General features: G+C 34.3%; 2 protein-coding genes and 1 pseudogene across 2 annotated transcripts; all 3 read right to left on the bottom strand.

The window, feature by feature from the left end:
• Positions 1 to 15,091: 15,091 nt before the first annotated feature.
• On the bottom strand, positions 15,092 to 23,036 carry LOC133288671 (protein NRT1/ PTR FAMILY 2.13-like). Its single transcript, XM_061486488.1, has 4 exons — positions 22,970 to 23,036; positions 22,627 to 22,844; positions 16,463 to 17,037; positions 15,092 to 15,956 (listed from the first exon to the last, which is right to left on the bottom strand). Exons 1-4 carry the CDS (start codon positions 23,034 to 23,036, stop codon positions 15,092 to 15,094), a joined length of 1,725 nt encoding a protein of 574 aa, XP_061342472.1.
• A 14,146-nt stretch (positions 23,037 to 37,182) lies between these two features.
• Positions 37,183 to 46,888, bottom strand: LOC133288638 (protein NRT1/ PTR FAMILY 2.13-like). The gene is made up of 4 exons (XM_061486448.1): positions 46,723 to 46,888; positions 46,366 to 46,583; positions 38,473 to 39,047; positions 37,183 to 38,053 (listed from the first exon to the last, which is right to left on the bottom strand). Exons 1-4 carry the CDS (start codon positions 46,886 to 46,888, stop codon positions 37,183 to 37,185), a joined length of 1,830 nt encoding a protein of 609 aa, XP_061342432.1.
• Positions 46,889 to 58,679: 11,791 nt separating this feature from the next.
• On the bottom strand, positions 58,680 to 60,684 carry LOC133288637 (protein NRT1/ PTR FAMILY 2.13-like; annotated as a pseudogene).
• Positions 60,685 to 72,089: the final 11,405 nt, after the last annotated feature.

The raw sequence follows: 72,089 nt of genomic DNA, 5'->3' as shown, positions 1-72,089 counted from the left end.
AAGTAAGTATTTGATCAATGAGCATCATGATGGATAAGTTATATATATGTTTTGAGTCTTCATTGCATAGTGGTTAAGTGATTTGTTTATGTTTCCTTAGTATAATATCATTTAATCTCATTTGCCGACTCAAGTTGTTTCTGCAGTCTATCTCGTATATGAGATATCTATTTGTAGGCTATGACCCTTAGGCATAGCTAGAATCAAGTGTCTGTCACTTAGTCATTGGTTATTGCTGTTATAATTGTATGTTTGTGTGATGACATATATATGTTGGATAAAACATATTCTTACTTTACAAGTCTTTTTTATTGGTCTCTTGGGTCATAAATGAGTTGGACCCTATATCTTTGCTTAATATAGGTCTAAAACACATTGTTCTAATTAATTGATCATTCCTCTCTAAAAAATGAAAGTAACCGTTGAAAAAAATCCATGCAATCTCGTTCGTAAAAGTTTTGTAGAGACTGATACATAGGTGTATTTTTCAAAACTTAAGTAATTAAGAATTGGCGGTGTCAGTGGCGGAGCCGCATATAAGCTGGGTGTGGTCTCGATCCAGACTAAATTTTAATAAATTGTACTTATTATATATAATTATATAATTAATTATAATTTGACCTGTGCAAAATAACAAGAACTAGTAGCAAAAGAAAGAAGTCTGAATAATACTGTGTATTGAATATTATAAGTTTTTCTAATTACATTGCTATAGATTGAATTACATTATATACTGGTAGTCACTAACTGAATAACTAACAGTTAACAGAATAACTAATCAGTCAAATGGACTGGGCTTCATTGATCCAATAGACTATGGTCCAATAGACTATGATATATCCTTTCACTCCCCCCATAAGCTGGGTGGGCTTGAATTCTAAGACCCGAAGCTTGAATTTAAAGTCCATAAATTTTGTAGATGCAACGACTTTAGTTAATCCATCAGCTATCTGTTCTGAAGCTGGAATATGATGAATAGAAACAGTTTTGTTGTTGACCTTTTCACAAACAAAGTAAAGATTGAGTTCAAAGTGCTTAGTCCTAGAGTGGAAAATAGGATTGGCTAAAAGCATAACAGCGGAAAGATTGTCACAGTAAAGAGTTGGTGGTCGCAGAATTCTCACTTGAAGTTCAGAAAGGAGAGATTGAATCCATGCAAGCTCAGCTATGGTGGCAGCTAAGCATCTGTACTCGGCTTCTGTACTTGATCGGCTGACAACAGGTTGCTTCTTTGAAGACCAGGAAACAAGACTGCTCCCAAAGAAAATGCAGAAGCCACTAGTGGATCTTCGGTCATCTAAATCAGATCCCTAGTCAGAGTCACTGTAAGCTGCAAGATGAAAGTGTTTTGAAGGTTGAACAGTAAGACCATGTGAGGCTGTGCCACTAAGATAACGAAGAATCCTCTTGACAGCTTTCCAATGAGTGTCAAGAGAATGATGCATGTACTGACAGACTTTATTGACAGAGAAAGTGATGTCTGGTCTAGTAATCGTTGCATATTGTAAAGCTCCAACAACATAACGATATTGAGTAGGACCTGGGTGTGGTGAGCCATTCTGAGCAGAGAGTTTGCATAATGAGACCATTGGTGTTGGCATAGGTTTGCATCCAGTCATGTTTGCTTTTTGTAGAAGATCTTAAACATATTTTGATTGACTGAGATGATAGCCACCTGTGGAAGTTTTCTGAGCTTCAATGCCAAGAAAGTAGTGTAAGTGTCCAAGATCTTTTAAGGGGAACACTTTATTGAGATTATGGATAAGGTTTGTCATAGCAGCAGTAGAAGAACCAGTGACCAGGATGTCATCCACATACACCAGAACATATAAAGTTGTGGTACTGGTGATGTGAATGAATAAAGAGTTGTCACACTTGGCAGATGTGAACCCAAGATGATGAAGAATGGTAGATAGTTTTTCAAACCATGCACGTGGAGCTTGTTTAAGGCCATCGATTGCTTTATTGAGATGACAAACAAGAGTCTTATCATTGTGGAGAAATCCAAGAGGTTGTTGCATGAAGACCTCCTCAGTGAGATCACCATTTAGGAAGGCATTGTTTACGTCTAATTGATGAATAGGCCAATTTCTGGAGAGTGCAAGTGTGAGAATGATACGAATGGTGGCAGGTTTGACTACTGGACTGAATGTTTCTTGATAGTCAAAGCCTTCTTGTTGATGATAGCCCTTGGCAACTAGTCGAGCTTTGTGTTTGAGAAGAGTTCCATCTGGATTATACTTTGTGCGATAGACCCATTTGTAGCCAATGGGAGTCTTGCCTGGAGGTAAAGGTGCTAGCTTCCAAGTGTTATTGTTGAGGAGTTCTTGATGTTCCTCATGCATTGCTTTGAGCCAATTAGGATTGGCAAGAGCTTGTGAGATGCTGCTGGGTTCAACAGAAGTGTTAAAAGCTCTGGGTTTGTAGATTCCAGCTTTGCCTCTAGTGATCATGGAATGAGTATTTTGTATGGGTGTTTCTATGACAGAAGAGGTTGTGCTGCCAGTAGTGTGGACACGAGGAGTGGACCTGCAGTCAATATGAGTAGAGCTAGCATTTGAAGTGTTAGAAAAAAAAGTCATAGTATTATCAGGTGTAGTATGATTAATAGGAGAAGAGGAGGTAGGGATAATAGGTATATTGGGAGGTGGTGAAGGGGTGGTAACAGAGACAGTAGGTGACAGATGTTCTTTATAAGGGAATAGAGTTTCATCAAAAAGAACATGCCTAGCTATGACCACTTGATTAGTAGGAGTAAGACATTTATAACCTTTATGTCTTGGACTATATCCAATAAAAGTGCATTGAGCTGATCGAAAATTGATTTTATTTTGTTGTAGGGTCTAAGATAAGGGTAGCAGGCACATCCAAAGGTTCTGAGAAAGGAGTAATTTGGAGTTTTGTGAAAAAGAACCTCAAAAGGAGATTTGTTGAGAAGAGTTGGTGTAGGTAGTTGATTAATGACAAAGGCAGCAGTATGGAATGCATTGTCCCATAATTGAGTTGGAAGATGAAAGCTGGCTAGAATTGCTAATCCACATTCCACAATATGTCTATGTTTTCTTTCGGGTTTGCCATTCTGTTGATGTGTGTAGGGACATGTGAGTCTATGGATGATGCCTTGTTCCTGCAGTGAATTTAAGAAATTCTTTGGCATTATCAGTTTGTAAGGCCTTGATTTTAGCATTTAATTGCAGTTCAGCCATCGATTTAAAAGTGAGAAATATATCAAAAGCTTGTGATTTGGCTGTCATGGGATAAAGCCAAGTAAAATTAGAGAAGGCATCGACAAAGATAATGTAGTATTTAGATCCAGTTCTGCAATTTATGGGTGCAGGCCCCCAAATATCAGTAAGAACAAGTTCAAGAGGTGATGTGTAAACAGTGTCAGATGCTGGTAAATGAAGCTGATGCATTTTTTCCATACAACATGAACAAAATATGTTGTGATTATTTTTGGGTAAGAAAGGAATATTACATTGTCTAAGTACTTTGGCAACAGTTTGAAAAGAAGCATGAGCAAGTCTAGAGTGCCAAAGATGTAAGGTATTATTGATAGAAACATGATTAGAAGAAACGAAATTAGTAGAATTCAGAGATACAGAATTAGTTTGAAATGGAGCTATAGGTGGACTAAGGGCTTGTTGAGTGCTTCTGTGCAGTCTTGGTGCTCCATCAAACACATACAATCCATTCTTAAGTGTCCCTTGGAGAAGGATCTCCTTGGTAGCCTGAGATTTTACATAGCAAGCATTAGCATCAATTTCAAAAATCACATTATGTTCTCTAGCAAATTGTGAGACACTCGATAAATTCTTGGATACACCTGGAACATGTAAAAGATTAGACAGAGTGAAAGATAATGATGTTAAATGTGAGTGTAATATAGAGTATCCTGTGTTTTCAATTCTGAGATTGGTGCCATTACCAATTTGGACAGTTTCTTGTCCATAGAATGGTGATTTGTTGATCAAATTGCTGGAGTCAGGAGTTAAATGATGTATAGCTCCTGAGTCTGGGTACCAGCTGGAATCTGAGGTGGAGAGGAGATCACTGACTGCATCAACTGGTGGTTGAGAGCTTCGAGAGTTTCTGACTGCCATATTCATTTGTGGGCCAATGGATGTTGAGGCATTGTTGCTAGTGTTTGGATTGTAGGGGCTTTGAAAATTGTGGTTGAATCTATGATAGCACTCCCAGCCCATGTGGCCAAACTTGCCACAAACTTGACATTGTTTCCTGTTGGTGTTGCTTCTACCACCTCCTCTTTGGGATCTGCCTCCTCTATAGGCATTGCTTCTTCCTCTATTGTAATTGAAAACTCCTCTAGTGGTATTTGGAAAATTGGTGGATTGCCTTCGAAATTGAGTTTGTGTAAAGTTGGCTTGCAAGACTGTTGCCTCAGTATTTCTTTTATTTTTTTCGAGTCTTTGTTCTTGAGCCATGAGCAAGGCTTCTATTTCTCCCACTGTATAGGGGTCAGTTCTAGAGATGACAGATGTCACAAAAGAGTCATAATCCTCATTTAGGCCATCTAATTTTGCATCAATATGGTCTTTTGAATTGATTGGAGAGCCTGAAGCAACCAGGGAATCAACTATCTTCTTGATCTGCAACATGTATTGTGAGACACTAGCCTCCTTCTTGATGTTCTTGAGCTGCATCTTTAATTGTTTAATTTTTGCTCTTGGTTGTGAGGTAAAGAACTCCTCAAGCTTTTGCCAAACCTGGAAGGATTTTGAGCAACCTACCATTCGAGTATAGATGGTTTCTGACATGGAAGAGAGAAGCCACGATAAAAGAAGTTGATCTTGTTGAACTTCTGTGGATTCTTTTTCTGCTGCAGTCTTGGTTGTCTTGTCAGCTGGGCTTATCTTTTCTGCACCTTCTTGTGAATCTTGCTGTGCTTCGTTGGAAGTCTTTGAAGTGGAAGCTTGAGTTTCAACAGTGATGAATCTGGTGAGGTTGTATCCTTTGATGGTTGCCAAGGCTTGTTGTTTCCATGGCAAGAAATTATCCTCATCAAGCTTAAAGGAGACTGGGTTGTTGAAAGATTGAACAGAGTTGCGCTTTTCAGTCTCCATGGATCATCAACTCTTGATACCATGAAAGATAAAAAGAACTAGTAGCAAAAGAAAGAAGTCTGAATAATACTGTGTATTGAAAATTATAAGTTTTTCTAATTACATTGCTATAGATTGAATTACATTATATACTGGTAGTCACCAACTGAATAACAAACAGTTAACAGAATAACTAATCAGTCAAATGGACTGGGCTTCATTGATCCAATAGACTATGATATATCCTTTCAACCTGAATTAAAATTATAATTTGGTCCGGGTTACAATTTGTAATTTGATCCTATCTAAAACTTAAAATATTTTTGGTGAAAGATTTAGGTAAGTTGTATTAGGTTATGTGTTCAATTTCTACTTGTATAAAAAAATAAAATATTTTTAATGAGATTAAAAAATATTTAATAAAATTATAACTCTTCTTGGTGCTGCCTGCTCAGGTACTTTGTATTTAATATGATTTAAATATATTATGATATAAACTAATTAAAATTAAGAAAAATAAATACACATATAATTTTTTGGCCCGAACTCAAATTGAAGCCTGATTCCGCTATTGGACAGTGTTAGAAATTTTTGGGATAGGCGAAATTATTTATATAAATTAAATTTTGTGCCAAAAAAAATGCTTGAACCAGTAGTTAAAAGGCATCCATGCATGGTAAGTAGACTACGTTCAAAGTAGAAAAATTTAAAATTATCAAACTAAAATATGATTCCAAAATCAATAATGCATTTGACAATTTGTTTAAGAGGAATGTGTTTTTTTTATATATGTTGCATGAGATAATTTGTCTCACACAACATACAAAAATATTGGTGATATTCATTTTTTTTTTTCTCTTTCTCTCTTCTTCTTAATGGGTTTCACATTTTTGTGTGTGTTATATGTGACAAATTATTTCATATAGCATGAGAAATATATTTTCTTTTGTTTAATTACTCAGATAAAAAGTCAAAAAGAAAAAATGATAAAATTACCAATATCAGCACACATGCAAATGTTATATAAAATAGTGCACTAGTCATGATAACCTAGTGTGGATCATAACCAAAAAAAAATTGTTATATTCACTTTTTACGTCCTAATTAAGTCGTAATATTTCTCAAATACGATTTATTTTATTTTTTAAAAATAGGTAAGTTGCATTTAAGAAAAATAAAATAATCAAGTATTATTTGAAACATACGACTTATAATTTATTATTTTTATAAAAAATCATATTCAAAGTCAGTTTTACAAGATACGACTTTTGTTAATAATAAAATTAAAATATATTTGTTAATATTTTTTTTCTTATTTTTTATATAAAAAAATTTAATTGGAGTTAGATAATGGTATTCTATCATGGTCAAAGAAAATCCCCTAACCTCTTTGAGAATTTTTGGAGGGATTATAAATTACCTACCAACAAATTAAAGTCCTTATATCAGCTAGCAGAATTTGAATTTATGCCCTTGAGAGGTATAGATCAAATCCTTAGTCAACTGTATTCTGACATTTTCTTTTTTACTGATTAGTCTTCTACGCCATCTTAGATTTAGGACTAGGAATTGTTTTGTTGTATACTTTTTTTTAAAAAAAATGTTAACTATTTTGATAATTTTATAATTAAATTAGATTATTTCCATAAAAAGCCGAAAGTGGAAAAAAAGAATAAAGAGTGAACATAATAAAATGGGAAAGTTCAAAAATTCTTATGTGGTTTACTTTTTTGATCACTTATCCCCCTTTTTTCTTTATCTCTTATGTTCCTTATGATTTTTATCCAAGTTTACTTTTAACATCGTTAGTAATTGAATTAACTTGTTCATTTTATTCCTATTTTATCTGCATAAAAAGTTGCTAATTTATCTAATATAAAGATCTTGATCACCGTAACAAACTGTCTTTGATGATTTAGTGGTTTTGACAAAAATTTGAATGATAAATTAGTATTTTTTTGTAGGGTTTAATATTTCTTCCGTCACTTGAGATAAAATTATTTTCAATGACCAAAAAATCACGTCATTTGAGATTGAAAAAAATATTTTTGTAATTCTAATTTATTAGAAAATTATATTAATCTTTATTATTATAATTTTTTAATGTCAAAATGACATCATTTTGGATTTACATGAGATAATTTATCTCTAATTACAGTAGAAAAAAACCCTTTTTTATAGACAAAACAAAGATAAAATGAACAAATTAGTTCAATTAGATTTGAATAAAAAAAACTACATAAAAACTTAAGTAATCAGAAAAAAAACAGGAATAAATGATTCAAAATTTATCCACGACCTCAGTATCAGTATATAACTGATATAGCTTAGGGGTAGTAAACGAATCAAGGGCCTTTGGTTTAGTTTGTGAAGGCATGAACTTACATGTTCAAAATTAGTTGTTAGAACCAGATTTAGACTTGTATAAAAATTCGTTTAATAAAAAAGACTCAAGCTCTAGTTCAAAAGTCCGACCTTAGAGTCTCTCAAGTTGGCCTAGTATATTAAATTTTATTTTTATTTTATATGTTTTATACTACTCATAATAATCCACTCTCTCTCATCAACCTATATTAGCCCATTTTATTGGTTAAATAGACTTTTTGAATGTTTTCATTCTATATTATACTGTTTGTATATACATTGAAATATGAATCTTTGTGAAATTATTAGCGTTGTTGCTCGTATATTATGTTTGGATAAATTTTTGTTATCTTATTTTTTTTTAACAGGCTAAACTAGATCTTTATTTTTTATAAATAAATCAGGTCATAAATTAATAATTATATTCATAATAGATAATAGAACACATTTAAATATAAATTTAAGCTTTTAAGACTAATAAAGCCCGATGCTCCCCTTAACACCCATAATCGAGCTTCTAGCTCCATGTGAATTGAAATAAAGATGAAAAAGAAAGAAGCATAGAGAATCTAAGCATAAATACATGAAATTAAAGAACACGCCATTCGAACACAAAATATTGTTGAGATATATAGTCTCACATTGATTGTATAGGTATTAATGTGATCTTTATAAGGCCTTGGGCACTCTCACTCTTTAAGCTAGCTTTTGGAGTGGTGTATTCTAAGGTTCTTTACAAAATTCTTTATATGGTATCAGAGCCTCGCTGCTCCCCATTTTCTCTTGTGGAATTTCTTAGCACATGTAGACTGGACTTGTTGCATCATCCACTCTTCAAGCCCAATGAGCTCTTGTGTAAGAGGGCGTGTTGAGATATATAGTCTCACATTGATTATGTAGACAACTAATGTAACCTTTATAAAATCTTAAACATTCTTATTTTTTGAGCTAACTTTTAAGATGATGCATCTAAAGTTATTTACAACGTTCTTTACAAAAACATCAACGGCCAAAAAACGTGAAATGTTTGAATTGCGATTGCTAGTGGAGCAGTTTCTGTCCTTACATCAATATATAATGTGAACTGTCTTTTCAATAGTCATACGGGTTGAAGAAAATTCTAATTTACATTGGCCCACCTGGATGGTTTTTTCTTTCTTTTAAAAGCTATTATTTTAAGGAAAAAATTTATTTTCACTACAAAATTTATTTGGAGGTATGTTTTAAGAAAAAAAAGATAAAAAAGATATATTTTTTAAACTAAAAATTTTAGCTTTTAAAAAAATAGAAGTCAAAAGTCAAATATTTTTTAAATATTTTTTCAAAAACTTAAATAATTTTAACTTGAGTAAAAAAATAATTCTAAAATAAATAAGACATAATTTTTTTTTTCTACAAGCTCGTCCAAACGAGATTATTATCAAAGTCCAACCATGGGTATCCAATCTGGGTGCATAGCACCAAATTGTTCAAAATCATGACATCATCGCTTTTGTTTGGAGTCACTATTTCAAAAAACTTCTGCTAGCGACTGACAATAACGTACAAACTTTTATTGATAATAATAAATAAAAGAACACAAAGATCACACTGCAATTACGTGATAAAAATTCCAAGAGAAGTAAAAAAACTTACTACCCCGATTTAAACATTTTTATCCAATTTGGAAGAATAATCACATTATAAAGAATCAAGCTCAATTCAAAATATAAGCATGGAATATATTTTATTCGTGCTATGAATTTTATGAGATTACTTTTGTTATAGGAGATAACTTTATCTCCTATACACATATAAAAATATATTAGACTCATATTTTTTTTTTATATGATTTTATATGGGCCCATACACTTTTATATATACGTATGAGATAAAATTATCTCTTATCATATTAGAAACATAGATCTAAAAATTTATTCACTTAAACCTTTTGATCCAAGTCCCACCGTTATCACTAGATAAATGTTTTCTTATTGTCACTCTTACAATAGCTATTGTTGTAATTAACCCGACTTAACTCAGCCCCAAAGTATAATTTTTAAATTATCAGTATTGCTCCCTTATTGTCTGCTTCTACAATAACTAAAACAAAATAAAAACATAATTTAAGAGTTACCTTATATGCTTATAATCAATAAACAAACATGTACAAATCAAACCGAGAAATATGATTTAGTGAACCTTGTCAAGCCTTGGTTGTCACCACTTGGTTCCGATATCATGCTATTATCGGCAATGTGTGTAAAATGTTGAATAAAGTGCAAGAGATGTAGAACCTATGATGTTGAATCTTGGGATAAGACAGTATAGAAAAAAGTACCTGTAACACGGATTTTTTAATATGCTCTCGGTCCATATTTTTTTGGGTACTCCATTTTCAATAAAGAAAAAGTTTTTATTTATTTATATCTCTATCTTCTTTTTAAATTATCTCTCAGTCCTTTTTTCTTTCTCTTTCTGGTTAAGGCTCACAAAGTCCTGACCCACTATAAATGAGCTCCTGTAATAGATGAACAACACAATATATGCAAATGAATGCAAGAAATCCGAGCCCAACTGAAGTTGTTTCCTTATAAAGCGAAGCTGTCCTCTCCACCGATGCCAAAGAACAGTGGACAATCATCTCTCATGGTAGAACAGATTCATCTTAAGAACGATGGCATTACTGATCTGATCGAATGGACACAATCAAATGCTTGGAAGGATCGCACAAAAGATGAAAAAATACAAACTAATTTTGGCAGAGTAACAGTATATGATTAGAAAAATTAAGTTAATTATCTAAACTCATCAGTCCTATTTATAGACACTGAATAGTTGCCGAAAAAACACCGGTTCGGTGGCAATGGTCGAAAAAGTCACCAGCGAATGGTCGTGTTTGACTGGTTTGGAAATGACTGTTAAGGAACATTAGGGATAAAATTTAAAATAGTTTTAAATAAAAAATTATTTTTTCACACTCGCAGCTATCGGCCAGCCGGACTTATAACGCTTAGGCCTTATAAAGCCTTCTCCTCCTTCCTTTCCCTCCTATGCGGGACTTCTTAAAGACCCCAACTTCCTACATCCTTTCATTTCCTTCACTTCAAATTTCTTATTCATCACCCATAGATATACCCATGGTTTTTAACACATGCAACTCACTTTTCCAAAAGCTTAAGTTGTAAGTCAAAGCAAATAGATGATTTTTATATTTTATATTATGTTTTTTTATAATATTTAAAAGCATGAAACTGAAGTGTTGCTAATTTTAAGAAAATAGTGAAAAAGTTTCATTTTCCTTCCCTCTGGGCTACATTCTCAATAGAGCTTGTTTCGGCCAGTTCATTAGCTAACCCAAGAATAGAGGCCCATTGTTATAAGCCCATATGGTCAATGCCATATTAGTGTTGTTATAGCAGTAATGTCGTAATAGCACTACAATATCAGCACCATCATGTTAGACATCCAAACATAAGACACACAAAGTCCAACGTTGGAATGTGATGCACTTACAGTTGACCCATTGTACATGGCCCAACCATTGATTGAAGAAGCTCGTAGTCAACTAGAGTTGTGGCCTAGTAAATATGGCCCAATTGTTGAAAGAGGCAATGATTTGAAATACAACAAATTACAATCGAATCCAAGTCCCAATAAAGCAACAGATGTGATTGTGATTTGTTTGGGAAGAAAAGAAAAATAACATATTTGGAATGATTTGAGATTATAGATTTGGGATGTATTTTGAATTATTTATTTGTAATTATTTATTTATTTATTTAGATGTTAATTACTTTTATTTATTTTAGGAAGTTTTATTATTTTTAGAATTTTAGATTTTTGAATTTTGAATCAATTTGTAATTAGTCTTTAAAAGGGTGTTTATGACCCTTATTCTAGGAGTTGAATTCTGTTATTTGATAAGTAGAAATTGAGAACCGGAGGGCTACTCTTTTGTGAAATCCTTACTTTCTGTTTACCCACTTTTCTATTCGCTTTCGGCATCATTTGGTATCAAAGCACTAGGTTGCCTTCAACCAATGGCTGAACAGAATCGTGGAGGTCGACGACAGCAGAGTCACAAGAGTAGGGAACATGGATTCGTTCCTGAAGAATATAGACAACTGCGTCAGATTGACTCGCGAGACATAGAAAATGAAGAGCTCGGAAGGCGGATCCAGGATTTGAAGGAACAACTTGATCAAGCGTTGGACAAGAAAATCCAAGTTTTGAAACAACTATGTGTGCGGCCATAGAGAAAGAAAATTCAAGATTTGGAGCGACGAAATGTGCGGGTATGCATGAAAATTCAAATTTTGAAGCAAACTCTTATGGAGGTGCAGAGCATGGAAAGTCAATATTTGGAGCGGCGACTTGCATGGACAAAGATGGGCATTCAATCCGAAGAAGGAATGGAATTAGATGACGCATCTAATGTCGAAGAAGAGGATGTCAATCCGTTGGGGATTCTAATCCAGGGACAGAATTGGGAAGTACGACCTGGAAATCAGTCCACTTTTCAAGATATCGAGATGCAAATCAGCATTCCAGACTTTGAAGTCTATGATCATAATCCAGTTTGTGATGATGATCCGATCTATGATGATAATCCAATTTATGATGATTATCCGATTATTGATAATTATCCATCTTATGATGAAGATTCAGTTTATGATGATAAGCCAATCTATGATAAATCTGATGGAGAATCAAATTATGGAGATTTAAAAGAGGAAGATTTATCATATGAGTTTTTGTCCAAAGAAATTGATATCAGTGAAGATAAACAAGATTCGAGGACGAATCTTTTTCTAGCAGAAGAGAATGATGCACTTACAGTTGACCCATTGTACATGGCCCAACCATTGATTGAAGAAGCTCGTAGTCAACTAGAGTTATGGCCTAATAAATATGGCCCAATTGTTGAAAGAGACAATGATTTGAAATACAAAAAATTACAATTGAATCCAAGTCCCAATAAAGCAACAGATGTGATTGTGATTTGTTTGGGAAGAAAAGGAAAACAACATATTTGGAATGATTTGAGATTAAAGATTTGGGATGTATTTTGAATTATTTGTTTGTAATTTTTTATTTATTTTTTTAGATGTTAATTACTTTTATTTATTTTAGGAAGTTTTATTATTTTTAGAATTTTAGATTTTTGAATTTTGAATCAATTTGTAATTAGTCTATAAAAGGGTGTTTATGACCCTTATTCTAGGAGTTGAATTTTGTTATTTAATAATTAGAAATTGAGAACCAGAGGGTTACTCTTTTGTGAAATCCTTACTTTCTGTTTAGCCACTTTTCTATGCGCTTTCGGCATCAGAATGTCCCCGCTCATTTTTCCCTACACCAGCAATCACTGCACACTGACAGTGGCTGCAAGATGCCTTGCTCTAACAAGGTCAGGCTACAGTGGCTTTGCCCTCAAACTCGTTGACTTGACTCCCTCTCCCACACCTGAGGAAACCAGTCCCACTTATAAATACGCCCTCTCACCTTCCACAAAGACACACACAATACATTTCTTTTCTGAACTGTTATGCTGCCATTAGTGAGAGCCGCTATAGCTGAATCACACCCCCCATTGATTTAGCACGTGGGAAACTCGTATAGAGCCTTGGTACATACCATTTCTACTTAAGGACACCTCATTGATATACCATTGCTACCAAATTAAATATCAAGAACAAGAACCAAGTACTCAACGAAAATCAGAATGAAAACTAATTATGCAAAAACGTAGCTAGAGTTTCAATTTCCTCAATTTCAACTTAATGAATATACTTTTCTCCTCAATCAATATTCAACTCATGTTATTGACAATTGTTAAAAGATTAATTAAAACCCAATTCCATGGTGTTTAAATTCTTTACTCTATTGAAAACCTTAATTCCTTAGTGATCTTGCTTAGGGCAAGCATTAAGAATGAAGAATTAAAGAAGTGATAGGTTTTATTAGTCTATCTAGATCAAACAAAACCTAGCAATCAATCAAGTCATAATTTCACACCAACATCTCTATTCCGATGGAAAAGGTCAAAAGTCAAAAGCCTCATCTTTAGGGTAGGATATGATATGGGGCTGATAAGCCTATATCATGTCCTGTGTTTGATGAACACCTGATTAGCAAACTGATAAGATTATGTAGAAGGAGAAAGGAGAAAGAAAAAGCAAAATATAATGCAATAAATACAAATATATTGGATAGCGTGGGGATATATTGGGTATCCAATATTGATATCCTACCTCTTGAATCCTCACTCAGCTCCTCCCGTAGGATAAGAAATCATGTATTGGATAGGATAAAATGAGACAATATGATAAGTTAATCATATTCTATTGACCCACCAAACAAGAGATAAAAATAAGATATAATAAATTATCCTATCCTATCTTCTTCATCAAATGTTCCAAACAGCCCTTAGGTTCAAACAATCACAACTACTGGAATCGGCACTCACTTAAGTGCATCATAAACATTCTAATTGCTAGTACTTCAATTAATTGGGAAATGTGCAGACAATGCAGTCTTGTAACTCCTAGTTTTTTGCTTAGACTCGTGTTGAAATCCTATTGTCAAAATATATTTATAGAAATGCTGGATTAAATTGATGGATGGTCGACAGGTATCCGTATATAATCAATGCGGCACCTATGTGTTTCGCTATGATTATTTATTTATTTGGCTGTGATAGGAAGAGGGAGAACTGAACAGTGCTTGTTGAGATAGACATAATACCTGTATATTTAACACGATTCTTAATTTAAGAGATGCCAGGGATGATGTACGAGCTCTTGTTGTGTGGTATGAGATAGCATTCCTTTACAATAAATAAGTTTTTATATAAGCAAGATGTAGATGTTGAGGTTAATATGCACATGCACATGTATCAGGACAATAGCCTTATATCAAGTCTAATCCGCAAATCAAAGTTTAATTCCACACAAACTCTCACAGATCTAATATGTTCTCGAAGTTTGGCTCTTCATGAATTACCGAAGACATGTGATGTACCTTGCTATAATATTGACCAACATATCTAAAAGCAAAAATTGAAAGAAAGGATACAAACTTTGACACTAACCTATAAAGTTTAGAGACAACCAATGGACCATATATAAATGATCAAATCAAGTTGTAGAATTCTTGTAGGGACCAATACAGAAAGATAAATACAAAGTACAGACAAAGCAGGAGTTAACTCATTCATATAACATTATTGTGCACTTAACTCTCAAATATAAATCTCCCAATATGTTAAGGTGGCTTAGTTTGTCATACCAAATGTCCAAAACGACATGCTCAGCAACAACTGTTATACCTTTGGATATTTTCCCCTTTGTTGGTGCATTTATATTCACATATATAAATTCAAATTCTTAGTAGCCCACATGACATTTCTAAAAAAGAAATCTACATCATAGCACAAATTCCAAAAAAGTGAAGGGGAGAAGAGTAACGATAGTTGCACGAAAAAATATAGTGTAAAAATAACATAAGATTAAATATAATTGCTGGAAAAAAAAAAAAGGCACTCTTCAGTTTATTTATGTGAAGTCTTGATACATATATAGCAGTATGGTAATGCTATCTTAATTTCCTCTTCAATTTGTTCATGCGAAGTCTTCGTACATATATAACAGTATGGTAATTTTATCTTTCTTTTAGGCCATTTATGATCCTAACTCCACATCATGAGGATTATCTTGGAGACCCACACTTTCCTTGTAGTGGTATCCTCTAGCAACATAGATAAAATAGACGAAGTTCAGGACCCCTGTCCCTGCTATGAGGTAGTAAAAATAATCCAACCTACCAGCATTTATATCATTTGTCAACCAATCTGGATGGCTATGTGTTTTGGTGGTATGATGAACTGTGTTGACTATTATGGTGCTCATATAATTAGCCAAACCAAAAGAACACCAGAACAAGGAATTACCAATGCTTCTCATGTGTTCAGGAAATTCCCTATTAAAGAACTCAATTTGTGCTATTATATTGAAGGCCTCGAAGAAACCCATAAGGATAAGTTGTGGGGCTAGCCATAAGACTGACATGGGAGCAACACCTAGTGGACTTGGATTTGAATTTGCAGAATTTCTTCTCACTTTTTCAACCAAGCCAGAGACAATCATAGAAAGAATAGAGAACACCATGCCAATTCCCATTCTTAGAAGGAGACTGATGCCCCCTTCATGCTTTGTCATTTTTCTTAGTGCTGGTACTACAACTCGGTCATAACATGGAACCCACAAACCTATGGTAATAAATGATATGACTCCAAGGGAACCAGCTGGGATTTGAAATTTGGGTCCAAGATGTCTGTCCATTTTCATGGCTTGTGACACAATAAATGTTCCTTGTAATTGTACCATGGAAATTAGAGTAAAGATCCCAGCTGCCCAGACTGGAAAAGTTTTTGCTAAGCATTTAACCTCTTCTACTTGTTGGATGCTTGCAAGTTTCCACTGATTTACTCTGCTCCCATCTTGGTTTAGATCACCCTCCATTATTTGAGCAGCTTTGTTCAAGGCCCTAATTAAAGAGAAATTAAGTTATGTATTAAAACATTGTAAGCTTTCAATTTTTGCATGTTAGTATCAATCTCGTCCATCAAAGTTACTGGTAAAAAGAAACTAATCAAAGTGCAAGCAATTTGTATAGATATCTTGTTAATTGTTATAGAGATATAATGTAAAATTATTAATGCGGCCTTCCTCTAACCGTTTGAGTTCTTGGGTTAAATTAGTTACTCTACATGGTATTACAACCTTTGTGATCAAGTGATCACGTCGCCTCTATTCTATTAATAAATAATTAAATATTATGAAATTTTTAAGTATAGACAAATGAGATATGTATATTGTCCACTTTTCAAGCCCAACAGACATTTGTTTAATTGATGAGATGTTATAATATAAAATTATTAATGTAATATTCACTTAACAGTTTAAACTTTTGAATTGAATGTTATCTTTATGGTAGCAATAATATCAATGATATAAATTTAGAATAAATAATCAATGACAGAGATATCCAACCTAAATTGTTTTGTTAAAGGAAGCTTTGACAAGATAACTTTCCCAGTCAGTGGAGGATCATAGAAAACTCCATCTTGCTTGTCCTGACCCGGAAGCTTTACTTTTCTCTTTTTGTAGGCAGCCACAAGAACATGGGCAATACCAGAAAAAATGCTTCCTTCAGCCTTTACATACACATAAACCCTTGTTCCAACAAAGAACATGATTATGGAGAAAATCATGCAAACAGTTGGTATCCCCAAACCTAATGTCCAGCTCACAGAATCTTGGATATAAACCACAACTGTTTGAGCGACCAATAATACCAATGTAAATGAGGTGTAGTACCAATTAAAGAAGCTGTTGATCCCTTTCTTTCCTTCATCTGTAGTTGGATCAAATTGATCAACACCAAAGGGTATACTGCATGGCCTTACCCCAGCAGAGCCTATGGATAGAAAACAAAGTCCCAAAAACAGCACACCCATTTGAGAATTGCTTGCCCTAACGCATTGATTCGATGCTAGTTGCAGGGGAGTACAAGGTGGAGGGTGCAGCTGTGGCAACCATGATGTTAAAGTCACCACGATCATTCCCTATTTGACAATGTTCAATACAAAATAATTAATTAAAAAGAATATATATCTAAAATATCCAAGAATATTCTAGTAAAACTTCCGGTTCAGTTATAACGATATAACTTAATGCAAAAAGACCAAAATAATTATAAAAAGCTAAATCATTTGAACTTTTACTTGAATCATCCGTACTGATGCATGGCATATAATAAATATAGATATTTAATACATGTCAACTGAATTGAATTTTAGATTTATTATGTGTGTTTTTGTATACTTTCTAGTATTTTATTTATATAATTTAATAGAAAATAGTATTTGGAATTAAAATTGATAGAAAAATTAATTTGAATATATATATGTTTTTTTTAATTATTCGAGCAATGTATGCTAGCTATTTTTGTATTTATAAAGGTAATAAAAATAAGTTAATAGCTTGGAAGCTAGTACACTATATATTACAATATAAATCAAACTTAGATTTTACGTGCCTATTAATTTGAACTATAACGAACCGGATTTAACTCATTTACAAATGGTTTGTCGCGACTCGCGAGCTATATGCGTACCAGGGTAGCCTCCGTACATACCTGTGCATGCAAGCAGATGGTGTTTTTTATGTGGTAGCAAACTGGTAACCATCTTCGCTAATATTGGTGGGTCATGCACAGGCAATCGCCCCTCAAATTTAACAAATTTTTATCTAAAACTATATCAATTTGAACTTATGAGAAATGTAATATAAGATTGTCCCATTTATTTTTATTGTTCTTTGTGTACGAAGTTTTTTTTTTTTGAGATGTTTGATTCTAGAAAGATCGAGATGTCCAATCATAAATTAATATATTTCTACAGGATCTAAATACACTCTCTCATATACTTATATGGGAAGTATCTTAGATAATAGCGAATCATTGTGCATTATAATAACGGCGTAGACAAAAGGTAGGGTGTGTGTACACTGACAGCTAAGAGATATAAGATTTAGAAGGTGAGTACCTGGTTAGCTTAACCCTTTAGTTATAGATAGATTACCTGACAAGAGTAGACTTTTGGGCCTCTTAAGAATATTGCAAATCTAGTTCTTGATCCATTGTTGTCACATTAGGATTAGTATTATTAAGAAATATTTCCTTAATTTTTCTCTTAGCTGTTAGCCCTTCTTGGACCTTCTAGAATGTGGGCATTTATGACAGATCCATTACAATTTCCCCCTAGCCAGATAGTCTGGATGTCTAGGCTGCCGAGGTGTAATAGTTGTTGTCTCAGTGTTGATGGACTTGTATTTTATTTTCGACAATTTTCCTCTGGGTTGAAACATTTCTTGACCGATTAATTAGGTCAGCGATTGCATTTGTTGTCTCTGATTGTGTTCAAGATCAAACTTGTCGAGCTTCGTTGCTGGAATCCATTCTTGTCCTACTCCATGTTGGGTGCTTTGGTTTAGTACTAGCTAAGTGAGTCTAGACTCATCTTTCAAGTGTACAGTTTTGGCTTCTCATGTCGGTCGAGCTTTTCTAACCGAGGTCTGTATTAGAAGTGGAGGGGTTTTTCCTTTGACCTCCTAGCCAGGGTCTTATCCTTGACTTTCCAAGTTGCGATGCTTTTTCTAGAATGCATGTAATCTTGTTGATTTGCGCTTCGATTTTCATTCTTTGGGTACTTCCTGGTTCACACTGAGTGACTTTCTTTTTGTGCTTTCTGATTCGAATTTTAACTCAGGCTTTGAATTGTTGTGCCGGGTTTCATGAGTCGGGTACTGAAGTTGTCGCTCCGGTATTCCTCCATCAACCTTTTTTGCCGAGATTCTGCTTGGAGTTGGCTGATCTTTCTTTAGATTGCCTTGTTCGGGTACCGTTTCTTTTGTTCTTCATGTTTTCTAGCATTTATATCTTGGTCGGCTTCACTAGACTAGGTTGCCTGGGCTGTGATGGGCTAAAATCTTTTGTCCTTTCTTTCTCCATTCGACGATTATGCCTTTATGTGTGTCTATTTTTGATTGGTGGGCTGTTCCTTGGGAGTCACATGTTGCCTTCACTTTTTGTGCGCTATGACAGGGTCATGTGAGGCTGTGATCTTTTGTCTTTCCTTATGACTTTCAAGCCTTTTCACTTAATATGAGCTTTGAAATCGGTTTGTTAGGGTCTCGCCCTATAAAGATTTTCATTTTATTTTGATGTTGCGTTCCTACACATGCCCCCGAGTCAAGAAGTCTGAGTGTTCGAGTTATCGAGTTGTTGTGTTCTTAGTGTGTCTCGGTCATGTCCAAGTCCATTCAGTCTGATGATCCCATATGTCCCATATAGTTGTGTGGCTGAACTACGGTATTTTTCTTACACCTTGGCCAAGTCCGGGTTCATCCTTAACTAGAGTTTGCTGGGTGTTCTTTGATTGCATGCCATTTTTTTGTACCGACTCCTTATCAGTGCGGCGATATCTAAATTTCGCGTTAAACCTTGTTGCTGGGTTACCTGCAATTTTGCTATTTCTTTTATTGTTCTGACTTTCTTGGCTGAGGTATGGCTCTAGAGTAGCTGGTATTTCTGTAGTCCTCCTTGTCCGTGCTTCTAGTTGCCCTGTTTGGGCTGGCCGGGGTGTTGGCCTTCTGGCCTTTTATGTTTCTTTTGTATTCTTGTGATCTTTTTTGCCTCCTTATGCTGGACCGGGTTCAGGAAAATGTTGGGGTCGCCTTGGAAGACCAATAGTTGTGTGTCAGAATGCCGACTTATTTTGTAATCTTTCTACTTTTTTCCTTTTGTGGGCGCTTGAGTCCCTTTTTTGGGTTGTAACATACATCATTGGGTTTGCTCCCAGTCTTTGTTTCCAAATATGGCCATTTTACAATTTTTTTTGTTATTTATAATGCACCTTTTGTGGAGTCAGATTCTTTCGTGTTAGAATTAGCCCGGCTTCTCTTGCTGTGGTTTTTGTTTTAACTTGGCTTCTTTCACCCGAAGCCTTGAGTAGGCGAGACAGTATTCGCCTCTTTTAATTTTGAGCCAGGCTTCTCTAGCAGTGGCTTTTGTTTTTGACTTGGTTTGTTTTGCCAAAATCTTAAGATTGCGAAAGCGATGTTCACCATGGGTTTTTTACCTGATCCCCGTTTCTTTCGTATTTGTTTTCTTATCTGAGCTTCGCTTCTATCGCTGTGGCTTTTTTATCTGAGCCCGACTTCATTCTCCGTGGCTTTCTTATCTGAGCTCCGCTTCTTTTTCAATGGCTTGTTTAATGAAGTCGTGGCTTTTTAATTTGAGCCCCCTACTTTCGTAGTAGCTTTTTTATTTGACTTGCCTTCTTTCACCTAAGTCTTGAGTTGAGCCTGGCTTCTCTTATCGTGGCTGTTATTCCGACTTGGCTTTTTTCACATGAACTCTTTAGTTTGGCTTCATGTCAGATCGGGCTGCAATCCTTTCGTCAGGATTGCGATCTCTATGAATCCATCTTCATTTTGAATTGGGGAGCAATTCTTTTATTAGGATCGCGATATCTCCAAACCTGTCTTTATCTTCATCTCGGATTGGGTTGCAATCCTTTTATTAGGGTCACGATCTCTTCAATTATGTCTTCATCTTCATCTGTGATTGGAGATCAAGGCTATGGCTGGGCTGATTAGAAGCTCGGGGTGATGATTGATTTGTTGAACTTGGAGCTCGATGATGTGGTCGGGCTGATTTGGGCTCGGGTCAATGGCTGAGCTGCTTAACTTATACGAGATGAGAGCAGTGGCCCATTTGCCATTTTGGCGCTTGAGGCGGTGGCTAAGCTACTTAACTTCCGAGACGTGAGAGTAGTGTTTTAAATTCATCAGATTGGACTGGCTGGGTCAACCCCGGTTTCAGTGACCCAGTAAGGGCACTGGTTTAAGCGGTCATTTGGATCGATCATGCAGTTAAAATGATTTTAATCGGTTGACCCAGCCAAGTCTTGGGGACTCGATGAGTCATACAAAACCCGACAAATTAAGTTTTTTTTTTATAAAAAGAAAAAAGTTGACACAGACAAAAATGATGTCGTTTCGTGTGTGTCAAAAAACAAGACCCTAAAATCTTAAATCACTCTCATTGTGCCGCTCGTGTGTTTTGCTCTCAACTGAAAACAAATTTCCACTAAGTCGCTGTCCGCCGTCGATTGTTGCTCATCATTCGCGTGGTTGCTGCCATTGAACCTCGACTTGCAGGTCCCCTATGGCTAGGAGAAGTGTCTCGACCTCCCGGAGTCCGGGTTTGTTAAACAAGAACCGGCTTACAACTTTGGGTTGCTTTACATTTCATCTGATTTGTTGATTTCGCTTGTTGATGGAGTTATTAAAATGATAAAAAATAGTTCAATCCCATTTCAAGGCGGATGGTTTTATGTACCAACAGAATCAGCAAGGGGAATTGGTAGCTCAGTTTGTATGGAACATACTTTGTCAAGTTTTCCATTTGGAAATGTTTTATCTATTTATTATAGGTTTTATAATTATCGTTCAATACGAGAATTGAAATCTTCTTACACATCATTCGATTTCCGTGCTGACATAGGTCTTATATATATATTTTTTTAACATACGAGTTTTACATATTTTTTGTCTCTACAATATAAGATTTCAATTCTCATGTAACTTGAGAATTATAAAATCCATTTATTATATGGAAAAAATGTTTGTTATTTTAAATGACACAACTTATATTATTTCACTCTCACAAAGAAATGGGACCCACATCTTTAATTTTTTTTGTTCACTCTCTCTCTCCTCTTTTATCTATCTCTTTCTCTCATTTAAAATGACACAACTTTATATCCATTAAAACGGCATGCACTTTTCCCTTATTATATTCCATGACAATCTTCTAAAGATAGTTGTGGTCAGATAATTTTGCTTTTTTCTTTCTTTCTTTTTTTGTCTTTTCAGAGGAGCTTAGCCCAACCAATTGTCTTTCTCTACTGCTCTTGGCATTACATTGCTTGCTGCCATCTTCATAGCTCTCTTATTAAAAGACTACACTATTATTTGGTTATAATCGAGTTTTTCAAGCTTAGTTAAGTAATGACGTACCCACTATATATAATGTTCTGTGTTAATTAGTGTACATTTTGTTTTCCCCGACTTCTCTCACCAAATTTTCTAACTCCACCATTAATTTCTAGGAGAAATATTAGTGTAAAATATAAGTAAATTAAATTAATTATTAATATATAAATAATCATGTAATATAAATATTTACATATTTATTTAATATAGAACTCGTTTAGATAAGTTTTTAAGAAAAACATTTTTACGATCATTGTTTTTTCAAAAATAATTTTTTTTCTTACGTAAAAAAAATACTACAACTGCATTTTTATGGGTTGTTACTTTTTTTAAAAATATTATTAATTAATTATCATAAATTTTTTTAAACATGTTTTCGAATTAAAAAAACTATTTTTCTTTTAAAAAAAAATAAACATGTCCATAAAGTAATAATATGATTGTCACTGATTTATTTAGTTTACTCGACTTGTATTTCTCCATCTCTTACAGTATAAAAATCCACAAATGACAATAATCAGCCAGTTCTAACAGATTGTTCTATACTAAAAATCTAACCATAAAAATAAAAATAAAAAATGAAAACTCCTTACCAGAAGAGAAGCAAATGAAGCAAAAGCTATAGTACGGAAGCGACCAACATAAGCATCAGAAATAAAGGCCCCAACTAGAGGGGCGAAGTATGTGATACCAGACCATATGTTGAGAATGTTAGAAGCAGACACTAGATCCAAGTGAAGCTCTGTTGTCATATACACCATAAAGTTAACAGACAACCCAAACACTGCCAACCTCTCAAACGTTTCATTCCCTGCAATATTAACCAAAAAAGAAAAAAGAAAAAAGAAGAAGAAGTAGTGGTAATTTAGCTTTGTTTGTGGAATAATCACATGATTTTATGGAGAATAAAAGTCTACTTAGAAAATAGAAATAGACCTAAAATATAAGGCATGGCCTTCCATCCCCCAGCTTTCTTAGAATCCTTAACCTCTTCATCCAACATTTTCTCACAGTTACTTGTGTTTGTCTTTCTATAGCTATAAACTAAAGAGCTCACCACTAAATATATCTGGCTTCGGTATCAATATTATTATCTCTGTTCTCTCATCTTAAGGCATAAGGCTATATGTGTTCAGGCTTGGTGGGTGTTTGAGCTATGATACAAGGTATAGCCAAATATTTATATGCATAAAAACATAAGAATGATGGAATGGTCGAGGAGAGATTTTTGGGCTCTGAATTTCGAATAAATCAAAACTGATATGGCGTAGGCCGAATTTTTAACCTAACACTTTAAGACATTTGGTAAGACTTAGCCTACAGCTACGTGATTGAATGGAAGCAGCATGATAGTTTCTGTCGCACCAAAAGGAAATAAGCATCGAAGTTATTTTGCCAGGTCCCATCTTTCCTGCATCTAACTGGATAAAATCTTTATATATTCTGTAATATTGGTCTATAAAAATGTGACGTGTGATATAAAAATTGAATTAATTGTTGTTACATTAAAAAAGAAAATCAAATACAATACTCGTTAGACGTATAAAAATTGGGCATGCCTTTAATTTGTTTTCACGCCTCTAACACTTCTCAGATTTTTCATTACGTCACACATGTAAAGAATGAATTCAACCCAAGAATTTAAATTGTTAACTGATGGCCTTTGTAATGATTTTAAATATCTTTAACATGTACTCTCACAAGCGAATGGTCTTTTTAGTGGCTTTAAATATCTTTAACATGTCCTTTCACAAGCGAGCCCATTGAACTTGAAGTGTGGATGATGCATCAGACCCAGCCTACCTGTCTTAAGAAATTTCACAAAAAATAGGGGACGACGGGATCGAACTTGAGATATCGAGATTCTGATACTATGTAAAGAACTAACTCAACTCAAAAATTTAAATTTTTAAATAAAGACCTTTTTAATGGTTTTATATATCTATAACAAAACATATTTCTATCAACCTGAACACAAATGGAAATGAAAAAAAGGCATGAAAGGACTGAGAAGGGTTATAGAGGCATGAAAACAAATTAAAGGCACGCCGCATGCCCAATATTTACACGCCTTACGAGTATTGTATTAGATTTTTTTATTTTTTTAATATAACAACAATTAATTCAATTTTTATATCACATGTCATATTTTTATAGACCAATATTTCAGAATATATAAAATTTTATCCAGTTAGATGCAGGAAAGATTGGACCAGGCAAAATAACTTGGACGCTTATTTCCTTTTGATACAACGGAAACTATTCACAGACTTATTTTTTGGTCTACTTTGTGTTGCAGATAATTAATTTTTGATTTACCTTGTGATTATTAATTCCACTTGAAAGAGGGGGCAGTTGTTGGAAATCGACAACACACAAATTGAAAATGGAAAAGAAAAAGAGGGAGAGAGAATAGACACAACGATTTACTCTGGTTCACCCAATTTAGGCTACGTCCAACTTGTCTGTACTAGATACACTTCACCGCCACTAGTTACAAGTCTCTCGGTTTACAAGGCAAATATAAATAGGATTACAAAACCCTAACAACAGCTATTCATGGCCCAAGCCCAAACTGCTAAGAAAATTACAATAAAACAGAGGCCCACAACAGTATCTAGCCTCTACGGGGCTGGGGGCGTTGCCCCCTCGGACCCCCGCCGGGGCAGCTCCCCCGGACCCTCGCTCGCTCACCTGGGAGCGGGACCCCAGTTGCCTTTCTGCTGACCTCGACAACTAGGGTCATCATCAGTATGCGAAGTATGAGCCATACCCAACATTCTCCCACTTGGTGAATGCTTTGCATGTTTCTTCAATCCCAATGCAGTCGTACACCATTCAAACTTCTCTGAAGTCACTGCCTAGGTTAGAAAATCAGCATTGTTGACCTTTGTGTCAACCTTCTCCAGCAATACAACCTTGTCTTCAATCTTCTCTCTGATGAAGTGGTACTGTATGCCGATATGCTTGGTCCTCGCATGGAAACCTGGGTTCTTAGCCAAGAAAATGGCGCTCTGACTGTCACACCCAACGATCATCTCTCCTTGTGCAAAGCCAAGCTCTTTGCACAACCTCCGTAACCAAATAGCTTCCTTAACAGCATGTGTCAAGGCCATGTACTCAGCCTCTGTAGTAGATAAAGCAACAGTGCTCTGCCTCTTACTCATCTAACTGATAGCTCCGCCGAAGGATGAAACAACATATCCACTTGTAGACCTTCTACTATCAATGTCACCTCCCTAATCAGCATCTCAGTTCTAACAATGTATGTCCCCTTGAGCCCTTCACGCCTTCATAGCATAACCCAAGGTCAGACGTACCACGAAGATAGCGGAACGAACGCTTCACAGCCGTCCAATACTCCTTTCCTGGCTTGGACATATACATGCTCAATACTCCCACTGCTTGAGCAATATCAGGTCGAGTACAAATCATGGCATACATCAGACTCCCTACTGCACTAGCATAAGGAACTGACGCCATCTCCTCTTTTTCTTCTTCAGTCTTGGGACACTGGTCAGCCGATAACTTAGAACCAGTAGACATGGGAGTCAACACAGGCTTGCAGTCAGTCATCTTGAATTTCTTCAGGACATCTTCTATATACTTCCGTTGACTTAACCATAATCTTCCTTTGTCACGCTCCCTCTTAATCTGCATACCCAAGATCACATTTGTAGCGCCTAGATCTTTCTTTTCAAACTGCTTTGCTAGCAGTCCTTTAATAGTGCTGATCATCTTCAAACTGTTTCCAACTAGTAACATGTCGTCAACATACAAAGTTAGAATAACAAAGTCACCTTCTAACCTTTTCACATAAACACAGTGATCAGCATCACAATGGTCAAAGCCAAGCTTCACCGCATAAGTGTCGAACTTCATGTACCACATCCTCGGGGACTGCTTCAGGCCATACAGAGATTTATTCAGCTTGCAGACTAGCTCCACTTTGCCTCTTGCAATGAACCCCTTTGGTTGCTTCATGAAAATAACCTCCTCCAAATCACCATGAAGGAAAGTCGTCTTCACATCCAGCTGCTCCACCTCTAGGTCATATGCAGCTGTTACAGACAAAACCAGTCTTATGGAATTTAACTTTGCAACAGGTGAAAATACCTCACCATAATCAACCCCTTCTATCTGTGAATATCCCTTTGCAACCAATCAAGCCTTGTAGCGCTCAATCTCCCCATTGGCACCAACTTTCTTCTTGAACACCCACTTGCAACCAATTGCTTTTCGGTCTGCAGGTAGATTCACCAAACTTCAAGTTTGATTTTTCATTAGAGATTTTATCTCTTCTTTCATAGCTTCCTCCCACTGTTTGGCATCCTCCGAGCTCCTAGTTTTTCATACGGTGCTCGGATCATCACCTGTAATACTAAATGCACAAACATCATCACTAGCACACAGGATATAATTTTCAGGTGTATACCTTTCAGATGGTCTTCTTTTCCTCATGGATCTCCTCAGCACTGGTGCTTTAACCTCAGCCTCGGTTTCAGAAAATTCATCCTTTACCTCGTTATATTCAGCAGCTTCAGAATTCAAATTTTCCAATTCAACCTGTGAGTTTGTTGTATCCTCTTTCAAACCCACATCCAACTCCACTGTCTGTGACTTTTCAGGAGCTTCAGGAAAAATTTGATTCAACTTACATTCCCTGAATACAACGTCTCTGTTGTAAGTTACACTTTTAGTATCCGGATTCCACAACTTATAACCTTTTACGCCATCATTGTACCCAATGAAGATACACTTTTCAGATTTACTGTTAAGCTTGCTTCTTTTCTTCTTGGGTACATGCATATATGCTTCACAGTCAAACACTCTGACATGAGATACGTCTGGCCTTTTTCCAAACAGTGCTTCATAGGGAGTCTTCTCCTTCAAGGCCGATGTAGGAGATCTGTTCTTCAGATAACAAGCAGTAGCCACTGCCTCCGCTCAAAACTCAGCTGCCAAGCCTGCACCGCTCGTCATACTCCGTGCTTTTTCCATGAGAGATCAATTCAATCTATCTGCCACCCCATTCTGTTAAGGTGAGTAGGGCATAGTATTCTGTCTTACAATCCAATTGCTTGCACAAAACTGGTCAAATTTTGTTGAACAGAACTCCCCTCCATTGTCAGTTCTCAGCACCTTGATTTTTCGATCAAACTGATTTTCCACCAAAGCCTTGAACTCGCGGAATTTATCGAACACTTCATCTTTGCTGCGCAAGAAATATAACCACACATGTCTTGAAAAATCATCAGTAAAAGAAACATAATACCTTGATTTTCCATGTGATGCTACAAGTGTGGGGCCAAACACCTCGCTGTGTATCAGGTCCAGAATCCCCTCAGCTCTTCCTCCTATGGAATCAAAAGATACCCGATTTTGCTTCCCTTGCAGGCAATGCTCGCAAAACCCAAACCCCATAGAGCAGCTCGGAATTCATCCACCAGCTTCTTTGATGTTAGAGTCTCTAGACCTTTTCCTCTAATATGCCATAGCCTCCTATGCCATAACATAGCAGTGTCCTCCTCCGCCTGTTCTGAAACATAGCTTTCACCACTGAATACTGTTGTGCTACCCAGCAGTTTCCACAATTTACCATGACGCTCTTCTCTTGTAATAACCAAAGCTCCTCGAGTCAGCTTGCAAGAATACCTGTCACTGCTAAAATTAATACCAACATCTGCCATACTACCAACAGAGATCAGATTTCTGGTAAGCCCCAGAATATGCATCACACCCGACAGATTCTTGATTGTCTCGTCACTCATCTTCAACTTTACCTTTCCACGCCCCACAATTGCATGAGTCGTGTCATCTCCCATTCTAACTGTACCGCCAGAATATGATTCATAGGTGCAGAACCATTCCCTATGAGGTGTCATATGAAACGATGCTCCAGTGTCAATAATCCAGTCATTACAATCACTATGACTGTCAAACTCCATGTACAGGTCCCATGTACTATCATCATCATCCTTCTTTGTACCCGAAGCAGAAGGTTGTGAATCATCCCGCTTCTCAGGACCTACACTTTTACTTCTGCAATTCCTTCTCAGATATCCAACTTGTTTGCACCTCCAGTACCTCATTTCAAATTTATCAAATTTATCACGGGACTTTGACCGTCACCTCATTTCAAAGCTCTGATACCAAATGTTGGAAATCGACAACACACAAATCGAAAACGGAAAAGAAAAAGAGAGAGAGAGAATAGATACAGCGATTTACCCTGGTTCACCCAATTTAGGCTACGTCCAGCTTGTCTGTACTATATTCACCTCACCGCCACTCGTTATAAGTCTCTTGGTTTACAAGGCAAATATAAACAGGATTACAAAACCCTAACAACAGCTATTCATGGGCCCAAGCCCAAACTGCTAAGAAAATTACAATAAAACAGAGGCCCACAACAATACCTAGCCATACCCCAGTTGCCTTTCTGCTGACCTCAACAACTAGAGCCATCATCAGCATGCGAAGTATGAGCCATACCCAACAGCAGTGAGGATCGAACTCATGATCTCCTGATCACTCTAGCTCTGATACCATAATAAGTGTACCACTTCAACCCAAAACCTTATTGAACGAGATATAATTAATTATTTTATATATTTTGTTTCTCTCAAACAAAAACATTGAAAGAGAATTTGGACGTATGTTCCCTAAAAGAAAGAGAAATGAATAGGGCATATATTTGTTTGTAGCTGGTGCAATATACAAATTTTTTAAGTACCCATGTACATTTGAATTTTAGGTTTGATGTTATGTTATAGACTTATAGGAGATAAAATTATCTGCTACACATACATAAAAATGTGTTGGACCCATATGTGGTCACATGAAGAGAAGAGAGAAAAAAAAGCATGAGCCTCGTACACTTTTTTGCGTGTATAGGCGATAAAATTTATCTTTTACAATATGATAGACATTAAACCCTTAAATTATTGTTTAGAAACTAAATATTTTCCTATATATATATATTGATAGCCTATTTACATATATTTTAAAAATTAAAAATTATTTACCAAAAAAATTAAAAATTAATTAATAAGAGTAACCCAATAATTATCACCTTAAAATTGATGAAAATTAACAATTCAAATGGGATTTCAAACATTCTAGTATAATACCATGTGTAATATATATATATATATATATATATATATATATATATATATATTTATTTTTATTTATATAATCATTTTATAATATTTTAATTTATAAATAAGATATTATTTCTTAATATTATGCATTAGAATCGCTTTATTATATTTTTTCAATGAATCAAATTCATAAAAAAAAGTTAGAAAAAGTCACACACTTGTAGCATCTTTATTACTAGAAGAGAGAATCTTTATTACTAGAAAAAGAGAAGCCACTTCAGCCAAAAAAAAAAAAAAAGCTACTGGAGGACAAAAATGCCATATGTCTGCTTTAAACCCATGAACCAGTTTTATTTCATACTTAACCGGTTAACAACAAAAATGCCATGTGTCTACTTAAAACGCCATGAACCCGTTTCCTTTTCGCAGTTAACGGATTAACAACAAAATAATAAAAATAATAATAGTATATACCCTTATGTATATCATAATATTAAATACAAAAGAAAAAAATGAGTTAGCAATATTCTATTTATAGCTGAAGTTTTCCTTCCAAATTTAATCATGAGTCAGCAATATCCTATTTACAACCAAAGTTTTCCTTCCCAAGTTTGGCTCATAATATGAGCTTGACTCATCTTTATCTATTGTATTTATTATATAGGATATTGTTGACTCATTCTTATTTATTAGATAGTATATTGTTGATTCATGGCTAACTCATTCTTATTATATAATAGATTGCTGACTCATTCTTATTTTTTAAATAGGATATTTTTGACTCACGACTGACTCATTCTTATCTTATATTCTAAGACAAAGCCATTCTTTGGCAATTTCTGACATGTGGCTGCTTCTCCTTCTGACACGTGTTTGCTTTCACACTCCACAATTCAAAAAGTTTCCTTTTTGGGTAATTCAGGGAATAAAAAAATTCAAAAAAAAATTATAATCTGGACTCAAAATTGATGGTCACGATTTGCTGTCCAAAATCATTGGTGCAGATCTGTTCTCATTTTTATTTTTTATTGGGACACAGCTCATCTTATTTTCAAATTTTAAAAATTAACACACAGCTCAATTTATTTTCAAAATTTAAAAACTGACACCTCAATTAATGTTCACCTACTTTCTCCATTAGAATTGTTAAACGATTTAACAAAACCTACACGCTTTCTCATTTTTTTTAGTCGTTCTTCTTCTTCTTTCACATTTTCTTCTTCTTCTTTCTCCTGTTCCTCAAGATCCTTGCCTTTTCAGGTGTTGACGATCTTAAGCGCCGGATCGATAGCTCAGAATGTTGGCCTACCGAATAACTTTTTTGCAGACCATATAAAAACATTTCGCCTTCAACCCTCTTCTTTTTCTTTCCAGCTTCGATTTTTGGTCTGCAATTGCTTCAATTTGGTTTGCAGACCATATATATATTCTTTTATAATTTATGTTCTTCAATTTAATCTGATTTTTATTTTTAATTTAATTTTTTCAGAATTTAAAGCATTTGGGCTTGGTTGAGAATCGTTTGGTTGCCCGTTGCACTTCTAGGTCTGATGAACTTGGCTCTGTTAATGGCTTGCCATTTACACCCAATGAGCTTTTCGTGCAGGAGGTATGGATTCTATTCATTTTCCTGTCTTTTGTTCAAGTGTTCAAATTCATGTTGTTGATTTTTCTCCCCAGTGTTTTGCATACAACCAAGTTTAAATGTTTTTCTTTTATTATTTATCTTTTTGTGTGTGCTTTTTTGAACTCTCTATATTATGCAATCTCATTGGAACCGTGAATTGAGTGATGTAAAGTGATTGGGACTCTTTTTATTTGGTGTTTTCTTCCAGGCTATTGGTGCTGAATATGGGGAAGGCTTTAAGACTTTTAGGGCAGATGGACCATTGAAAGTTGATGTGGTAAGGAATTTTGGTCACCATGGAATTTTATAGTTTTGGTGCCGGTTGGTTGAGGAGAAATTTGTTTTATCTGGTAATTACAATTCCTGTGAATATGATTGGAAAATGAATTTTCTAGAAATGTTATCAAAAAGTTATTTGGTAGGCCAAAATAATCCCAGAATATTGGGTTAATTTTCCTGATACTATGTTTGGTTATTTTTGTCTGAAAAACTAATCCATATTTTTCCATCGTTTGCATGCATTCATAAAAATAGCTTCAACCATATACAAAAAGATCCAGGATGGAGTTTTTGATGTATCAAATGAGGTTGGTTTCTTCTCTTTTTTTCTTCTTTTTTTGCTTTGTGTCATTCTTGACCTATCTGTTTCATCACTGTTATGGAAATTTCGCATTATTATATTAAAAATTATGAAGGATTTGTGAATTTTTAATTTCTCTATACCTTATATTTTTACAATCTCTGTATGCATTATGGGGATAATGATGCTGAAGTAAAAAAGCATACTCCTCCTTATTCAAGGAGAAATGGTTAAGAGGCTGATAAGTTTTTTATGGTTGCAGTCTTGTGGAATAAAAGTAGGATATGGTGGAATTCCTGGACTATCTGGAGGTAGGGATGCCCCTTCTGCCTTTGGACCAAATGAGAAACGAGCACTACGATGGCCTTGATGCTTTTAAGAGATCTTCTACCTCTTTTATAGAGGGGTTAAATTTGGTGCCAAAAAGCAGGTTAGTGGACATCCTTCAAATGATCACATACCATATATTTCTTTAAAGTCTTCTTGCAAGTTTATGAGTGATTTTATTCATGGTTCTCTAAATAAACTGTTTCAGTGTATTAGGTCATAAAATCATTCTATATATTGAAAAGGATGTGTCACCTGTGATCATATATTCTTTACTTTTATATATATTGGTGAGGAAGAGCATATAATTCCATATCATCTGATTGCTTCTGTAAGCCCATTTTTTATGGCCTGAAGTTCCAATCATAACCTTTTGTTGAAGAAAAAATAAATGATAAATTATAAGTTTGTGGGATTAAAAATAGTATTCTAGAAATTTAGGAGAATTATGCATATTGTATTGATAGTTTTATATTGCTTAGTTTGTAGGCAATAGTCAGTAATCGTTATTGCAGTATTAATGCTGTTAGACTTTCTATTTCATAATTAATGTAGATTTTCTTTTTGTATTAGGGAGCTCATTGGGGCTGGATTGTATAAGTTACTTCATACCCTCCCACTTAATGCTTCTGAGTACATTTTACAAGCTCTGAACCACTTCTTTTGTATGTGTTGTTTTATTGGTTTAACTTTTGGTTTCTTTTTTAGCAAACGCTGGCAATTCATTTTCATTTTTTTATACTGATTCTAATTTCTTCATTTTGTAGGGTGGAAGGTTTGTGTTGCGGTGAACTGTTATTTACGTGTTCAGCGTTCGAGGGAGAATCTATGGCTGTGAAGTGAAAGGTTCAATTTATTTATGGTTGCTTCAATTCAATAGGGTTTGTGAATTTTTTTTTGTCGCATTACTGATGACAAAATTGCTATGGCATCTTTTTGACAACATTGTTTTGTAGGGAAGCAAGCAATGGAAACCGTAGCAGTTTGATGGCAGAGAGAGCACCTTCCATAGTTGAAGAATTCCAGAGAGTTGCAGAGGAGGGAAGCCAAGAAAGAGGGTACTATTGGTGACTCTAAGGTTGAATCAACCAAGAACATGTTCAAACACCATGAACCTGAGAAAAATGGTGCAGCTTTTATGTCAGTTCACTTTTTCAATGCAGCTGTATCCCACTACCTTCTGTCTTGGAAAATGTTGGGCACATTCATTTTGTATAAATAGAGAAGTTGTGTTTCTTATTTTTTTTAGCTTGCCTACGATTTCTTTCTTCATTTCTAATTGTAGGGGTTGTTGTGTTGGTATTATTTTTTGTTTTCTTTGGCTTTCTCCGAGGTTTCTTCGTTTGGCTTTGTAGGGATTGTTGTATTGGTATTATTTTTTGTTTACTTCGGCTTGCCTCTGATTCGTTTCTTCGTTTGTGTTTGTAGGGATTGTTGTATTGGTATTATTTTCGTTTTTATTTTTTATACTAATTCTCTTTTTTTCTTTTTCTAGGGCGGAAGGTTTCATCGTATTTCATGCTATGTAGTGCTTGCCGGCGTTTTTTTTTTCAAGCATGCCAGGATTGAGGAAAGGGTTTGTCGATCACTTAATGATTTTCCAGAAGAAAATGAATTTGTCCCCACTATAAAAGATACACGAGCTTTTGAAGCTTTGAGTCTTTGTGTTACGAAAGGATACACTTTGCTGCTGAAAATGAATTTGTAACTGATGGACAAATTTCTGATTGCATAACATATTAATTTCATATTTTGTTAGAAAGTGTTTCTTCATTGTGTTGCGTTTGGGGTTCTTATTTTATGTACGCAGAAAATCATTATTATTTCATCTTCCCATATTGTAATTGTCTTGATTCAAAATATCAAATTCAAATTTCTAATTATTTTGTGTTCACAAGAATTTGAAATGTTTCCTATTATAATAACTTTTCAAATTTTTATTTTAACTTTAAATTTAAAAACTCAATTAAAATCTCACTAACTCCTGCATTGATATTTGCCAGACCTATTAAAATCTCACTAACTTTTAAAATTCGAAATTTAAACTTAATATAAGAGGAAAAAAAGTTCAGTTTAATGTACTTAAAACTGAAATCTTGCACACGCTAATTTACATGGTCTAATTGATACGTTACGACTCTAACAAAGTTAATTTACAATAATTAATTAATTAACATGTAAAAGACTAAATTTCTCCTAAGTGCACAAAATATTGATTGCAGTGGCGGTGAACAATTGCTTTTAATTATATAATTAAATTGTAATAAAACGATAAATTAAAGTTATTGAGAATAGGATAAATTAAAGTCTATCTCTGAGATAAAATATAAAAACCTAAACGCAACTATAACAGCCTTTTTGTGTGGATAAACATAAAAACTTATTACATGCTAATAGTTAGAGGTGGCAAACTGAGCTCGGCCCGGAGGGCCGGCCCACCAACACATTTTTATAAGTGAATCAAATTTTTATCATTCTTCTTTTATAATTAAATTCCTAAATCTGATTTTAAATTTTGTAAATACAAATTTGTAAAATTTCAAATACAAACTACACAAATCCTTACAAAAAATAATTATTTATTATTTTTTAAATTTAATTGTAATAAATGAAAGTCTAAAAATATAAAAACATAAATGTGACTATGGCGTATTTATTTTTTACATAACTCATCAAGTAGATAACTATATTTGATTTGCATAATATTGATCACTCTGTATAGCATATTTTTGTTTATGGTTGATATTTGTAAAGTTCTGTGTCAATGCTGTATTTTTTTTCACCTGAAATATAGAACAAAATAGCAGCACAGTTTTTTTTGTAAGTATCAGGTTTGTTGTCCGATTAATCAACCACAGCGGACGACAAAAAATTTGATCTTTTTTCCCCGTGCATCGCACGGGTAATATACTAGTTTATTAAAAAACATATATCCATATGTTCTTGGCCAAATTTTGTGTTTCGATATCTGTTGAAATGGCTAGGAGTGGAGGATCAAAGTTAGGGTTATCAGACTCTAGAGGCAGCCCAACTTTCATCGACCCGAGATGAGATACAATGTCAAGATGGTTTTAATAGATGAACATGTGAGTATTGTTACGTACTGCTTTAGTGCAAATTAGTCTTTTTTTAATTCCTACAGCTATTAAAAATCGCTTATGGGTCATCTTTTTGGTAATAACAGGATGGTAAGATTCAGGGGACTGTACAGGGTTCCCTGAGATTAAGAGATCAACTAGCGTATCGTGGAATATATGTCACATGAAATTTTGGTGTTTGCCTTAATTCTAAAAAAATTAAGCCAACACAACATGAGTATAGGCTTACTTTTAATCTAAGAGTTGTTGTGATGCCAAATGTCGATGCTAACTTTCCTATCAATGACTTTTCATTTGTGGAATTCGAGGATGTTGAAAACTATCCTAATGACACTGCGTGTTTAGTTGATAATATTCTCTTCCATTTCTTCAAACACATTATTATTCATTTATAACAACTAACGAAAATTGTGTTTGCAGACGTTATTGGATTTCTCTGTGGAATCAGTGATTCTAAGGAACACATGGTATCTGGAAAGAGAATGAAGATGATAGTCATAGAGCTAGACAATCTCAGGCGTTTTTGATATTTAGGGATGGGATAATATGAACGTTGCTTTATTTATACATTTATATGTTGAACTGCTTCTGTTCTCGATTTTTGAAAGGGGACAAGACTTGATTGTTGACTATGGGAGAGCTATGAAGAAGTAGTTAGAGGCAAGTTGAAATGTATTTGAATTCAAAAATGTTGCATTATTACTTGCTGCCAAGAAAGTAATCGATTACTTTCTTGACAAGTAATCAAATACGTTATTGGAAACAAAGTAATTGATTACTTGAAGCAAAGTAATCGATTATTTCTCAAAAAGTAATCGATTACTTACTGTCTAATAAGCATTCCAACGACTATAGGAATTGTATTATTGTATATATACTTTTTAAAAAAAAAATCACTATTTTGATAATTTTAAAATTAAATTAGACTATTTCCATAGAAAGTCGAGAGTGGAAGAAATAATAAAGAGTGAAACTGTGTACATAATAAAAAGGAAAAAAGTTGATTACCAAAAAAAAAAAAAAAGGAAAAAGTTCAAAATTTCTTATGTGGTTTACTTTTTTATTATTTATCTCCTTAATTTTTTCTTATTACTTACATCCCTTATCAATTTTTTTATCCAATTTCACTTTTAAGATTGTTAGTAATTGAACCAATTTACCTATTTTATTCCTATTTTACCTGCATAAAAAGTTGCTAATTTATTTGATATAAAGATCTTGATAATTTAGTGGTTTTGACCAAAATTGAACGATAAATTAATATTTTTATATGGTTTAATATTTAATTTCTTCAGTCTTTCGAGATAAAGTTATTTTTGCCAAAAACACGTCGTTTTGATATTAATTTTTTTTTTTGTAATTCTAATTTATTAGAGGGTTATATTAATCTTTATTATTATAATTTTTTTCTCCTAATCCCAAAAAGACATCGTTTTAGACTTACTGTGATAGGAGAAAAAATAAACCCTTTTTTTATATAGGCAAAACAAAGATAAATGGACAAGTTAGTTCAATTACTAATTAAATGTTGATTTGAATGGAAAAAAAAATTACATGAAAAATAAGTAATAAGAAAAAACATAGGAATAAATGAAATAAAAACTTAAACACGGCTATCAGGATATAACGGGTCCAGCTTCTAGCTCCATGTGAACTGACGAAAGATGAATAAGAAAGAAGCATTGAGAATCTAAGCATAAGTACATAACATCAAGGACACGCCATTCGAACACAAAACATGAACGAACTCAAACGTGAAATGTTTGAATTGCTATTGCTAGTGAAGCAGTTTCTGTCCTTACATCAACATATAACGTGAACTGTCTTTTCAATAGTCATTCGGTTGAATACAATTCTAATTTACATGATCAAAGTCCAACCATGTGCATCCAAGCTGGGTGCATAGAACGAAATTGTTCTAAATCATCGTATGACATTCATCGATTTTGTTTGGAGTCACTATTTAAAACACTTCTGCTAGCGTCGACGGACAATAACGTACAAATTTTTATTGATAATAATAAATATAAGAGCACAAAGATCACACTGCAATTACGTGATAAAAATTCCAAGAGAAGTAAAAAAAAACTTACTACCCCAATTTGAATAATTTTATCCAATTTGGAAGAATAATCACATTATAACGAATCAAGCTGAATTCAAAAATACAAGCATAGAATATATTTATCCTTGTACTAAATTTTATTCACTTAAACCTTTTGAATATAAAGTGTAAAAATAACATAAGATTAAATATAATTGCTGGAAGAAAACAAAAAAAGGCTCTCTTCAGTTTATTTATGTGAAGTCTTAATACATATATAGTAGTATGGTAACGCTATCTTTCCTCTTCAATTTGTTCATGTAAAGTCTTCATACATACATAACAGTATGGTAAGTTTATCTTTCTTTTAGGCCTTGTATGAACCTAACTCAACATCATGAGGATTATCTTGGAGATCAACACTTTCCTTGTACTGGTATCCTCTAGCAACATAGATAAAATAGATGAAGTTCAGGACCCCTATCCCTGCTATGAGGTAGTAAAAATAATCTAACCTACCAGCATTTATATCATTTGTCAACCAATCTGGATGGCTATGTGTTTTGGTGGTATGATGAACTGTGTTGACTATTATGGTGCTCATATAATTAGACAAACCAAAAGAACACCAGAACAAGGAATTACCAATGCTTCTCATGTGTTCAGGAAATTGCCTATTAAAGAACTCAATTTGTGCTATCATATTGAAGGCCTCGAAGAAACCCATAAGGATAAGCTGTGGGGCTAGCCACAAGACTGACATGGGAGCAATTCCTAGTGGACTTGGATTTGAATTTGCAGAATCTCTTCTCACTTTTTCAACCAAGCCAGAGACAATCATAGAAAGAATAGAGAACACCATGCCAATTCCCATTCTTAGAAGGAGAGTGATGCCCCCTTCTTGCTTTGTCATTTTTCTTAGTGCAGGTACTACAAATCGGTCATAGAATGGAACCCACAAAGCTATGGTAATTAATGATATGACTCCAAGGGAACCAGCAGGGATTTGAAATTTGGGTCCTAGATGTCTGTCCATTTTCATGGCTTGTGACACAATAAATGTTCCTTGTTGTGACATGGAAATTAGACTAAAGATCCCAGCAGCCCAGACTGGTAAAATTCTTGCTATGCATTTTACCTCTTCTACTTGTTGGATGCTTGCAAGTTTCCACTGATTTACTCTGCTCCCATCTTGTTTTAGATCACCCTCCATTATTAGAGCAGCTTTGTTCAAGGCCCTAATAAAAGAGAAATTAAGTTATATGTATTAGAACATGGTAAGCTTTCAATTTTAACTTGTTATTATCAATTGAAATCCATCAAAGTTATTAGTAAAGGAAACCAATTCCCCATGTTCGAACTTATGCATGATAAAATAATCAAAGTATAAGCAATTTGTATATATATCTTGGTAATTGTTAAAGATTAATGTAATATTTAGTTTAAGTTTTTTGGACGAATTTGTTATTTTTATAATATTAGAGCTTTATGTGACCAAAACATACACCATGAGTTCGATCCCTAATGCTCTTATCTATTAATAAATAATTAAATATTATGAAATTTTTAGGTTGCATTAGTTTTTTATAATAACAATAATAATTATTTATCAATGATATAAATTTAGAATAAATAATCAATGACAGAGATATCCAACCTGAATTGTTTGGTTAAAGGAAGCTTTGATAAGATAACTGTCCCAGTCAGCCGAGGATCATAGAAAACTCCATCTTGCTTGTCCTGACCCGGAAGCTTTACTTTTCTCTTTTTGTAGGCAGCCACAAGAACATGGGCAATGCCAGAAAAAATGCTTCCTTCGGCCTTTACATACACATAAACCCTTGTTCCAACGAAGAACATGATTATGGAGCAAAACATGCAAACAGTTGGTATTCCCAAACCTAATGTCCAGCTCACAGAGTCTTGGATATAAACCACAACTGTCTGAGCGACCAATAATACCAATGTAAATGAGGTGTAGTACCAATTAAAGAAGCTGTTGATCCCTTTCTTTCCTTCATCTGTAGTTGGATCAAATTGATCAACACCAAAGGGTATACTGCATGGCCTTACCCCAGCAGAGCCTATGGATAGAAAACAAAGTCCCAAAAACAGCACACCCATTTGAGAATTGCTTGCCCTAACACATTGATTCCATGCTAGTTGCTGGGGAGTACAAGATGGAGGGTGCAGCTGTGGCAACCATGATGTTAAAGTTACCACGATCATTCCCTATTTGACAATGCTCAATACAAAATAATTAATTAAAAAGAGTATATATCTAAAATATCCAAGAATATTCTAGTAAAACTTCCGGTTGAGTTATAACGATATAACTTAATGCAAAAAGACCAAAATAATTATAAAAAGCTGAATCATAATTATTTGAACTTTTACTTGAAACATCCGTACTATTGCATGACTTAAAATAAATTTAGATATTTAATACTTGTCACCTGAATTGAATTTTATATTTATTATGTGTGTTTTGTATACTTTCTAGTATTTTATTTATATAATTTAATCGAAAATAATATTTGGAATTGAAATTGATAGAAAAGTTAATTTGAATATTTAATGTTTTTTATTATTAAAGCAATTTATGCTAGCTATTTTTGTATTTTAAAAGGTAATAAAAATAAGTAAATAGCTTGGAAGATGGTAGACTATATGTTACAATATAAATGAAAACTTAGTAAAGCTCAATATCTAAAAAATCGATGTAAAAAGAAAATGGAGAACCCTAGCCCCGCAATGTAAACGCCGCCGAAACTTTTGCCGGAGGGAAGCAAACAACTTCAAGAGGTATACGAAAAAATATAAGGGGGGAGATGCCTCCTTCAGTTATGAACAAACTATGGCACCAAGAGAGGAAGGGTGGATGGAAGAGGGGATATCCTTCAAGGGAATGCTAATGCGCCACAATGGCGAAAGAGAGATGAAAGAAGCAGAGGAGGAGGTGCAATCGGAACAAGAGGATGAAGATTTCTGGGATGCGGAGGCCGAATCGAAGGAAGGAGCAAACAACATATAAGTTATGTGAAATGGATGGTGAAGGTAGAGTTAATTTCATATTATCATATTCCTTCAAAAAGCGTGCATGGGGACCATGGAGGAAGGCGATTTATGTGAAACTTGATATGCCTCCAGTATATATAGCTTTCTAAGTTAAAAAGAGCAAGGATTTAATCCACTTTGAAAGAAAAATGCTTAAATTTGTTATAAAGTTCATAAACCATGCTCAATTATTCTCTCACTGAATTTATGTGATTTTTGTAGGAAAAAGTACTAGAAAAGAACGTGTTTTCAGCACTAGAGAAAGCAAAAGGCAAAACTGTCACGCTACAAGTGCGGGAAATTCATCTGAAGATAGAGCTGCCGTGCTACAAGCCCGAGATCCGCGTTAGTAGTGCGGGAAAACTTTCACAATGCAAAAGTGTCGCGCTAGTAGTGCGGGATCCGCGCTAGAAGCGCAGGAGAATTCCTACATACACAGTGTTACTGCGCTACAAGCGCGGGATCCGTGCTAGTAGCGCAGGATTCAAATACCTTTTATTTTTACCACGCTACAAGCGCGTGATCCGCGCTAGTAGCGCGGGAAGCATGTGACCAATTTTTAAATAGATCCAATTGCAGCTTATGGAGGATTCTACCTCAAAGATTTGATCAAGATTTGGATAGATTTGACATTAAGCTGTAAAAAGGGGATGTAAACCCTGATTGATCATCTTTGGCTAGAGACTTTTGAGAGATCAAGAAATTGAGAGAATTCTTGGAGGCTTACGCTGAAGATCAGGATTTCAGAGAAATTGAAGATTGAAGACCTTTCTGAAGACTTCTTCTTCTTCTTTTCTTCTTCTTGATGAATACTTTTTATTTCTTTATTGTGTTTAAGTCAGATATATCTGGCTAATTTTCTTTTGTAATTAAGGTTATGGATCCGATGTGAATCTCTTATGAATTCTGAATTGTTTTTATAATTATTTTAATTCAATTAATTTTATTTTACCTTGCATGAATTTTATATAGCCTTATGAGATCTGATCAATTTTATAGGCCTTTGAGGGTTAGAGCTCGTAATATGGCAGTGGATGAGCAGCCCAACCAAGGGAAAGTCCCAGCTTGACGAAGCAAAATTACCATTGAAAATAATCGTAAAGATCCCCCTTTAATCCAGAACCCAATTTCATCTTAGAGGGAGAAAAACCATTTACAACAGGGGCTTCAGTATCTGGATAAGCTGAAACACCCTGCTCCAAGATCTCTTGATAGTTCAACCATTGCTAGGAAAGTATTTTATGGTCAAAAAAGAAGCAGTTCCTTGGATCAGCCGCAACTGGGGAATAAACCAAGAAAACAGGGTCAGCAGGTATACTCGAAACCTGCAAATTCCTATCCTGGTTTTTAATGTCTCTACTATTTTGGAATATTAGAGGAGTAGCCAACAAGTATTTATGGCATGCTCTTAAGTTAAAAAACCAAAAATATAGGATTGTGATGGTTATCTTTCTAGAAATAAGAACTCAAAGTCTAACTTGTAAAAAGCTGATGAAATTTGTTGGATTTGATGGTTGTTGGGTAGAAGAAGCTCAGGGCTTTTCAGGAGGAATCTGGGTTATTTGGTCCTCTAAGTTTTTGCAGGTATATATTCTTACAAAATTTAAGCAGTTCATACATATGAAAATCAAGAGCTAAGGTAATGCCCACTTGTTTTACACTATTGTTTATGCTAGCCTTAGGGAAGCAAAGCGTCAACAGCTTTGGAATGACTTGAAAGACATTGGAAACTACTACTCAGAACCTTGGATTATAAGGGGAAACTTTAATGAAATTGCTAGGATGTATGAGAAAAATGGGGCTGAGCTTAGCTGCACTTGCTATCCCTTTTACGTGGCAAGGCCCCAAATGGGGACATCTAGATAGAATTTTCTAGAGATTGGATAGGGTGGCTGCCAACCTAGCTTGGAGAATAGAATTTGTTGAAGCTAAAATAATAAATCTACCTAGATTACAGTCAGATCATAATCCAGTTTTCCTTAACTTTTTCGATATCAAATCTGATTCGCCTAATAGACCCTTCCATTGCGTGGCTGCTTGGCAAGACCACCTTGACTTTAAGCAGCTAATTGGATCAACGTGGAATAATTCCTTTGATATCCATTACATGCTTCAATGGTTTATATCGGCTGTAAAGGATGAAATATGACAATTTTTGCAAATACACAGAAAAAATGGGGCTGCTAAAAAGATTGGAGCGCATCCAGAATAAAAAAACTCAGTATAAGAGGTTATGTAGACTGGAAATTGACTGCCAAAAAGAGATTATGAAAATTCTAAATGATGAGGAAAACTTTGGTTTCAAAATTCGAGACAACAGTGAATTAAAAATGGTGATCGTAACGCTAAATTCCACCACCTCTGCACAATTATTCGCAGAAACAACAACAAGATTACAAGACTTAAGAGGCGATGGGAATAGATGGATTACAAATCCAGAGGAGCTGAAGATCATTGCCTGTAAGCTTTACCAAAACCTCTTTACTTAGGAGATTACAAATAGGAGATGGTTGAATTCTAAGAATATGTGGCCAGAAATAACCCTTGAAGACATATTGCATCTGGAAAATTGGCCCTCCCAACAGGAAATTCATCGTGCAGCTTTTGACAAGGGTAACCTCAAAACCCCAGGCAGAGATGGTTTCCTTACTATGTTTTTTCAGAGAAATTGGAAAGTTGTGAAGGACTAGGTTTGTAAGCTTGTTAACTCTGTTTGGGAGTACCCAAAGATCATCTCATCATCAATTCAATGTTTCTGGTTCTTATACCAAAGAATCAGTCTCCTTCCCATATATCTCATTTCAGATCCATATCCCTCTCCCTGGTTATCTATTAGGTTATTACTAAAATTCTAGTGTTGAGGTTGAAGCCAATAATGATGAAGTTGATATCTCCGATCCAGGCCAGCTTTGTCCATAATAGACATATCCAAGATAACGTCATAGTTGTGCAAGAAACCATTCATACAATGCACCATATGAGAAGGAAGAAAGCTTTCATGGTCATAAAGGTAGACCTTGAGATAGCATATGATAGATTAAATTTGAATTTTCTGAAGAATACTATGCAGAAAATGAGGACCCAAAAAGCTAGTTGAAAGTATTATGCAAGCTATTTATTCTTCCAAAAATAATATCTTGTGGAATGGAAATTTGACATAGGAGTTTCAGCCTTCCCGTGGCATTAGGCAAGGAGACCCACTATCTCCTTATCTTTTTGTCATAGGAATGGAGAAATTTTCTCATATTGTTGACACGGCAGTCAAAGGTGGTCTATAGAATCCTATTTGGATAGGAAATAAGGGGCCAGAAATATCCCACTTAGTATGGATCAGATTCATGTTGTTTTAAAATGTTTGGATTTATTTGGAGATATTTCAGGCCAAAAAATCATTACTCAAAAGACAAGTATATTCTTCTCCAAAAACACTCCAGAGGAAGTGGCAAGTAACATAACAGAAATCTATAATTTTAAGAAGGTGAGAAATGTAGGGCACTACCTAGGGGCTTGGATGCAACATGGCAGAGTCACTAAAGAATCATACAAGGCAACGATTGACAGAGTTAATGACAAGCTTTCCAATTAGAAGTCAAATTATCTATCACAAGCAGGCAAAGTTTCTCTCTCGCAATCAGTCTTTGCCATTATTCCTTATTCTCAAATGCAGACTGAGGGTCTTCCAAATATGGTGTGTATGGAAGTAGAAAAATCCAAGGAAAATTCATTTGGGGGTGATAAAGATGGCAAAAGGCATATGCATCATGTGAATTGGGAAACAATTACAAAGCCAAAGATAAAAGATGGCCTAGGTATGAAAAATCTAAACCTTTTGAATGAGGCTTTCATCGCTAAACTAGCATGGACAATATTTTCCCAGCCTCATGCCCTCTGGGTCTAGGTTCTCAGGGCAAAGTATGCTTATAGCAGGGAAGGTACTAATATTTTCAGATAAAAAATGGGAGACTCTAAAACTTGGAAACAGACTTGCAATGCCTGAAGGAAGCTGGAAGAGCTGCTTGTGTGGGATATTGGTAATGGTATTTCAACCCACTTTTGGAAAGACAGATGGGTCAACAATTCAGGGAGGCTTATAGACCATACAGTGCAAATAATCACGTGGGAGTAAGCAAACAAAATTGTTAACCAATATGTGAATGATCAAGGAGATTGGAAGGTGGATGAGCTTAGAAGATGGCTGCCACAAGACATTATCAACCAAGTCAGAAGCCTTCTTCCTCTAAGCTGCAATGATGAGGCTGATAGACTTATGTGGCTGGTTCTTGGATTCCCAGAGTTGTCAATTAAAGGTCTTTATACTACCTTCTTAGATCCTTGTGGTGGGCAAAGTGGATCTCTTGAGTTGTGGAGGACTATATGGAACTGGGTGGGCCCTCAAAGAATTAGATTTTTTTTCTTTGGAAAGTGGGGCATGACAGGCTACCAACCAAAAGTAGATTAAATAGATTTCATTTGGGTACTGCAACATGCCCAGTGTGTAATTAAGGGGTTGAAAACACCTTGCACTTGTTGGGATACTGCTCATTCATCAAAAAAATTTGGATCAGTTTGTCCCCTTATTTAGTTGTTCCATCTTTTTTGTTTTAAATTTTCAGTTTTAAAGCTTTTGACTCCTAGTTGATTGGGCTTGCCTTGGACGCTGGTATTTGGAATTACCTGTTAGAAGACTTGGACTTGGAGGAACAAGATTCTGCACACTTCAGGATGAATAGAAAACAGGTACAAGTTGAAGGTGATAACATCTTATGCTAAGGAGGTTATGTCAGCCTGTGGAACAGATGCCAGGGGGTCATTTTGCAATACATTACCCGAGAATATGATAAGGTGGATGCCTCTTGAGATGGGTGGACCAAAATTAATAGTGATGGGGCATATAGAGGCAATCCAGGTAGAGCCGCTTGCGGTGCCATTATTAAAGGCCCAGATGGTAAGTGGTGGATGCTTTCTCTTACCGGATGGGATATTGTAATGCAATTACCGCTGAGCTATAGGGTATTCTGAAAGGGCTTGGAATAGAGGTTGGAGAAAGATTATTTTAGAAAGTGATTTAACTTCTGCTATCACTTTGCTCACCAAATTAGGTGATGCATCTTGTGAGTGTCATTTAGTCACTTGTATACAGGAATGACTCTCAAAAGCTTGGACAATTCAGCTACTGCATACTTACACATAGGGTAATGTTTGTGCTGACTCGTTATAGCCAACCTCCCCCTGGAGAAGTTGGACGAAGAAGATTTTATTTTATTTCATCCCCCCCACCCCGATATTAGGTGGCTTTATTATTCTGATATTAGCTCTGTTCACAGAGCTAGACATTCTCTGATGTAATTTTCTTTGCTAGTTTCCTGTTTGGAGCTTAGCCCCCTCACCAAAAATAATAAAAAATTGAAAAATTAGGCTTTACATGCCTATTAATTTGAACTATATACCAACCAACCGAATTTAATTCATTTTTAAATGGTTTGTCGCGATGCATACAGGGTGGCCTCCTTACATACCTGTGCATGCAAGCACATGGTGTTTTTTATGTGGTAGCAAATTGGCAACCATCTTCCCTAATAATGGTGGGTCATGCCGAGCCAATTGCCCCTCAAATTTATCAATTTTTTATCTTGAATTATATAAATTTGAACTTAAAAGAAATGTAAATAAGTTTGTCCGAGTTATTTTTTTTAGTTTTATTGTTCGTCATGTACGAAATTTTTTTGAAGAGTTTTTCAAATTTAGTTATATAATGACCCATTATGTCTTTATTAGTGTAAATTTTGTCTTCCCCGACTTCTCTCACAAAATTTTCTAACTCCACCGTTGTTCTCTAAGAGAAATATTAGTGTAAAATATAAGTAAAATAAGTTAATTATTAATATATAAATTATCATGTAAAATAAATATGTTTAGATAAGTTTTAAAAAAAAAAGTATGATAATTTTTTTTTCAAAAATAATTTTTTATCTAACGAAAAAAATACTAAAACTACTTTTTTGTGTGTTGTTATTTTTTAATTATTAATTAATTATGGTAAAAAAAATGTAAACATGTTTTCTAATTAAAAGAAAAGTTCGCTTACCAAAAAAAAGTTCATTTTTTCAAAATTTATTTTATATAATTTTGTCTAATGTTTACCGCAACGATGTCCTTTTAAGGCAAGAATCATGGTGTGTTTGTAATTTTAATTTATTTCAGGGTTATAATAGTCTTTATTATTCTGATTTTTAAATTTTTGAACTCCAAAATAACGTTGTTTCGATGAACATTAAAGAATATTATTTAAAGTAACATTAAATACTTTTTTTCTTTTAAAAAACACACAAATAAACATGTCCAAGGTAAAATAATATGATTGTTACTGATTTATTTTGTTTACTCGACTTGTAAAATCCACAAAAAGGTAAGTGAGAATAATCAGCTAGTTCTACTTTCTACCAGATTGTTCTATACTAAATATCTAACCATAAAAAAAATGAAAACTCCTTACCAGAAGAGAAGCAAATGATGCAAAAGCTATAGTCCGGAAGCGACCCACATAAGCATCAGAAATAAAGGCGCCAACTAGAGGGGCGAAGTTTGTGATCCCAAACCATATGTTGATAATGTTAGCAGCAGACACTTGGTCCAAGTGAAGCTCTCTTGTCATATACACCATAAAGTTAGCAAACAACCCAAACACCGCCAACCTCTCAAACGTTTCATTCCCTGCAATATTAGCCAAAACCCAAGAAGCATAAGAAATAAAAAAAAATAAGTATTGGTAATATATCTTTATTTGTGAAAGAATGACATGATTTTGCGGAGAAAAAAAAATCTACTTATTAGAACATATATAGAAATAGACCTAAAATATAAGGCATGGCCTTCCATCCCCCAGATTGCTTCTTGGGGTCGTGGATTGGTTCCTTTTCTGCTGGTGAACTTGAAGAAATGCATCTTCTGAAGTTTAGAAGCGACCAAGAAGAGGCATAAGAAGATTGCTTAGTCTCCTTAATCTCTGCATCCAACATCTTCTCCCAATCACTTGTCTTTCTAGCTATGAACTAAAGTGATCGCCACTAAATGTATCTTGTTTTGTTATCAAGAATATCTCTCTGTTCTTTCATCTTAAGGCATAAGGCTATATGTATTCAGGATTGGTGGGTGTTTGAGCTATGATTCAAGGTAGCCAAAGACCCTTATTTATATGCATAAAAACAAAGAATGATTGAATGGGCAATTTTATTTAAATAAATAAAAAAGGGTTTAGCATTTTAAATAACATAACTTTGTGTCATTTTTAATGAAACTACCTCGTTTTGGTGTGTTTTGTCATTTTTTCTAATTTATAAAATTAGAAATAAAAAGAAAATGGAGGAGAGAGAATGTTAAAACACATCAAAACGACGTAGTTTCAATAAAAATGACATAATTTTGTGTCATCTAAAATGACAAATATTTTTCCCAATAAAAAATATGAAGTCGCCACCAATTTTATTTAATTTAAAAAAATTGAATTTTTTTTTATTTTGCAAACTGACCTTTAGAATTTTAGATCAGGGGTTCGGGAATCTAATTATGTACAGAAAAAAGTGGAAATTTATTTTCATTGCACCCTGACACATCCGTTTAAAAAACGATTACCTTAATTAATTGTGCAAATTATTAATAATTTTTAAAAATATTTACTTTATTCCTAAAGTAGATTTATGATTGTTTAGAAAGAAAAGAAACTAAATTATTAAGATTTTATTTTAGCTTGACCGAAAAAATCCCGCTCCGATGTATCCTATGGTGCAGTGATGAATTCAAAGCTACGTCGTTCTTAAAGGAATTAATTTCAAGTAAATTCATTTAATAGTTTCAGATTTGAAAGTTTTGGATCATCAAGTTGTCGCAGCTAAAAGAACCCAAAATAATAATTATAGCATTAAAAAATTGTCTCAAGTGGGCTAATCTTTTTAAAATAAAAGATATTTTTGTTAAAGAAAAAAAATGATAAGTTTAAAAGAAAAAATTTGGGTCATCAAGTTATCACAGCTAAAATAACCCGAAACAAAATATGTGTAGTTAACAAATTATTGCAATTTGCAACCAAGTCTCCCTTAAATAAATTTAATGTTATTCATTTTATTGTTGTATGATTCTTGATAAATTCAAATTGTCATGTATCATCAAGTAGTCACAGCTAAAATGATTCCAAATATTATAAAATCAACAACTCGTCACGACTAAATTAACTATTCTATCTTAAAATTAAACATTTAAAAAAAATTATTTTTTCATTTACTAATTAAATTAGATGGGTGCATTTTCAATTCAATATAACAATTGGTATATATAAGTTGCGTAGGAACTGAAATTAAAATAAAATAAAATAAAAGCCATTATTTTATACTCTTGTGAAGATCCAACTTTGTCTAAAATAAAACAAAATAAAAAAGGCAATGTGACGTTGGTTTTTGGTCAAGCGTAGGTGATAGTCAAATAATAATGAATAAACTATAAAGAGACAAACTTAAAGAGAACCCAAAATAAAAAAAATAATATAAAAGTAGGGTTTTATTATTCTCCTTCAACATAAGATAGGTATCTTATGTTGTAGAGATAAAATGGGTGGGTCCCACCATTACAAGAAAAAAGAAAAAAAAGAAAAAGGTGAGGTGCGGAAATCGAAGTGAGAAAGTAGGAGAGAAGTAATCTTATGCAAAAGGAGAGTAATATTTCCCATAAAAGTATCAAATCCAAATGAAAGAACCCAACTATTGGGGTTGCTTTTCCAAATCGGTAAAATGGAACGTGTTCTACAACTGGCTATATACAAAGATTGATTGATTTTTCTCATGTTACATGAGATAATTTATCTCATACAACATGTAAAAAAGTGAATAAGACTCACTTTAAAAAAGAAAAAGAAAGACAAGTTACACTCACTTTTTTGTGTATTACATGAAACAAATTATCTCATGTAATATAAAAAACACATTTCCTTATAAAAAAACTTATTATTTTATCATTTTTTACATTAAAATAAGAGTTTTATAATTCTCATGTAACATGAGAGTTGAAATTTTTCTACACCCCCTTCGAGTTTTGTGCTAATATAAGTCTCATATATTTTTTTTAACACATGAATCTCACGTACTTTTTATCTCTATGACATAAAATTTTAATTCACATGTAAAAATGAGAATTATAAAACCCTTAAAATAATCTTATCTTCCACTGAAGATTCCTCTTCCACTATAGTAGTCTACTCCTACTAGCCTAATCACTCAATAGTCAATACTGTCGTCTGTAGACGAAAAAAAAAACTTTTGATATACCCTGTGTATCATATTTATGGGAAATATTTTTCTCCAACAGGAGAGAATAGTTATCTCTTACTGAGATAAAAAAGTGGGACCAGCAATTTTAAAAAAAAAAGTAAAAATTAAAATAAAAGTTTGGCATGAAAGTCGATATATGTGTAGGAATAAAATTTTGTCTCATGTAAAAAGAGAAAAACATTTTCCCATATTTAATACATCTGTTTATTAAAATGGATAAAAAAAATTTATTTTAATCCTTAATTTTTTTATGTCCGTTTAAACTTTTGCCATTTAAGAAATGGGTGTATTGAATTCACTACAGACGCTTATTAAAATGGATAACTTTTTTTTACTTTAATTCTTATTTTTTTTATATTTCCTTTAAATCCCTTCTAATTTTTCCAATTTAGTAAATAGATATATCAAATTCGATACACTCGTAATATTAAAAATATTTTCATCGATAACATATCATTGAAACAAAACTTCTTTTGTTATTCTTTTATTATTTATTTATGAAAAAAATGTATATCTTTTTAAATGACACAAACTTAAATACTTTTAGAAGACACAAACTTATGTCCTTTTAAGATAAAGAAATAGACACAAAGTAATGTAGGTCTCATTAAAAAAATAAATACAAAAAATAAAAGTGTAAATCTCATATTTTTATATCTATATATCTCTCTTTTAAAAGAATTTAAATTTGTATCATTTTATCATTATTTATTCCACTTAAACAGTCATAATAATATTTTTTTAAAAAAAAAAAAAAACTAAAAGAAGAGTGTAACTTTTCAACCCCACATTTCAGCCACCTAACGGCAACCAAATAATATAAAAACAGAGAATAAAAAAACAAGATAACAACAATAAAATTTATTGATGGATGGAAAATATCAACGGTAGCTTCATCGCATGAGCAAAAGAAAATGCAGAACACGGGTAAGGTGGGTTGGGGCTAAGAGACACAGGCTCGACTGGTGGACATGTTTTGGTGGCGACAGCAACAGCGACGCGGTGATTCACGCAGTGAAGGCGAAGCTCGCGGTGGTTGATTTGATCTGATGTGGTGGTGGGCTTACATGCATGATGGCGGCGCGGTGTTAGACAACTACATTTGTGGGGCCCTTTGTTCTTGTGTTTGAAAATTTTGTTTCTCCCTCTATCTCTATGTCAGAACTCTTCAAAGTTTTTCCTTCGTAATTTTGTTTCTGAGTTCTTTCTTCTTACTCTCTTTTTTTTTTTTTTTTTTTTGTCTCCCCCATGACTGAACTCAGTATCAGGATCATCATCTCCCGCTTTTTCCTCAGAACTTGTCGTTTATTTTTTTCTTTTTATTTTCAAAGATCTTACTCCTTTTTGAATCTTCACCCGTGAGTCCCCATTCCAACGAATCAATAATGCTGATATCCATCCTCTCCGATTTCTCAACCGGCCAAAAGAGCAGGTGAAGAAAAAGTAACATACGACAATGTATGTGTTTGTCCAGCTGCTGATGTGTTTTTTTTTCCTAGCAAGAAAGCATTTTTTATATTATTTTTTTAATGGGTGGGACCCACTAAGAGCCTGTTTGGATTCTCTTATTTTTAAGCTAGAAGCTACTTATAAGCTAAAGCTAAAAATAAGAGCTTGAAAAAAGAAGCTAAAAGCTGTTTGGTAATTACATAAAAAATTTAGCTTAAAAATTACTTAAAAGCACATGTTTCAAGAAAATTATTTCTCTCTCTATTTTTATAACTCTTCATTTAAAAGAAAATCACACAATTCAAGAAAAACAGATAAGAGTTTAAAAAAAAAGCTCCTCCTAGGAGCTTTTAGTTTTCAGCTTTTTTCTTCTTTATAAAAAAAGAGCTTTTCATAATAAGAGCTTTTCTCAAAACCTGTTTGGCCTAACTTATGCTTATAAGTAGCTTCTAGCTTAAAAAAAGAGGATCCAAACATGCACTAAAAAGGAAATAAGAGAAAATAAAGAAGCGGGTCTCACTCACTTTTTGTGTGTTGCATGAGACAACTTGTCTTATGCAACATAAGAAAAATAAAACCCTTTTTTAATAGTACTTTTTCGTAAAAAATGAGTGTCTATAAAAGAGACAAAATTATACCCAATATATATATATATATATATATATATATATATATATATATATATATATGAGGAAGGATATATTTATCACTAAATTTCTTTACCACATTTACAACTAACTTAATTATCATTGATTTTCGTCAATCTAACGGTTATAATTTATAAAAAATTATTTGGTCGCATTTATTAATTAATTATTAATTCTCAATAAATTCAATAAATTATAACCTTTAGATTGACAGAAATCAACGGTGATTAAGTTAGTTCTAAAAGTGATAAACTTTTTTGTGATAAATATATTATGTCCCTATAATTATTGGCTGTTATTTATATTCCTTATTTCAGTTTACTCAAAAAATTTCTATGACCCATCATCTTAGTCAACCTAATTTTCTATTATGTTTATCAAACGGTAATCACAATTTGAAGGGAAAGAAGGGCAGAAATGTCATTCTAATCCATCGCGAGATTTTTGTTTTATAAAGTAATGAATTATATATGTTTACCGAATTGTTTATAGTACGCTGAATTGTTTATACAACAATTTATTATATATGTTTACCGAATTGTTTATAATATGATAAATTATTTATACAACAAATCGGTAAACATATATAATAAATTGCTGTATGTACACTTATTCGCAATTCTTTCATTATTTTTTTTTATATAAACAATTCTTCCATTACTTTAGTAATTCAATCATTATTAAAAAATCATTACTTTATAAACAATTCTTCCAATGTATCTTGATCATGATTAGAATTAGTATTATCTTGAAGATAAACAAAACAACTTTAGTTCCACAAAAATTATATATAGGCGAGCGCTAACTCACAAACACAGATAGACTAAAGGAACAGAACTTTGAATCCAAAAAAATTTGGAGGAAGAGATGTGCAAATCTCAAATCTAGAGAGAGAAAAAGAGGGGATGAGAGAGGAAGAGATGTGCAGATCTCAAACCTAGAGAAAGACAAAGAGGAAATGAGAGAGTGAAAATTAAGATTATAAGGAGTAATTATGAACCATTAGATTTAACTCTAATCTAACGGTGATGAGATTAGTTATAAGTATAACTGTCCCATTATATATTTGATAAGATAATTTATAATTTATATCTATTTCCAAGAAAAATATATTTTAATAAAAATACATTAAATAAATAATGTATATTTAATTCTGGTAAATATTTTATGATGTGTGTATTTAATAAATTGTATGTTAAAAAATGAAGAAATTGTTTCTTATTTTTATTTTTGAATTATCGGTTCATTCTCGATCTAAAATATAAAAGTAATTTGATTTTATCAAATGATATTTTTAATCACGGCTGTTATTTATATTAAAAAAAATGTTTTTGGAGACATTATTTTGCTCACCTAAAATAAATTAAGAAGGAAAAAAAACAAGGGCACGAAATTCTTAGACTAACAATCACTGCACTTTTGTTGCTTTCTTTTTTTTGGTAAATAATTTTTTTTTTCTCTTACCTATCCTTGCATTTGTGATTTACTTTGCACTGATATCGATATGGGATTCATTAGTATTATAAAGTAACAGGAGAACAAACCTTTGTTCCTGCACACTCATTTAAAGCGGGACCCACTAGGAAAGAGAAAAAAAGAGAAAAAAAAGAGAGTGCAGCTCGTTTATCCATGTGAGAGCAGGAAAGAACCTAATTTTTCTGTTACTTGACATAACTAAAACCCTATTGATATAGGATACAATATGATATTTGGGCACGTTAATTTCAAAAAATAATATATTTTGACATGTTAGAACATACTTTGATCTTAAATAATATTTTTAATTTATGTAGTATATATTATATTCAATACTCAATAATTTAACAAAAAAAAATAAAACTAAATTTATAATGGGATAAATATGAATCATGTTCCAGGTACAAAATCAATGTCATGCAACTATTACAGACAAGATAAAGTCATTGAATATCGTGCTTTCTCAACTTTTTTATTATTATTTAACTTGTCTTTTCTTTGTAGGAAAAAAAAAATATTAGTCCTATTGCATGATGAATTCAAAGCCCATTTATAATACATATTAATTTTACAAAGAACCAAATACATTGAGATATACTATCATTTTGTTAGGGAAAACATCCTCTCAAGAGATATAGTTACTAATTTTGTTAATTCAAATGATCAATTAGCTGATATATTTACTAAGTCTTTAAGATGACCTATGATAGATTACATATGTAACGAGCTTAGTACATATAATTTATATGCTACAGCTTGAAAGGAGTGTTATAAATAGTAGCTTAGAAGTCTCACATAATGTGAGTCTCTTTATAATTTCTTTTCTTTTAGTTATACAATAGAATCTCTATTGTGTAATTGAAATACATGAATTACTTACAAATTTCTCATGTCTTGATATTCAACAATAATTTTTTCCATATTGGTGTTAGGCAGATCCAATGGTGTACACAGTTTTTCTCCATGTTCTGGTAGCCACAACTCATTTATTGAGCATGTCTCCTCTACTGTATTGTTCTTTTACTTTATAATATGCTACAAAATTTTGTATGTGCCATGAATAGCTGAGAAGATAATAACAATATGCTGCATTGTGATAGACACATTCTTCGGATATAAAAACCAATTCACCTTGTCCTTTCCCCCAAAAAAAAGTACTCTGAAAATGTTGTAAAATAAATGCCCATAGTCAGTGAAATATGCATCTTAAACAAATTTTTTTTTTTTAAGATATATACATTACTTATACAATATCGATCGTGAAGGTCAAAAGTCTCACCTTAAGGTTCAAACAATCACTTTTAAGTTTTAACTACTGGGATCGGCACTCATTTAAGTGCATCTTAAACATTCTAATGGCTAGTACTTCAGTTAATTGGGAAATATGCTGACAATGCAGTCTTGTAATTACTTCTAGATTTTTGCTTAGACTCGTTGTAAAGAACCAATTCAACTCAAAAACTTAAGCTGATAGGTGAGGGCTTTTTAATGGTTTTATATATCTCAACATGCTCCTTCACATGAGAGCTCACTGGGCTTGAAGGGTGGATAATACACAGGTCCACCTACCTGTGCGAAAGAAAGAAATTTCACTGGAAAGAAAGAGGGGGCGGTGAGGTTCGAACCCGGGACACGAGGCTCTAATACCATGTAAAGAACCAGGGAACTGTGGGTTATGGGCCCACCACGCTTCCGCTGCGCAATGGGTAGGTCAATGTCGGAGGACGGGACCGAAGCCGTAGAGTTGATGATGGCAGATCTGAGTCCATAGGAACATCATCAATGTCTTGGGGTAAGGGTGGATGTGACTGACGGTGATAAACCTGGAGAGGAAGATCTGGTGCTGGGACATGTGGAGAAGTGACAGTAGGCGGTGGTGATGTGGAATCTGGTGCCGGAACATATGGAGAAGTGATAGTAGGCGATGGTGGTGTGGAAACTGGTGCCGGAACATATTGAATTGGAACAGAGGGTAAAGGTAACTGAGTATCAATAGAGTTATCAGGAACGGAGGTGGAGCCAAAAAATGGCACAGACTCAAAGAAAGTAACATTCTCCGAGACAAAAGAGCGACGGAGACTGGGAGAGTAACATTGATAACCTTTTTGTGTCCGAGTGTAACCGAGGAACACACATTTGTGGGATTTGGCAGACAACTTGTCACGATTGGGACCGAGTTCATGGACAAAACAAGTAGAACCAAAAATACGAAGGGGTAAGGAATGTAAAGGCTGATGGGGAAACAAGATAGAGTACGGTACCTGGTTACCAAGGACAAAGGAAGGCATGCGATTAATGAGATAGCATGCGGTGAGAACAGCATCACCCCAAAAACTGGTAGGAACATTTCTATGAATTAAGAGTGTCCGAGCTGTTTCAATAAGATGACGATTTTTTCTTTCAGCAACCCCGTTTTGTTGGGGGGTGTGCGCACATGATGTGTGGTGAAGAATGTCGTGAGAGGCCATGAATGATTGAAATGGTTGAGACAGATACTCACGAGCATTATCACTACAAAAAGTGTGGATAGGAATACCAAATTGAGTAAGAATTTCATGATAAAACTTCTGAAATACAGAGAACAACTCAGAGCGGTTTTTCAGTAAAAATAACCAAGTGTTTCGAGAATAATCGTCAATAAAGGTAACAAAATATCTATAACCCCGAGTTGATTCAATACGACTGGGTCCCCAAACATGAGAGTGAACCAAACTAAAAGGAGAGGAGGCACGATGATTGACTCTATCAGGAAAAGAACTGCGAGTATGTTTCCTGAATTGACATGATTCACATTGCAAAGTGGACAGCTGGGACAAACGTGGCACCATCTTCTGGAGCTTTGTAAGACTAGGATGACCCAACTAAACATGAATAGTGAGTGGAGAATCTAATACAGAATGAGCATGAGAGGAGCTGGAGAAAAAGTAAAGGCCATTGGACTCAAATCTGCTGCCAATTGTCCTCCCCGAATTTCGATCCTGCAAAACAACATAATTTTGGGTAAAAGAAATGAGACAATCAAGAGAACGTATTAAACGGCTAATGGAAAGGAGATTAAAGGGTGAACCAGGGACATAGAGCACATTATCAATAGTAATGGAGGGAAAGAGATGTACTGTTCCAATCTCATGAGACTGAACCTGGGAACCATTAGCCATAGTGACAGCAGGCAAATAATCAGAGGTAGAAAGAGAGGAAAACAAAGATTTATTACCAGAAATATGATCAGAGGCACCATCAAGAACCCAATGACCAAATGATGAACTTTGAGTGAAACCAGCAACGCTATTACCTGTATGCACAACAGTAGCAGTGGAACCAGGGATCGTGAGCTGAGAAATATCTTGAGGAAGGATAAATGAGCTAGAATCAGCCATGGATCAAGAACAATTCGCTGAAACAAAGATGTCGTGAATAGTAACTGAAAGATGAGAAATGCTTCGAAAGGGCCGCAACGGACTCAAAATCACAAGGTAAGGATTGATCTGAACACGGAAGGAGAGGGCGATCTTGATGGCAGAAGCCGCGCGTATGTTTCACGCGCGTGAGGGTGCGTCAATGGGAATTTGGGAGCGGGCCTTGGACGGAAAGAACCGCCTCCTTTTGATGATCACAACTGTGGGGGGCTCGCCGAAAAAGTGATCGGTGGTGGCGGTCAACGGCGGTCAAACGGTGGTCCACGACGCTAGCAACCTCTGATAACGCTGGGTCTTGCGGGGTTGGGTAGATCGGCTTCTTTTGAGTCCGTTGATGTACTTTTTGATCAAAACGGTTGCCGGAAAACTTTTCCGGTGGAGGACGGTGGTGGCACACGGTGGCCGAAAATTGACGACGGTGACAATTTCCGAGAAGATTTTTACTCGGTAGACAATGGGTCTACCGGAAAGATGCGGATCTTATTAGGCTCTAGATACCATGTTGAATATCAAGAACAAAGAGATTTATAAATAATCCGTGTGTTTCAACTGCTGTGTAGAGTCTATTATATAACTCAAAAGAAAGAAAATACAAAGAGTCTATTATACATGATGTGAGACTTCTATACTACTATTCTAAACTATCATTTACAACACTCGTGTTGAAATCCTATTGTCAAAATATATTTAATTATAGAAATGCTGGAGTTAAATTGATGGATGTTCAACAGGTATACGTACATAATCAATGCGGCACCTATGTGTTTCGCTATGATTATTTATTTATTTGGCTGTGATTGGGAGAGAGCTGAACAGTGCTTGTTGAGATAGACATAATACCTGCAACATGTATATTTAACATGATTCTTAATTTAAATAGATGGCAGGGAAGGGTCTGTTATGGTTATTGACTCACAATATTTCAGAAAAATATTATTTATATAAATGTTGATAAAGCACATAAAGCCTTGTTTCATTATATATTTAGTCAGAACAGAACAACCTGGTGACATATCAACCAGTACAAATTGCATATGATGGTAATTTTTTAAGAATATGGTAAATTGTACTCACATGTAACTTCAAGCAACTGAGAGTCTGAGACACTTAAGACATTCAAGTAGCAACCTGTACAATTCTTTATGCAATGATTACCAATCATCAGGCCGTTCCCTTTGTCACACACCATGAATAACCACAATTGTATGAGAATTTACCTTTGATGATATAAAATGCAACAAGTTAAACTGTTCCAGCAATGTAAAAGTTTGTGTACAACGGAAAAGTTTTTCAGGGTTATAAAGGTATAATTTTGTCAAGCAAAATTTTAAATGGATTGTATTTTTTAGAAACATGAGTTGCTTGTTTTAAATACTCTTCTGATGTGTGAACTTTTTGAAACTGAAGCCGCCATGCTTTTTCCATTGAAATTTCAAAAGATTTTTGCTTTTATTCCAATATCCTTTGGAGTTGTAAGTTGTGGCCAGTAAGTTAGCAGATTTCCTTCGTGTTTTCTGAGCTGTTAAATTATGACACATATTACTGTTTTTTTTTTTTTAATAGCAATGGTATATATCATTCTTATAGCAATAAAAGAAAATAAATTGTATACGCACATATGATTAAATATTGAATATCAGAGGTTACAGTAATATCTTTTGGTTACCCTTTATGTGAACAAATTCATAGCGGTTCTTTTTATTTAGTCTTAGCATGTTCCACATCGTCAAAATATATGACATGGTTACTCTTTATAACGCTTTAAGGAATATAAGCTGTCAGCTAGCCTTTGGTGTTGAGCATGACTTGGGTCATCAACTTCCACTCTCCTTCATATGGGGTTTGGTTGGATGAGGCCTCGAGGCATCAATCCCGATTGCTAGATTTTGCACTTTCTGTATTTTGCTGATTGCCCAATTATTATTATCTGTTTTAACTAGTTCAAAGGAAAAGCCATTTTGATATGCTATGGTATGAATAAAGTTTTAATTCACAAATTTAGGATAATCTATTATACAAAACATAAAGGGAACATCAAATCAACTATATGTCTAATTTTTATTTTTTTTCAGTGAATAACTATATGTCTAATCTGCCTGCTAAGAAGAAATACTATATATATACTGAAATATTACTTGTATGTTGAGCATGACTTGGGTCATCAACTTCCACTCTCCTTCATATGGGGTTTGGTTGGATGAGGCCTCGAGGCATCAATCCCGATTGCTAGATTTTGCACTTTCTGTATTTTGCTGATTGCGCAATTATTATTATCTGTTTTAACTAGTTCAAAGGAAAAGCCATTTTGATATGCTATGGTATGAATAAAGTTTTAATTCACAAATTTAGGATAATCTATTATACAAAACATAAAGGGAACATCAAATCAACTATATGTCTAATTTTTATTTTTTTTCAGTGAATAACTATATGTCTAATCTGCCTGCTAAGAAGAAATACTATATATATACTGAAATATTACTTGTATGTTGATTTCCACTGCTTTCAGCCTTTGACAATGGCCTTGTAACTATAGCGACTAGCACATAACATGAAATGGCACATATTTACCACTCCCAATCCCGCAATGATGAAATAGAAGTACTCCAATCTGCCCTTATTAATATCACTGTCAAGCCAATCTGGTTGGCCTTGTTTTCCAGTAAAATCATGCACAATGTTTACTATAAAGGTGCTGAGGTTGCTAGCAACTGAAACGTTGAGACAGAGCAAGGAATTGGCTATACTTTTCATGCCATTAGGGGATTCATTGTTGAAAAACTCAGTGTATCCAACAGTTGCAAACACATGAATAAAGGCTATGAATATGAACTGAGGAGCTAGCCACATCACGGATATGGGTGCAACCCCATCAGATGCCCCCATTGAAATTGCAAAATCCCTTCTCTTGTGCTCCACTAACCCTGCAACTACCACTGTTAGAATTCCACAAGCATGTCCAAGTCCTATCCTTTGAAGGGTTGTGAGCCCTCCCTCTTGCTTGGTGAATTTCTTCAGTGCAGGAGCAATTACTTGATCATAGAATGGGAGGAATACACCTATTGACAGCAGTGTTATTACAGTTATTGAGCCAGCATGGATCTCAAAGTTGAAGCCCAAGTACCTATCCATTTTCAAGGCTTGTGATATTGAAAATATTTGTTGTGTAATTAAGGGAATGTAGACTATGATACTGGTTACCCATATGGGCATGATCTTAAGCAAGCATTTTAGCTCTTCAACTTGTTGGACACTACAAAGTCTCCAGGGATCTTTACTTGATCCATCAGTGTTCAATTCATTCTCCACCACAATAGCAGCTTTGTTTAAGCATCTAAGGAAACAAAAAAACAATCATTAACATGATCAAATGCAAGATTTTTTCTTCTTTTATTCTAATAGATATATAATATTACCTCAACTCATTTGTAAGAGGAAGCTTTAATTCTGAATCATTCTGTAATGGAGGATCATAAAAGGCACCTCGAGTGTCCTCAGCAGCAGGCAGATGAAGGTGGCGCTTGTGTTGAGCAGCAACTAGTACTTGAGCTATGCCAGAGAATATGCTTCCCTCAGGCTTAACATAGGCATAAACATTGATGCCAGCAAAGAAAATGATTATTGAAATAAACATAAACAGAGTGGGCAACCCATAACCAAGAGTCCAACTAACTGAGTCCTGAATATAAACCAATAGAGTTTGGTTGATCAACGTGATCACTGTCTGTGTGGTGTAGTATAAACTATAGAAATTGCTGCTTCCATGCCTTCCTTCAACAGTGTTCAAATCAAATTGGTCCACTGCAAAGGGAATGCTGCAAGGCCTAATTCCACCAGTGCCAATGGATAACCAAAACAAACCAAAAATCAAGACACCCAGTTGGAAATTTGTGTGACCCTCACACACACCAAGTTGCTGCTGCTGAAATGAGCATGGTTCAGGATGAAATTGTGGCACCCAGGCTGTTAACATTACTATCACCATACCCTAATCAATTTAAGAAATAAAGGTGTTATTGTGATCCAAATCATTATTAAATTTTCAACTGTGGTTTTAATATAGGATATAAAATTAAAAACACACCACAAGACTAGCGAAGGATGCAATAGCAATTGTTACAAATTTTCCCAAGTAAGCATCAGCAACAAAGGCACCAATGAGAGGCAAAACGTTAGAGACAGCAGACCAAGTGTTCAAAATGTTGGCAGCAAGAACCTGATCCATGTTATATACTCTCATCAAATACACCACGAAATTTGCTTGCATTCCAAACGTTGCCAACCTTTCAATTGTGTCATTTCCTGCACATTTTTTTTTATGTTAATTATAGACCCACAACTTAATAGAACTAGCAAGTTTCAAGACATAAAAAAATTTGTAACAATGTATATAGAGAGAGAGACCTAAAATGTAAGGCATTGCCTTCCATCCAGGCTTCCTTGAGTGTGTCTTTGGCTCTGATTCAACAAGGCTTTCTTCATCCAGCAATTTCTCTTGCAGCGATGCCATTGGACTATGCTTTTTGCTACGAAATTGAACAGAATGAGCACACCCCACGCTTTGTTTTTCTTGTTTATGTATGACAGGTTTCATCAATTTTTGTAACACTTGAGGTGGAAAACGTGAAGCGGTGAATCTTATATATACAACCAAAAAGTCTGAAGTCATGCTTATCCTAAAGGGATCCTGAGATGCATTGAGCTTTTTGCGTGAAGTTTAATTTAAGAAGCTTTTTTTGGTTACGAGATTTTGACATATTCATTATGCTATAAATTATTTACCATATTACTTATGGGGTTGCATTTTCTCATGCAACATGAGAGGAGTTTTTCTCCTACACACAATCAAGTAGACCCACTAGTTTAAATAAAAAAAGAAAATAAAAGAGAATATTAACACGAAAAACGAGCTCTCACTAACATGAGAGATGATTATTCCTACAAGATGAGATTTATTTATCCCATTACTTGTGTGTCAAAGAATCTATCCAAACGAGGAAGGAAGACCTTGGTTTTTGAACATAATCCACTAAGCGATCCTATCTTATACGGAGATTCTGGCATGTTTTTGGTCCGAAAATAATCTTTTTTGGACCAAGTGATTTGGCCAAATAGGAAAATATAAATTCTTTATATATTTTTTGATGCACTGAATACAACTCAGATTGGGAATACCCAAAATCAAAATGTAACGGAGATTTAAAATTAATGCACAGTCAATGATGTGGTGTGGAATGCCTTGGGTGCTATTAATTGAAAGCTTAACAGGTTGGAATCAGTGGATGTTTATGATAGTGTTAGGTGAAAGCCAATCCTCTTAATATTAGTAGCATCCGTTGCTTTTATTTTGCCACGATGCAACGTGGAACTGAGAGTTTGATTAGTGTGATATATAAAACTTTGATAATATAAATTTATATTGGGTTCGCTTTTTCTGCCGTTATCTGTCATAAGTTCAATACGACGTCGTTTTGGGGCAGAAATTATGATATTTTTGTAATTTTTATTTATTTTAGGGTTATTATAGTCTTTATAATTATAATTTTTTAATCTTTTAATCCTAAAATGACGTCATTTTAGAAGTAAATGCAGATAATTTATGTAACACCCCGTTCTAGAACCGGATTGTTATCATTGCGTACGACATTAAGCGCAGTTACAATCACATTGGTTCAATTAGAAAACCGGATAAATTTTTCCTTTTTAAACAAGCCGGATTTAAATAACCAAGTGCGTGATCATAACTACATATGCTTCGCGGAATAGTGGGACTAAACTTAATATTATAATCACATTCTACTTGACAATACGTCGTTAAATGTCTTCATCTCTTTAATTATCAAATGAATTCTAAACTCCTTTTATGATTCCCATCTTCTACTATGTTATAGGATTTTTCATTAGCTACGTGTGGGTTCAAACCGCGCTCAAATCGGAGCACTGTAGCCAAAGTTATGCATTTTCTAAGAAAAAGGGTGCAAAATCTCCAGGACCCCGCGCCCGTAGCGTGGGATCCACGCCCAGAGCGTGGGAAAACAGGAAGTTGGCGCCCCCAGCGTGGGAGTGGCGCCCTCAGCGTGGATGCTACTGTTTGGTTCTGTAATTTGGCTCCCCAAGCGTGAATCTGGCGCCCCAGGCGCCATCCACAGGGCTGGGTGACCCAAAACAAGGTCATTTAACCTACCTATGGTTTTCCACTCATAACTTGAGCTATACTCACTCAAATTACACCATTTTGGTCTCTATGGAAAGATAAGAGGAATGTCTACAACTTCCATAGAGACATCAAAGTCCAATTCCATCACATTGGGTATGAAAATTGGTCAACCGGACAGGATGTCTTTGTTTTCTCAACATTCCCCAATTTAGCACTAGGTACCTAATTTAGTTTCCAGTTCAACAATCCAATACTTAATGAGAATACATATATTGAACTTAAAGTAATCATCAATTACAAGTCATGTTCATTACAATTCATAGAACTTAGCTTACAAAACACTATGATCACTCCCTTGGCTCCCATCAACAAAGAGATAACCAAAGGCATGAGCATAGGCTAAGTCAATTCCAATAAACAGAACATACATCTATCAATTGTCTATTAATTACAATCCTATACATGTGAGCTACAAAACAACATGTATAATATCAAAATACAGGATCCTCATGCATCACTACTAGTCCAAGTATGGCCACTTGCCACTGGTGGCTCCTGCAGCATCCTTACCTGAAAGGGGGTCCCCACAACACGAGGTGAGATATACGAATATATCCAGTAAACCAGGGGTCCTTGGAGCATCTCTCCACCCCACAGTTCCATATCAGTTTAATAGCAATAACAATAATAATGCAGTAAATACATATCCATGCAAAGTGCAATAACATCTCCAGGAGAAATCCCTCGAACTCTCAAGTTGTCCTAAGGAAACTCAGATGCAAATAGTCCTACTGGCCAGCTAAACTACCAAGTATGATTTACGCATCGTCATGCAACATACCACATAGGGAAACACCATCCTATGCCACACCAAATGCATACACATACGTATAACAAAGCATTACACTGTTTCATTGCATTTATATACACTATAATTACCACTACCCTTTCAGGGCTTGGTGGAACAATCAAGGGAATTACACCCAAGGTCCGAAGGCTTACCTCAAAGCTTCCGTTCAGCCTTTGTTCACCACCAACAGGTTCAGCAACCAATCAACTTTGGTTTCAACAATGACTTACAAGTAACACACCTACACCAAGGTGCCATAGCATCAATCATACTATCCAATGAATATTTACTTATATCCATTACTACCACATCAACTCTACATATTAACTTAGCATGAGCTCACCTATTCCAAAGAGCTAATCAAGCTCCATAGCTTGCTCCAATAGTTGATCACTCACGGTTGGTCCAAATTTCTCAATCCTAGACATCACAAGGACACAATCATCAATCAACCAAGTCAAACCATTGATCATAATTGCAAGAAAACTCACAACCAAGTATCATATTCTTGCAATATTCAAAGTATAGTCATATAACTATCTAAGCTCATTTTCACCGATTAAATGCCATTCTTAGCATTTTTCATAACATACACTAAGCTCCATTCTTCCTAAAACATAGCTAATTTAATCACATTTCTTAAAAACCCCCAATTCACTATTCATAAACCCTAAACTCATGCAAATCTCCACGAATCATGTGAAAGAGATTGGAAACTTACCACCAATGATCACACAATAGAGGAATGAGCGTTCCTCAAGCTTCCATGGAGGTAGAAACTCTCAAACACCTCCATTTCTCCAATGGGCCGAATTTTTGGAGGAGGATATCCCACTTCACAATGCTCCCCACTACAAACTAAGTTAGGATTATGAAAGAGGGGAATATTCTAGGTGGTTTAGGCTTTTGAATCACCCAAAATGGTGAAGAACTCAAGGTTCTAGGGTTCTTTCTCTCTCCCTCTTCTTCTTCTTCTCCTTCCTCTTCTTCTTCTTTCTGGCGACGGGAATGGGGAGGGTTTTGGGTTTCTTTTTGTTTTATGCCACTTAACCTTATGTTAAGTGGTTTTAAGTTGGTATCGGTTCATCTATCTATTTAACTCCAATAATTACCAAACTTCACCCAAAAGTCTGGAATATTATTCTCGGAACATTTCCACTTTTATTTTTATATTTTGGGTACTTTTGCCTACACCCATTTATATCCCTTAATTTTCACTGAGTACACTTTTTAACTCCAAAATGACTCAAATTCATTTAATTAAGCCTTATACTTAATTTTACTCACTAAAACATGCTTAATTATTTAATTACATGTAATTTGCTAATTAATGGGGTTAGGGCTATTATAATTTATCTGTATTAATTACATAAATATTTTTCTGATTTATATTATAGGATATGACATCTTTTGTTGTTTGGTGTAATCATTGTATAGTAAAACCTTATACATTATGTTATCAAAAAAAAAAAAAAAAAACCTTATACATTATAATCTCTTAATATATAAAAATAATATATAATCTAGTCAAGTCTTATGGAATGGGATTAGATCTCATAAGAAACTAATGTATTAAGCTAACCCCTTCCCCTCTTTCTCTTGCCCATTGTAACCCTCCCCCCATTCTCCCCTCTCCTTTCTTACCCACCGTAGCCCCCATTTCTTCTTCTTCCCCACTAACAGATAATGCCATCTGTCCCCTTTTTTTTTTGAAAAAAAATTCTTTGGTTGTTTCCAGCCCATGTAGTTAACAAATTTGCATTGAACCTCATGCTGATATGACTGTCCTGGTTTTTGGGTTGTTAATTTGAAATGAGTTGTGCCTGATGGGCTTGATTGTAGGCATATAGATTAAAATTATGGTTCTTCATTACTTTCTATCATGGTTTGCTTGTGCATATGTTGTAGCATGGCTTATATTTAATTTGCAATTTTTCATACCACGAATGTGGCAGTTGCTGGGGTGAAAGACCTACTTCACTTGTATATTGGGTTTATTTTTTTTTTGGAGTTACCTAACCCTAATTATCTCTTTGAGACGAGTTGGCTCCCTCCGGTATTCCCACGAGCTTCGACTCTTTGAGCCGGCTATGGGACTAATCCGGAGTGCTCCCTCCGGTATTCCCACGAGCTTCGACTCTTTGAGACGGCTATGAGACTAATCCGGAGTGCGGGGGAACAGTGATGGCTAAAGGTTCAGCCCCCTCCATATATATTGGGTTTATTGTTATTCAGTTTAAAACTCATTCATTAAAGGTTAATGTTAATTTCTAATGTTAATTTGTAATATATTTATCATATATTTCAACTTGCTCTCTAAATCAGCTGAGGAATATTGGTGCAGTAGCAGAGTCGGGCTTCAATTTAAGTTGGGATCAAAAAATTGTGTATTTTTTTTTTAATTTTAGCTAGTTCATATATAATATATTTAAATTATATTAAATACAGAACACTTGAGCATATAACACTAAAAAGAGTTATAATTTTATTAAATATTTTTAATTTTACTAAATAATTTTTTTATACAAGTGAAAATTGAACACATAACTTAATATAACTTATTCAAATCTTTCACCAAAATTATTTTAAGTTTTAGATAGGGTCAAATTACAAATTGTAGTCCGGACCAAATTATAATTTTAATCGGACCAAATTATAATTAATTATATAATTATATATAATAAATATAATTTGTTAAAATTTAGCTCGGGCCGAGTCCACACCTAGAATACATGTGTCTCTGCTAATTGGTGATTAGGCTATTCCAGCATTCCAACAACTAAATGGCAACAACTCAATCCTCTTCTATGCACTTGTCATTTTCCAAACTTTAGGCTTTGGCTCTGGGACTAGAGCTGGCAAAATAGGCTCGGCTCGGCGGGCCAACCTGCAAAACGGGGCAGGACAGACTGAGTTTTTCAACCCATCTCAAAAGCGGGGCGGACTCCCCGAACCTATTTTACACTGACCCGCCTCGGCCCACCTGCAAAACGGGGCAGGACGGACTGAGTTTTTCAACCCATCTCAAAAGCGGGGCGGACTCATTTTTTTGCGGGTTGATGGCGGGCATAGGTGGGCCGAGGCGGGTCAGTGTAAAATAGGTTCGGGCTGGCTGGCCAACCCGCCCAACCCGCCAGGGCGGGCTGAGTTTTTTAGCCCACTTCCAAAAGCTGGGCGAGGCGGGCTGACTCATTTTTTAGCGGATTGATGACGGGGTGGGACGGAGCGGGGCAGGCCGCCGACTTTGCCACCTCTATCTCTGTCTGGACAGCTCTATATTCATCTGTTATCACTATTATAGCATTTGTTCTTGCCACACTCAATGGCTTTTGTTGACAAGTTTGGTAGGAGAGCTTTCTTTTTGGAAGCTGGTGCTGAAATGATATTCTGCATGGTATAAACTACATCTGTCATATATAACTTTTGTCCTTAAAACTCATAATACAACTGAAATGAAAAACATATCATGGTGTTCATATTTTGTTGCTAGTTTGAGGACTTTTTTTTTCAATCTGCAGATTGCTACAGTAGTGGTTTTGGCTTTTGAATTTGGAAAAGGCAAACAACTTTCATTTGGTGTATGTTTATTTCTGGTTATAGTGATTTTCATATTTGTTTTAGCTTATGGCAGATCTTGGGGTCCCTTGGGGTGGTTGGTTCCTAGTTCCTAGTGAGTTTTTGCCATTAGACATAAGGTCAGCTGCACAAAGTGTTGTGAATTGTGTCAACATGATCTTCGCTGCGCTTGTGGCACAATTCTTCCTTGTATCACTTTGCCACCTCAAATATGGAATCTTCTTGCTGTTTGGGTTCTTAATTTTCCTTATAAGCTGCTTTGTCTACTTCCTCTTGCCAGAAACCAAGCAAGTTTCAATAGAGGAGATTTATCTTTTTTTATTTAGAAGCACTGGTTTTGGAAGAAAGTAGTAGCAGCAGAGTCTGGCACACCTTTATAAGCCAAAATCTCAAATATTGTTCTTCAAGTTGAAGAATTTGATTATATTTTTTCTCAATGTACCGATACTATTTTCGTTGCCAGGGACCTTAACAAAGATCACTTATCATTTTTTTCACTTCTTGTCCATCTATCTTTGTAATGGTCACTGATGTGGTAATTTTTGTGTTGTGTGGATATGCACACCGATACTGACACGGTACACGACACGATACTCCGACACGTTAATTTTAAAAAATATTAGATTTCGACACGTTAGGACACGTTTTGATATTAAATAATACTTTTAATTTATATAGTCTATATTGTATTAAATATTTAATAATTTAACAAAAAAAAAATGAAGCTAAACTTATAATATCCATCAATTTTGCAAAGAAACATAAAATATCCCAAATATTTATATTAAACTCAATAAAATGGTAATCGTAATCTAATAAATCTAATAGTTGAAACTAAAAACACAATGCAACACAATCTTTGAATCATTTTTTGAGTCTCTATAACGCGTGTTGGAGTGTCGGAGAGTGTCGGGAAATGTCGGAGATGACACGTCAGGATTTTTGAAGTGTTGATGCTTCATAGTTGTGTAGATTGTTCCAAGCTTGGAATGGATGAGAGGAAAATCACAAAATCTTAATACTAGAGAAACTAACTAAATATAAAGTTCTTAAAGGACAAATGTACTGTTCTACTAGCACTTTTTTTTTAAAAAAAAAAGATAAAAACATATAATATTTAGCCTACATATAAAAAGATTAGATATGCATGTATTTTTTAACACAATCAACATTAGCTGTACGAGCAGCTCTCAATCTACATCATGAAACATTGAAATTGAAGTATTGAAATGTGTGAATGTTCAATTATTTTGGAAAAACAAATTTAAGCTCAAGTGCTACTTACAGTTTGACGGAAAGATAACTAAATAAATATGTTTTAAGTTTATATATAAATATATATGTATATATATATATATATATATATAGTAATTATTAAATTTTTAAAAAAAATATTAAAGATTTTTATTTTTACAAATATTATTTTATTTTTTAATATATTGATTGATAGATTTTTATAAAAATTAATATCATATGACACATTTGGAAGAATTATATAAATTCTTTATTAAAGGGTATTTTTATGAAAAATATTTATTTTTAACTTATCCAGTATTATACAGTGCAATACCAAATACTAGATAGTATTATCTTATCTTATACAATATCATGTCAAACGCTGGATAATATTAAAATTTAATCAAGCTTTATACAATCAGGCCTTATTCTATCGTGCCAACAAACATGTCATCAGGGCATGTTTGAATTTGATAAAAAAATTTCAAAAAAATAAAAAATTTGAATATAAATTTTAAAAACTAATTTTTGAAGGTAAGATAATAAATTTTATCTAAATAGAGTTTGATTTAACGTTATAAAAAATTATATTTATTTATATAAATATCATTAATATACTTTCATAATTATTAGATTGTCACTATAAAGTAATTTAGAATTCAAAATAAACTTAATTTATTTAAAAAGTGAATTAATAAATTTTTATAATTGCAAAATTATCATAGAAAAAATAAAATAAAAGAAAAAATATTTGAAAATATTTCTAGATTGTACATCAATTTGGGATTAAAAATTATAATTATTTTATTTACCAAAAATAATTATAATTATTTTAGGCTTCAATTTAATAAAATAACCCTTTTCAAATTATTATTTTTCTGAAAACTAAAAACCTGTTTTTGAAAAAGAAAACAATTTATTTTATTTTTAATAAAATCACTTTTTTTGTGGGTGTAATATCACTTTTTCTTAAGATATAAGATAATATAACTATATATAAATCCTTACAAAATATAGAACATTTGATGATAATGAATTATATAATCAATATTATAGATCGCTGTGTAAAATTTAAAATTTTTGAAATGAATTTATTAATAATTATAAAATTGATTTTAATTATGAAGAATTTGAAAAATAATTATTTTTTAAAATAAATTCACATTACATAAAATATAAGACTATACGAAGATTTGAATTTGATAAATCAACTAATAGATGTTTTAAAATATTGTTTGAATTAAAAGTTCATTAAAAAAATAATTACACAATAAAAGTAAACAACTTTTTTTTCTTTTTTTTAATATAAAGGTAAATACCTGAAAACAAAGGGTGTGCATGACAATCATTCTGTTTCTTGGCACTGTTTTTGAAAAGAAACAATTCTTTTCTATTTATGTACCTTGAAACAGTTTCTGAGAAAAAAATGTGTTTGATAACATGTTTTATTTTTATTCTGAGAATGAGAATTGCATTTGATAACACAATAAATAATAGAATAAAAAATCATTCCTATTAAGCATAAAAAAAATTTGGATCATCACTTTCTTTTTCATATGATGTGGTGGTGGTGGTGGTGGCGGCGTGGTGATGGCGATGTCATGGTAGTGGTGGTGACGGTAGTGGCTACAGTGATGGTGGTGGTCTAAGAAGCACTGATACTCCTTAAATTTTTTTTCCAACGTATCGGATACACGTGTCGGAAACGTATTGTTTGGTAATCTACATGTTGTATCATCGAATAACGTATCGAAAACGCGTATCGGTGCTTCATAGGTGGTGGTAATAGTGGCAACAGTGGTGGTAGTGGTTGTGGCGATGGCGTGGTGATTGTGGTGGTGGTGGTGGTGATATGGTGATGGTAGTAGTGATAGTGATTGTGGCGGTGGCATGGTGATGATAGTAGTGGTGGTGGCAATGGCTATGGCATGATTATGGTGGTGGTGGTGACGGTAGTGGTTGCAGCAATGATAGTGGTAATGGTGGTGGTGGCAACGGCAGCGGTAGTGAAAGTAGTGGTGGTGGTGACAGCAGTAGCTGCAGCGATGGTGGTAATGGTGGTGGTGGCAGGATGGTGGTGGTGACGACATTAGTTGTGGCGATGGTGGCGGCATGGTGGTGGTGGTGACAGCCGTGGCTACGAAGATAATGGTGGTTAGCGGTGGTGACAATGATGGTAGTGGTGGTGATGATAGTGGCATGGTAGTAGTGATGGTGGCGGTGGTGCTGGTCGTGGCATTATCGTGATGGTGGTGGTGAGTGGTGACGGTGGTGGTGGCATGGTGGTAGTGATGGTGGGGATGGCATGGAGGTGGTGACGGTGATGGTAGTGGTGGTGGCATCATCGTGGTGGTGGTGGTGGGGTGGTGACGGTAGCGATGCTGGCATGGTGGTGGTGACGGTAGCGATGGTGGTATGGTAGTAGTGATGGTAGCATGGTGGTAGTGATGGTGAGAAGGTGGTGGTGGTGGCATTGTGGTGGTGGTGATGAGGACAATAATGGTGGTACAATGACGGCGGCAACGATGGTGACGGTGGTCATATCAAGATGGTGGTGGTGGTGATGATAGTGGTGGAGAGTGATTGAGAGAGACACGTGTTTCTCATTTTGATTCAGGAAAAAAAAAGCAGAAATTTTTTTATTCTTTTTTTTGTTCCCTAGCACAGAAATTGAATCGGTTCATTCTTGGGAACAAAAAAATAAAGAGTAAATATTCTTTTGGGTCCTCAACAAAAAATACGGGACCCATTTTAATCTCTTAGTAAAAAAAAAGTCGACTTGTGGTCCTCTAAAATTCCAATTCTTTGAAATTGTGGTCCCTTGAAAATTTAAAGAAGACCCATATTAGTCCCTCAAAAAGGACTAATATAGATATTTTTTTTTGGTAAATTAATATAGATACTTTTTTTTCCAAGGGATTAAAATGAGTTTTGTTTTTTTTGTTGAGGACCAAAAATGATATTTACTCAAAACTAAATCGGTTTTGTGAAACACTGTTTCTATCCATTTTTGTTCCCAGGAACAAAAATTTGATTATGAGAATGTTGTCATACATACCCAAAACGTGTAAATATATAAAGAAAAATAACAGTACTTGTTAAAATCAATGCGACATGCATTTAAAAATTAACATAATGCTATTTCATTAAATAAGAAGTAAGCTAAATCTAAATAATCCAAGAAAATAGAACTAAAAAATCTATTCTTTTGGTATATATGACTCTTTCTAATCCTATTTGATTTTCTATTTCTTTTTTTATTTTGGTCATTAAAAAAGTTTACTTAGAAAGCAGGTCATAGGCTTTTTTTTCCATATCGTGCCTATAAATCTAAAGACCGACCTATATCATATTAATTATTTTAAATAAAATTATTAATTTAAGGGGATGTATTGAATTGAGATTTTAAAAGATTTTAATGAATTGATTTGGGATAAAAAAATTCATTGGTATTCAACTAGAATTTTAAATGATTGTAAAAAAGTCATGTGGTATTCGATTATGATTTTAAAAGATTGTTTTATCAATCAAGATTTTAAACAAGGAAAAAATGATCTTGTGGTATTCAAAAATCTGACAATTTTAATGTTTTCTATTAATGTGGATTTTGTGCGTCCTTTTAGTGAGAAGTATAAATAGAATGCCTCACTCACAATCTCATCCTAACCCCTGAGATTTCTTGATATTTCTCTGTTGCAATGTCTCACAATCTACCATAGCTTTTTCTCAAAGTCAAGGTATGTTATTTTTTTACTCTAATATTTTCTTTGATTTTGGCATTCCTCCTTATGCTATTCTTCTTCATGATTAATTGATGATTTATGGTTGTGCTTGTTGTCTTTAATGATGTATTCCATTTTATTTTATTTTTGATATATTTGTAGCACTGGTAATACATTGATGATATACATGTTTAATAAACAATATAATGCAGATAAAAATTTCTCAAGACTTTTTATGCAAAATATTAGGAACACAAAGAGAGACAAAAGTTAAATATTCATTTGTTGAATAACACGGAAAAAAAAATGGTTGTTGCTATTACATAACTTGTTTTCGTCACTGAGTTAAAAAAAACATCTACTCAACAATATTA

This window comes from Gastrolobium bilobum, unplaced genomic scaffold, assembly GCF_033153095.1.
Source record: "Gastrolobium bilobum isolate Gb01-03AN ecotype WA unplaced genomic scaffold, APGP_CSIRO_Gbil_v1 utg12205, whole genome shotgun sequence".
NCBI lineage: Eukaryota > Viridiplantae > Streptophyta > Magnoliopsida > Fabales > Fabaceae > Gastrolobium > Gastrolobium bilobum.
This window is presented reverse-complemented; position numbering and strand designations above follow the sequence as displayed.

Bases quoted from the DNA above. Each gene is read 5' to 3' on its own strand.
- LOC133288638 (XM_061486448.1), bottom strand. From the start codon at position 46,888: ATGTTGGATGCAGAGATTAAGGAGACTAAGCAATCTTCTTATGCCTCT. The intron at 46,584-46,722 runs GTCTATTTCTAT...CTAATATTGCAG, and splicing joins GGCCATGCCTTATATTTTAG to GGAATGAAACGTTTGAGAGG. The intron at 39,048-46,365 runs GTAAGGAGTTTT...ATTGTCAAATAG, and splicing joins CATCATTTGCTTCTCTTCTG to GGAATGATCGTGGTAACTTT.
- LOC133288671 (XM_061486488.1), bottom strand. From the start codon at position 23,036: ATGTTGGATGAAGAGGTTAAGGATTCTAAGAAAGCTGGGGGATGGAAG. The intron at 22,845-22,969 runs GTCTATTTCTAT...TTAATATTGCAG, and splicing joins GGCCATGCCTTATATTTTAG to GGAATGAAACGTTTGAGAGG. The intron at 17,038-22,626 runs GTAAGGAGTTTT...ATTGTCAAATAG, and splicing joins CTTCATTTGCTTCTCTTCTG to GGAATGATCGTGGTGACTTT.